Source organism: Carassius gibelio, chromosome B23, assembly GCF_023724105.1.
Source record: "Carassius gibelio isolate Cgi1373 ecotype wild population from Czech Republic chromosome B23, carGib1.2-hapl.c, whole genome shotgun sequence".
In the NCBI taxonomy this organism is placed as follows: Eukaryota; Metazoa; Chordata; class Actinopteri; order Cypriniformes; family Cyprinidae; genus Carassius; species Carassius gibelio.
Genome location: NC_068418.1, coordinates 2,091,695 through 2,154,143, shown reverse-complemented (window position 1 = coordinate 2,154,143; position 62,449 = coordinate 2,091,695). Strand labels below are relative to the sequence as shown.

At 37.4% G+C, this 62,449-nt stretch overlaps 1 protein-coding gene and 1 long non-coding RNA gene across 3 annotated transcripts; one reads left to right on the top strand and one right to left on the bottom strand.

The window, feature by feature from the left end:
• Positions 1-1,917: 1,917 nt before the first annotated feature.
• On the bottom strand, positions 1,918-52,723 carry LOC128011371 (neural cell adhesion molecule L1.1; the record flags this gene model as incomplete). Of its 2 annotated transcripts, XM_052593700.1 has the most annotated exon segments (27): positions 1,918-1,987; positions 10,490-10,621; positions 10,694-10,834; positions 12,642-12,755; positions 13,002-13,178; positions 15,357-15,479; positions 15,564-15,789; positions 16,398-16,513; positions 16,660-16,879; positions 17,136-17,206; positions 17,869-18,069; positions 18,578-18,679; positions 18,761-18,888; positions 19,207-19,366; positions 19,695-19,855; positions 20,030-20,141; positions 20,332-20,475; positions 22,041-22,172; positions 22,267-22,451; positions 23,731-23,845; positions 25,764-25,934; positions 26,046-26,171; positions 27,189-27,358; positions 28,033-28,135; positions 29,364-29,378; positions 40,452-40,677; positions 52,558-52,723. In XM_052593700.1, coding segments are annotated over 26 exon segments (3,536 nt in total), but the record flags the coding sequence as incomplete, so codon positions are not given.
• A 6,908-nt stretch (positions 52,724-59,631) lies between these two features.
• On the top strand, positions 59,632-60,847 carry LOC128011385 (uncharacterized). Its single transcript, XR_008182543.1, has 3 exons — positions 59,632-59,734; positions 60,250-60,385; positions 60,479-60,847. It is a non-coding gene; the product is annotated as an uncharacterized LOC128011385 (long non-coding RNA).
• The last annotated feature ends 1,602 nt before the right edge of the window (positions 60,848-62,449 follow it).

The window sequence follows — 62,449 nt, the reverse complement described above, 5'->3', positions numbered from 1 at the left end:
CAACAACGGTGACAAACAACATATTCAGATAAACAGACCAACTCTGAACATCACAAAACTAGATACAAAAAAATGAACATAAAAACAGCAAAAATAAAATATAGTTAGAATAAAAAGTTAAAAAGACAGTTCAGCTCATAATTTATTCATGCCGCAATGCATGATGGGAGCCATGGATGCGTTTTTATTGGCTACAACATGCTTTTTTGATGGTCACCGTTGTTGTGATGCTCACGCTGATTGCTGATGTCTGTGTGTCCAAACAAAAGATTACTTTTTTTTCCACGTATAACTGACTATTAAAAACATGTCATACTATGTCAGAAATGCTGGGTTGCTTACTTTTCTTTTTCACTTAATTTATGTATGCAGTAAAGAAACTTAAACTCAGGCATTCAGGTAACTCTATAACAAATAGCTCAAATCACAATCAATGGCACACATGATTGCCTTTGCTGTGGTCTGTCTGTATGATATAATTCAGTCACCACAGCCACATAAAATCTAAAGATAATAACTGAAGGGTCAAGATCCCAAATAAAGCAAACATTGACCACTATAATGGTGACACACAAATTGTGATTTTCTCGTTTGGTGATTCTGCTTGTTAACATCAGGTGTCTTCAATAATGCTCAATCATAACTCAATTAACTTCTTAATTATCTCATTAACTTCAACTCTGCTTCAGTGTTACTTTTAACACTGCTTTAGTGTTTATATGAGTCCACACTCAAGAGTGTTAAATTAACACTGGGGATTTTGCTGTGTACCTATGGTAAGCAAAGGTAATGGCTAGTTCATGCATTTATGACCTGTTGACTGGACTATTGTAATGCACTTTTAGGTGGTTGTCCTGCTTCGTCAATAAACAAGCTACAGGTAGTCCAAAATGCAGCAGCTAGAGTCCTTACCAGGTCAAGAAAATATGATCATATTACCCCAATTTTACAGTCTCTGCACTGGCTACCGATTAAATTCAGTATCAGTTACAAATTATCATTACTTACCTATAAGGCCCTAAATGGTTTAGCTCCTGCGTTCTAAACTAACCCTATACCATGTTACAATCCATCACGCTCCCATCAGAGAGGGTGAAGGTTTTGGACACACACACACGCACACACACAAACATATATATTTACATTTGGAAAGTAGAGCCAAATCCTAACCTGGGGTAGGTGAAATATAAATACACATATGAACTGACCAAGGGACATTAGAGGAACATAGAGGGTCAAGGTTTTGGAGAGTGACTACAGACATTTTTCAACACACCAGCATCATCCCAGACAGTGTAGTTAATTTTACATTTCATTATAATTGATTGGTAACAAAAAATATGCAGGATAACAAGTCACTGCAAGCAGTAGCCAATAGAATGTAATTATATGCCACTAAAATGCAATAGATTGGGGCAAAAATGGCAGTATGAGATTTTGTCTCATATTTATATCAAATAATATAATTAAGCAAAATCACATGGGTTTTTTTGTCCCGATTATCACTAGTATAACTGCGATCCTGTTGTCATACAACAGTTCAGTAAATAAGAATATTGTAAGATTTTAGTCACATGAATGTCTAATTTATGTAATAATACATAACATAAAAATATATTGTATCTATTATAAAAATAAATAAATATATATATATATATATATATATATATATATATATATATATATATATATATATATATATATATATATATATATATATATATATATATATATATATATATATATATATAATAAAATCCAGAAATTCAACAATTACTCTCCAGGCCACTGACGGGTACTGAGATATTAAACTCTTCATGTTAGATGTCCCTTGTTACATAATAATCATCACCACAAAAGGAAAATGTCAGAGCTACTTCTGTAAATACACAATAATGTGACATAAAATGCACTTACTTGTACTCTCCAAACTCTCCATCTTTCATTGTACGGGCCCCATTGACCTGATCCTCCTCTTTATCTTTCACTGAAATACAAAAAAAAAAAAAAAAAAAAAAATTAAAATACTTTCTAACAAATTGCCAAAGAGACTATTCTTATTAAAAATTCCGTACATAGGGTGCCTCTGGTAAGAGGTTGAATGGGGAGGAAGAGAAAGTGCTTGATACAGATATATATATACAGTATTTGTGTATATGTAATAACATTTTTATTTTTTGCCCCCATTTTTCATAAGCTGACATCTAAGAAAACCAGTCAGTATCTGATGTGACCACCATTTGCCTCACGCAGTGCAACACATCTCCTTCACATAGAGTTGATCAGGTTGTTTATTGTGGCCTATGTAATGTGGTCCACTCCTCTTCATTGGCTGTGTGAAGTTGCTGGATATTGGCAGGAAATGGAACACACTGTGGTACACACAGATCCAGAGCATCCCAAACATGCTTAATGAGTGACATGTCCGGTGAGAATGCTGGCCATGCATTAACGTCTCAGGTTATGAATGTAACCATGGTTCCCTGAAGGTCAGATTAGTGTAATGCTTTATTGGGTGGTTGTTCTGCACGCTTAGTAAACAAACTACAGCTAGTCCAAAATGCAGCAGCAAGAGTTCTTACTAGAACCAGGAAGTATGACCATATTAGCCCGGTCCTGTCCACACTGCACTGGCTCCCTATCAAACATCGTATAGATTTTAAAATATTGCTTATTACTTATAAAGCCCTGAATGGTTTAGCACCTCAGTATTTGAATGAGCTCCTTTTACATTATAATCCTCTACGTCCGCTACGTTCTCAAAACTCAGGCAATTTGATAATACCTAGAATATCAAAAGTTCAGCGGCAGTTGCTTTTCCTATTTGGCGCCTAAACTCTGGAATAATCTACCTAACATTGTTCGGGAAGCAGACACACTCTTGCAGTTTAAATCTAGATTAAAGACCCATATCTTTAACCTGGCTTACACATAACATACTAATATGCTTTTAATATCCAAATCCATTAAAGGATTTTTAGGCTGCATTAATTAGGTAAACCGGAACCGGAAACACTTCACATAACACCCTATGTACTTGCTACATCATTAGAAGAATGGCATCTACGCTAATATTTGTCTGTCTCTCTTATTCCGAGGTCACCATAGCCACCAGATCCAGTCTGTATCCAGATCAGAGGGTCACTGCAGTCACCCGGATCCAGTACGTATCCAGACCAGATGGTGGATCAGCACCTAGAAAGGACCTCTACATCCCTGAAAGACAGCGGAGACCAGGACAACTAGAGCCCCAGATACAGATCCCCTGTAAAGACCTTGTCTCAGAGGAGCACCAGGACAAGACCACAGGAAACAGATGATTCTTCTGCACAATCTGACTTTGCTGCAGTCTGGAATTGAACTACTGGTTTCGTCTGGTCAGAGGAGAACTTGCCCCTGACTGAGCCTGGTTTCTCCAAAGGTTTTTTTCTCCATTCTGTCACCGATGGAGTTTCAGTTCCTTGCCGCTGTCGCCTCTGGCTTGCTTAGTTGGGGTCACTTCATCTACAGCTATATCGTTGACCTGATTGCAAATAAATGAACAGACACTATTTAACTGAACAGAGATGACATCACTGAATTCAATGATGAACTGACTTTAACTATCATTTTGCATTATTGACACACTGTTTTCCTAATGAATGTTGTTCAGTTGCTTTGACACAATGTACTTTGTTTAAAGCGCTATATAAATAAAGGTGACTTGACTTGACAAGAAGGCTTCTGTAACTGCCACCTCCACTTCCCGCTAGATGCGACAGCACCACTTAGTGGCCAGGAGTCCCCTCAGGGTGACCTGGCCGGGCATCCATAAAATTCCCTGTAGTGCTGTGCCAGGCCTGATGATCAAGAAGGCTCCCGCAGAAACCTGTGATCTCAGCCGCCTAATACCGGAACATGAAGCCGGATGGTTGGTGCATAATCACCAGCAATTTAATACACATAAGTATATACAGAGAAGGTTACATACTCACCCACTCTCCTGCGGTGGAAGCCCGCTCAAGGGGCGCCACCTTTTAGTCCGGACCATCAGTATGGTGGTCGCTATGAACATAGAACCAGCCAAAAACATTATAGGTCCACCATAGGAGACTTTTATGCAAGAGATGTTCACCTAACCTCGATCAGGTGGAGAGCTAGTGGTTACATGGGAATTAGGAAGGGGAGGATAAAAGCAGAAGTTAAAAATTCCTAAAGGGAATGAGTAGATTCCTCGGTATCACTCTGATTCGGATGAGAACGATGCCTCATCTGGATCACATCCCTTAGGTTTTGCTTCACCCTCGTGACCCACGATTCCTCTTTCCCCTGCCCGCAGGTGAGGGAGGAGCTCGAGTCACGACACTAGCCTTCTTTGCCTGTCTTTGATCCTCAGATCGCAGATCGAGACAGGCCAAGACCCTTATGTTGTTCGGGTTCGGACCTGGACCTTCGTGGAATGAAGGATCTGAAAGCAGCAGAGCGTGCCATCGTCTCCCTGAACTTCTCGATCACCATCTCAAATAGAAACCTGAGTATCGAGAGGAAAGCCTTTTCTTTCTTCCCAATGTCTGCCAGGTTCATCCACAGTTGTCTCTCCACTGCCACCATGGCGGCCTGCTTGGTAGCATGGAGAGAGGTGGCGCGGCTACCTGAATAGGAGAAAGGCCCTTGCCTCCATTGAGGTCTCTTAGTAGATCAGCCTGATATGCTTGAAGCACCACCATCATAACAAAACCACAGCATGACCTGCTGCGTATGCCTTGCCATTTAAGCCAGATGAATTTCTGAAGGGACTTAGATGGCAAGAAGGGAGCTTAAGAGAGGATGTCTCCCCCACAGAAAGAAATTATACTTTGTCAGAAAGATAACAATCATCAAGGTTTTTTTTTTTTTTTTTTTTTTTTTTTTTTTTTTTTTTGTGGCCTTAAAGCGTCACCTTGTTAGTGCATTTTCATGGGAAAAGGGAAAATTCCTCTTTAAAACATTCAAAAACATTTTCACGAGTTCATTCTCCTTCGTGCCTCAGCAGTGGCGGGTCCTTTTTTCCTTGTTTCCTTTTTTTTTCAGAAAAGAGATGAACGAGAGCGGAGCTTTTTTTTCTGAAAAAACACTCACAATGCACATAGATTGCACATAGAAAGACATCTTGTGTGTCAAATGACCCAAAGATCGCATGTCTAATCGGGTGTCAAATAACGCAGACACGGATGCACACATTGTCTAAACACTTGCTAGTAGTCGCCATGATATACAGAGAAAGAACACTCTTACCAGTTCTTACAGATGCACGTTTCAAACAGAACAGTCAGTGAAGACGAAGAAGAGAGTGACATGTTCTCCCAGTGCCTGTTTATAGGCAAACCGGTAATGACGTCTGAGGCTGTAGCCGGCCAACAAGTTGGTGTTTTTTCAATGTATGCTTCAGAAATGCGTCACGACAAGGTGTTGCCCATAGCGCCCCCTAGAGGAAGCAGTTCGAAGTTCCCTTGAAAGGGAACGGGGATGTTTTCAGCTTCCGGGAATTGTGTACAGATCCTTGCAACATGGGGCTGTGCATTATCATGGTGCAACATGAGGGAGAAATTGACTGGCGCAGATACAGGATGGCTGCCTCTGTGACGTGCTCTGCAGTTGTTTTTGTGTTTTTGTTAGTTTGTCCTGTCTTTAGTTATATTCTTGCAATCAGTTTCACCAGGGTTGAATTGCTGGACATTCGGCACCACACATCTTACTATATATTATCGGTCTTCGACTATTCTAATGTTTTGCTGGACATTCTTGTCAGATCACATGCTTCAAGAGGACTTGTAGATGGAGAAAAAGAGCTGGGGCACTGGTGAGACTCAGAAAACACGGATTTCGAATGCCGTTGCCTAGTATCCATCAGGTAAATATCCCCTCTCTACCCAACAAAACGGACAAACTCCTTCTGCTTTCACGGACAAATAAGGATTTCTCACACTCTGCTGCTCTGTGTTTCAGGACATGCTTTTACATCAATGAAAGGTGAAGTACAGATGTAACAGTGTTAAATAAGATGTACTGTTCAGATCTAGAAACTCTATTCATTAACGGCAAGCTGTTCTGTTCACCACGGGAGTTTCACTCATTCATTCGGGTGAGTGTTTACATTCCTCCGCAAGCGCACATAAGTCTTGCTTTACAGAAACTCGCTTATCAGATCTGTTTTAATCATTCTCAGGAGAATGCCTCAGGAGAATCAATCATCTAATAAAGCCAATCTCTACTGTGAACTGCCAAAATACAGACAGCACATCATATGTACCACCAGAGACAGTAATATATTGGATCACTGTACACCACAATAAAGTTTTTTTTAATGTTTGGTTTCTTCTTATACCGACCTACAGGCAGAAACTAAAATCAGCTAAACCTGTATTAAGAACTGTAAAAAGATGGACTAATGAAGCAGAGCAGGATTTACAATCTTGTTTTGACCTCACTGATTGTAGTGTTTTTGAAGCTGCTGCCACCGATCTGGATGATCTCACAGAGACTGTGACATCTTATATCAGTTTCTGTGAGGATGTGTGTATTCCTACCAGGACTCATCTTACTTACAACAATGACAAACCGTGGTTCACTGCAAAACTCAGACAGCTCCGTCAGGCCAAAGAAGATGCTTACAGGAAAGCATACATTGAGGACTATAGTGCAATAAAGCACTGCAACCATTCAAGTCTTTATAAGTAATAAGCAATATTTTAAAAATCTATACGATGTTTGATAGGGAGCCAGTGCAGCGATGACAGGACCGGGCTAATATGGTCATACTTCCTGGTTCTAGTAAGAACTCTTGCTGCTGCATTTTGGTCTAGCTGTAGTTTGTTTACTAAGCGTGCAGAACAACCACCCAATAAAGCATTACAATAGTCTAACCTTGAGGTCATAAATGCATTTGACATTGAGAGCACAGGCCATAGTTTAGATATATATTTTTTAGATGGAAAAATGCAGTTTTACAAATGCTAGAAATGTGGCTTTCAAATGAAATATTGTTATCAAGTAGCACAGCTAGTTTCCCTAGTGATGACAAAGAATTGACAGAGCAACCATCAAGTCTTAGACAGTGTTCTATGTTATTACATGCAGAGTGTTAAGGTCCTATCATTAACACCTCTGTTTTTTTTTTTTTTCTTTTTTCAGAATTTAGCAGTAAGAAATTACTCCTCATCCAGGTTTTTACATTGACTATGCATTCTATTAGTTTTTCTGCACAAATTAATTTGATATCTCCCATGTGTAACATGTAAAGTGTGAAAAGTAAGCCATATACTATAACAAAAATAAAACCATAAACATCAACTCAGATATGATAGTACTAATAAGCATTTGTCCTATTCTGTGTAATAAACTCCTGAAGCATTGGTGTCTTTTTGAAACATTGCTGTCCCTTTGTATGCGATGATAGTTTTCTCAAAATAATTAAAATGCTCATGAAGTGACTCATAGCAGTTCTAGAGATTATGTTTATGTGTTCATTTTTTTTTTAATTTTTTTTTTTAATTTTTTTTTTGGAAAATGGATTCCTATTTGTATTTATTTTTAAGTAAAATAATTTGAAAATTAATGTTTAATTTGTGGTTACCATGGTTTAACAATAGTAACCACTGTCTTTGGATTCATTGTAAAATATTAAAATGTTAATTTTTGTAAGGGTTGTCCACCATCGCACTGTTTACTCTGATTATATATATATATATATATATATATATATATATATAATACCAGTTCCTAAAAAAAAGTCCAGAGGTGTGTGACTATTGCCCTAAATCAAGTCAAGTCACCTTTATTTATATAGAGCTTTTTACAATACAGACTGTGTCAAAGCACTTCATAGTATTAAATAGAAAAATTGTGAGTCCCTTAATCTGCAGTGTGATTTTGTGTTTGGAGTGGATCATGGTGTGGAAGCTTAAAGAAGAGGTTAAGGACCATCATGATCCCTATCAAAATAAAAAGTGAACTAATGATGCTATCCTGACTATAATGCATTGTGTTGTAAAATATCCGGAGGATCCTAAGTCTCAGGCCAGGTTTTTCTTCATTGATCGGAGCTCTGCTTTCAATACCATGTAGCCCGACCTTATGCTCTCCAAATTTAACAGCTTGGCTGTCAGTCCATACAATATCAAACAGTTCCAGTCATTTCTTACCGGTAGGAAAAGGTTCAAGTGAAGCAGACTCTTGCCAAGTACAGGTAAGTGTTAATTTCGTAACCTATTTTTAATTTAGTTTTAGTCTTAGTCTTGTCCCAAATGTCCTTGTTAGTTTTAGTCATATTTAATCATTCACATATCTTTTTTTTTTTTGTTAGTCAAGTTTTAGTTGACTAAAAGTTTTTTAATTTTACTCTAATTTTTCTTAAAAGCTGTCATGTACAATAAAAGAGCAGCAACAGGAAATATAATTTGACACAAAAAGTCTGCCTAGACAGTAGACTTGCGCTCAGCATTGTTTTTTTGTTTGTTTTGTTTTTTTGAGCGGCATGTGGACGAATTCGTTCACAGTATTTTATTTTTTGATAACAGACCGCTGCTAACTATAACACACAAATATGGAGCCTCTTACTTCGACCTAGCATGTCGTCATCGCTCATCACTCGTGTTCGTTTAGGGTGTTGTGTGTTCAGCAGTTTCGTGTTGCTGGCAGCCACAGGAGTATGAGACCTGTAACTTGAGCAACAGCGCGAAGTAGAGCTGTAATCGGGCCTTAAAAGTTAGGCCCGACAGGACCCGATCCCGACAGGTTTCGGCCCGAGCCCGACAAGTACATTTTTGATTGACAGCTTTTTTAAAGCCCGAACCCGTTTACAGCCCGACATTATTCAAATGTGCGCACGCACACAGCTCTTTTGCCTTTTGCCAACAATGAGCAATTTATTCATGTTTTAACATAATTTACTCATAACTAACGTAGACTAGACCACTTGGAAGTTGGAATAAAGAAATAAAATAAGTCCTGTGTCACATCGTAACATCTCAGCATTCTAGACAGGCTCATTTAACCTATAAATAGACCAACGCACCAATAAAAACGAGTCATTTAAAAAAAAATTAAATTAAGATAAATTTTAAATTAAGATGGGTATTTGGCAATAACGAAATTAAGATAAAGGCTCCGCCGGATTTGCTTTATTTAATAAAAGAATAATGCCAACATTAGCGTAAATACTCTGTCAACATTATGCATTTAAGACTCAATGAATATTTAGTTATCATTTGAAAAACCTTTACTCACAGAGTCTACATGTTTTTGTGGAGAAAAATGATTGAATCCACTGTATGTCTTCAGCGCGCTCCTGCGCTCACTGATGGTGCGTCATTATTCACTCATTATTCTCATTATAAACGGTCAAAACTTTTCCACACCTCAGACTTTGCTTTAGTTGCTGGTGCAACCAAAACGTAATCACCAGAGGCAAGCCTCCGTTACACCTACTCAGCATTCATTTTAGCATCTTTCTCGCACTAATCGAAACACATCACATGACCGCTCGTTTACCTCGCAAACCGGAGCGCAAGCCCGAGCCCGGCCCGAGCCCGCGTAAGATGATAGAAATTAAGCCCGAACCCGACGGGTCCCGTCGGGTTCGGGCAAAGATCTTTTTTTATTCAACAATAATGCATGTTAATTTAGTCTTAGTCAACGTTTTTGTACAGTGGTGCAGTATTGTCATCATCTTGTCTTAGTCATGAAAAAAAGGTCGTTGATGAACATATTTTGTCTCGTCTGATGAAATTAACTCTAGTACAGGTCCATAACTATTGGTGTTCCCAGAGGGTAATGCTCACCACTTTTATTTAAACAGAACACTTTTTATTTTTATTACCGTATTTTCCGGACTATAAGTCGCACTTTTTTTCATAGTATGGCTGGTCCTGCGACTTATAGTCAGATGCGACTTATTTATCAAAATTAAATTGATATGAACCAAGAGAAATGAACTAAGAGAAATGAAACAATAGAAAACATTATCGTCTCCAGCCGCGAGAGGGCGCTCTATGCTGCTCAGTTCTCCTGTAGTCTACACTGAAGACATAGAGCGCCCTCTCGCGGCTGTAGATGGTAATGTTTTCTATTGGTTCTTGGGTCTAAATAAATGCAACTTATAGTCCAGTGCGACTTATATATGTTTTTTTCCTCATCATTAAGTATTTTTGGACTGATGCAACTTATACTCAGGTGCGACTTAAGTGCGAAAAATACTGTAATAATACTGGCCTTCTGTATAAGGATTGGGACTTTATTATATTATTATAGCATTATGCTACTGAGAGACAATTTTGTTGCATGGAGTAAAGAACACAGTCTTGTAATAAATAATACTACTACCTCCATCTGGTTGGTGTTTTCGCACCCAAGGATTAATTACAACCAGGACTAAGTCAAAAACATCAGACCACAGAAGTCTTCTATCACTAAGAATGAGAGACACATAATGTTTTTTTTTCCAGCCAACTGTAGGAGGTGCTTTGTGTGGTACCTGAATACTTTCCTCCCTTGCTCTTCTTGATGTAGCACAGAATGAGCAGCACCAGCAGAAGCAGAACCAAGGCGCTGATGAGTCCGATGAACCAGCCCTGAGTTACAAAGCTGCTGGGCAACTCATGCAGCTCTGAGAAAGAGACAACACGTGAGAGCATGGAATTAATAAATTAATCCAGAGATAATTGTTACTAGCCTGTACCTGGTCCAGCAGTTTCGAATTCCCGGGTGAAGTTTCCGGGCAGGATTTCTAGTTTGTACTGAAAGCCCGGAGTCAGACCGTGCAGCTGATAGAACGCCTGTGATGAGTTGACCTTTTCGGACTCTTTCCATTTACCATCCGCTACCATACACACAAACAACATTGTCACTGTGAAGTTCAGCATGAATTTTTACATACATTTACATTTTTTTTTCAGGTTTTCTAATGGTGGCACATTTTGGCAAAACCTGCCCACACAAATCATTACTGAGCAGTACACTTACACCATAACATCGGTTATACCAGTAAATTCAGCCAAAAGACTTAAGGTATTTCCACACTGAGCGCAAAACCAATATTGGAAGAGATGATGCGCTGGACTAAAGCAATAGATTTCTATGGATGAACATTCGCACTCAAAAAAAGTCTGACGAATCTTCTGAGTTTCACAAAGTGAAAACACAGGCCGTCCAATAAGATTTGAGCTAGGATCATGTGACCGGAGCAGCTGTTGTTGCATAAAAAGGCAAGTGTTGGCTCTGTTTTGAAAACCAAACACAAAAGAAGAGTATCCTGGGTTAGAGAGTGGATGCTGAGTTCTTGTTATCATTGGTATTTGACAACAAATTTATTCTCACATGTTCTTTATACAGAATAATAGTTCAATTGTCCACTGAATTATGTGCTTGGTTAAGCTCCATCCATTTTCTTCCACTTGACGTATGATTATGACAATATGTGTTTTGTATGCAGCTCATTGTATTTTTATAGCAATGAGGGATGTTTATGACAGATATTAGCAGTGTTTTAATAATTATCATTATGAAAAATGCAATGAGTGCATGTGTCTGATTATTCATCAAAAGCAACTAAAGATCACCAATGGAAATTATTACAAATACTTGTTGATGGTTTAAAGTAGGTAAGCTAATACATTAATAATTACATATATTTTGAAGTGTAGCTGGATGCTTTTAATTATACTTTAGGATGAAGCCTATTCTTATAAGCATTATCGATTGTGTTTCTGGTGTAGAACCTTGTTTATCTTAATTTAATGTTGTATATTGAGCAGCGGATGATGTTATAACCATTTACAAGATACATTTTTGAGGAAAAATGCATTGTTGGTCTTGCTTCCTAGTGTGTGCAGGCATGAATTAGCTGAAGGCCGAACAATCGTTTCATGTTCATTGTGAAAGCACCGTTTGTCGGTTATTTTTCCCATTTCACTCAGTGTAGAAAATCCTTTAGTCCCACCTATATTCCATCTGTCATTTAAAAAAAACTTTAATTTACATTTACATTACATTTAGTCATTTAGCAGACACATTTATCCAAAGCGACTTACAGATGAGGACAATGGAAGCAATCAAAACAACAAAAGAGCAATGATATACAAGCACTGTCTCAGTTAGCTTAAACAGTACACGTAGCATGGGATTTTAAATAATATAATAAATAAAAAGAAAACAGATAGAATTAAAAAAGAATAGAGCAAGCTAGTTAGAGGTCTTTTTTTTGTTTGTTTTTGTTTATTGTATAATGAATAAAAAGAAAACGGATAGATTTTTTTTTTTTTTTGGGGTCAAATAAAGATGGAAGAGATTGAGTTGGGGAGGTCATTCCACCAGGAGGAACATTTCATTTAATAGTCTGTAACAGTTTGACATATTTACTGACAATCTAGAATCCAGCTATGTGAGCCTTTGATATGATTTTATATATAAATAGCTATACATTTTAGATGCTATATTTAGATTTTTGATACATTTTAGGGTTCATCTAAACATGAAAAGAATACACATTAGCTGTAAAAACAAATTAAATCTACACAGTTTTATTGCTCAAGTTTGATGATGGTTGTCAACATCAGTGATGATACTATGACAATGTTTCATTCCTTCAGGATTCATGAAAAGTAGATCAAAGTTGATCAGACTCTCACCACTTTTTTTCAGGTAACGGAAGCTAAAGGCAAAGCTACGCCGTCTTTCTCCTGGCACCCAACTGATGTTAACCGATGTTTGTCCAGCTGTGATGTTGATTACAGATGGTGGTTCTGCAGACAGAACATTTACATTTATACATTTGGCAGACACTTTTCTCCAAGGCAATTTACAGTGCATTCAGTCTAAACATTTTCTTTTGTCCAAGTATGTGTGTTCTTTGGGAAATTAACCCACAAACATTTGCACTGCTAACACAGTGCTCTACCACTGAGCCACAGGAAGGTGCAGATAATACAGTACTGTAGATCAGAGAAGGTTATGTGACCTGTAACACACAAATGTTTGAGCAGTTTCACCTCCATCCAACATGGTGGCACCCTCCATTTCTACAGGCTCCCCATCACCAGCGGCAGTGAGTGCTCTGAGACTGAAGTGGTATTGGATCTGAGGATTCAGATCCTTCAGAGTGTACTCAGTATCAAGGGGCAGGTTGAGGGACTCCATCTGCTGTGTGCTCGAACTTCCAGGCACAGCTAAAAAGAGGACAGAATGTAAAATGTCAGCTTTATGATGACACAGTAATTTATACGTCAGCTAAGACATCTGCCAAGGTTGCTGCAGTTTTAAATAAACAAATGGAAAGGATATCTATATGGCTCCAGGAATATCATCTTACTCTGAATGTTAAGAAAACTGTCTTTATGTGCTTTTCTAATAGAAAGCAAAAAGAAAAAAGTAATAATTAGAGTAAATAATATAGAAATAGAGGAGGTAGATAAGCTATATTTTTTTAGATATTGTTTTAGAACTTAAATTTGATAAACATATAAAAAAAAGCAAAAATGGTAAGGAGTAACCTAAACTGTTTTAGACTTATTAGAAAATATATTTCAAATGAGGCAGCTCATCTTTTTATGCATGCAATGATCTTGCCCTGCATCTCATACTGTATTACAGTTTGGACTCAAACAAGTGATTCCTGAAAAAAGTGAAATGTTGTATAATCATGCTGTTTTTAAAAATGTAATATGATAAGTTTTACAAATTTAAAAAATCTGTCATATATAAAATATATTTTTTAAATGTTTGCACAATTAGGCATCATCTGTTCTCTGTAAACAGATAAAGAGACAGGGTGAAACATGTAGAATCACTAGGAGTTCAGCAGGTGGGAATTGTAGGATTCAGAAAAGATCGAAAAAATAATTATATAATCAACACTTCCACGATTCGTTAATCTCGACAGCTGTAATAGTAATATATATATATATATATATATATATATATATATATATATATATATATTTGAGAGGGGTTTCACATGTAATATGCATTTCGAATGCAAAGATATCAGCCAATCACAACAGTTGTGGTTTACTCGGAGTCTCACAGCAGACACGCCCGCTCCAAACAGAGCATTCAAGCCAGAGGGCTAATGTCAGGATCTAAAAATGCTTTTTATTTCTAAATTTTAAATGTAAAAATCATACTAACAATATAAATACACCTAAAGAAACATTAAAAAGCATTTAAAGAAAAGGAAATAATCCATGTCATGGGACCTTTAAAATAAACCAGAATTGCACGCATATGTAAATGTAATCATTTTTGTATGTAAAAGTGTAATGTAATGTACAGGTTTTTCTTTTTCTTATATGTATAATTTAGGTAGGTATTTGAATGTCTATAAATTACATATTGTGGTAGTTTTATTCTGTGAGTAGTAGTTTTATTCTTTGTTTTTATTTTATATTTTTAGAAAAGCCTTTCTAGGGACCTGGGATGCAAATTAGCTTTTGCTATACTCTCTGTGCGCAATATATATTTTCCAGTTTCCAGAAAAAAAAAGAAAGAACAAAACCCCATTAGAATGAATAAGATCAGTATCATTAAGCTTCCCTTTGTAAAGGTGCTCATTAATAACTGATAACTTTTTCTTAAATACATTAAAAATCACTGATACTGTGTTGGGGTAATCAATTACAAGTAACGTGAATTACATAATCATATCATTTTTTTCATGTGTCTAGCAAAGTAATGCATTACTTTTTAGTTACAATCATCCAATTCAACCATACTAATGAGCAAAAATTATTTCAGATAAACTAACATTTTTGCTTAATTTTTTTTTTTTTTTTTTTTTTTGAAGGCCGAAGAACTTTCTTCCCGTGTTCTACTGTACAGACAAAAATGTACTTTTCCTTCAACCACAGGCTTATTTATTTTAGTATTGGTTCGAAAGGGCTTTTATGTTTGCCAAAATTATAACTTTTAATATTAAAAAACAATCAAGTAAGCAAGCCCTGCCCATGTTTAAAAAGTAATGCATACGTAATACAGATGTAGCACAATTCTTTCTATAAAAACACAACTTACCTAATTAGTCCCACCTATATTAGGAACACTACTGAAAGGTACACAAGCTGTTTCCATGTGTGCTAGTTATAATTTGTAAACTACTGACTGCACTGGCTTGGAGTGATCGATCACACTGAGCTCAGACTTCACCAACAGTCGGTATAATCTATCAGTGTATCTATCGGCTGGGACTAAAACAACTGTAGCACTTAATTCACTGGTACTCTTTTATTTTCTTTTTCTGCTTAAACTCTATTTATAATGGTTGATTCCTGCAAATTCTCATTCATTTTACAGTAAAGCTGTTTCAAAGCGTGCTAATTTTACTTATTAGTGAACCTGAGTTGACCTACGTTCATAGTACTGGAGCAGGTATCCTGTGAGCACTCCGTTGGGTTTGTCTGGAGCTCCCCAGCGCAGGGTTATCTCCGTCTCAGATGGGCTTTCGAAGGTCAAGAATGAAAGTGGTCCAGGAGCTGGATGCCAGAAGAGCACAAGTTCAGCTGATCTAAATCCACATTCATAGAGGTTTTCAAGTGCGCTGTAAAAAGTTACCTTACCGCCCTCTGGAGTGCTAAAGTGATACGCCTTCGAATGCGGACCTTCACCTTTGCTGTTGAAAGGTGCAACTGTCAGTGTATAGTTCGAGTGAAAATGCAAATCGCTCACGACCATCTCCTCCTTATTTCCATTAGCCACAATCACTCTGTTCCGTTCTGCTGCTGGTTCTTGCATCGGCAGGCCTCTTTGGCTGTGAGTTCTGGGGCCTTTCTTTCTCACATGGATCTCGAGTGATAGACACAGAAACAACTATGAGAATCAGCAGCTCCTCTAGAATTGCTTAGAATCTGGAAATGTTTTCAGCAGCTTTTAAGTTTTCAAGTTTTATTTTTGTTTTCAGAATGTATTGCTAAAAGGTAAGATAACTTTATGTAAAAACTCATTAAAAATGGTTCTTAATAACATTATTAGAACATTATCTCCCAACATTCTAATAAAGATTTTAGCAGGAAGCTTCCCAGTGCACTAGATGTAGACTTGTGGATGTGGATGTGAAATTTTGATTGAAAACCCACCTTTTGATTGATGTCTACCTCCATTGACATTAACTAATTCTCTTATTATAAAGCAAATTGCCTTTATTTTTATCATGCAGTTATAAAACATATTTGTTATGAACAATGTTCTAATATTGTTATCAATATTTTTTTTAGATTGTTTTTACAGAATGTTATTCTACATTTTAGGAGAATATTGTGGGAACTAAAATAAAACTCGCAGCTGAAAACATTTCCAGAACTTAACCTAATGTTGTCAGAAATTTTTTGAACAATACAATTTCTATCTGGGAGCCAAGTGCAGAAACTATAAATGATGGTTTATAGATCATGTACCTTGTAGCCAAGTAAGTGTCCACGGACAGATTTGGTGCTGACTGGACTCCATTTGACCAGGACAGTGGTTTTGTTCAGCTCAGACACTGCGACACTTGAAGGAGCTTCCAGAGGTACTGTGAGATATTGAGAGGAATTTCTATGAAACCGTCGAAAGATTTTAAAAATTAACTGAAAAATATATATTTTTTCTGGAAATGCTGGGCTAAGATAAAGCAAAGAACAGGGTAAAACTAAAGCAGGAGAGTGTTTAAGAACGCACAGTCTTCCCCTGAGTAACCGATCTCAGCATCTGGTTCTGGTCCTGCACCAAGCTCATTGACTGCCTGAACTTTAATCTGGAAGGGGATGAAGGTCCCGGTGCCCTCCACAATGAATGGAGGATTTGAGGCACTGCTTTCCATCCAATGTGAATCCCCTTCTTGACGCCAGTAGATCTTGTACTTAAAACCTGGCCCATTAAATTGTCGTTGCTCCAGTTCCTTTCAAATGTAAAATAGTAAAAAAAAAAAAAAGATTAATCGTGACAATTGCATCAAAATCACTTTGTCTTTGTCACATGTAATACATCTTTCTCTTTTGGAGAAGACTCCAGGAAAGTTAGCGTCCTGCAGACTTCAGCTCAAACTCCTGTCTGTAATGATCCAGACTGAACACCTTGATGAGCTGCTCTGTGTGTCGAGCTGAGACCTGCAGAAAGGCAGCTCATACGGAGCAGCGCCGGAGAACGTTACTCACCTGCCATGTGATGATCAGACTGTTCGAATCAGTCGACACTGATGTCACATTCTCTGGATTCATGTCAGGTTCTGTGTGCAAGAGAGACCATTAATACAAGAAGGCTGTTCTCTTCTTATTGAAAGATTTATTTTGCTGGGTTTTTTTTTTTTTTTTTGGTTAATTATGATAGGACAGTTATTAGACGGGAAGTGAAGTTGGAGAGAGAGGGGGGTGAGATTGGGAAATCAGTGAACCTCTGAAATCAATCTCAGGATGTCTATATGTTGGACATGCTGCCCACGAGACTTCAAAGGATCAATTTCTACCAATTCAAATCATCACCTTGTAAAATTATTATTTCCTCATTAGATTTGGGTGGAACTTCTAATCCTATGCCATTTTGTCTGTCAGGGAAATGTATCTTGATTTATGAATATTAGATAACTGGACTAGAAAACAAGACTAGAAAATACAGAGGAAGAAAACTCAGTTTTGCAGTGAAAAAAAACGTTATGTGTCTGTGTCATGAAAAAGTGTTCTTGCGGGGCTGATAGCATTGTGTACTGAGATCAAATCCCAACTCTAGGACCTTTTCCAATCCCACACACTTGCTCTCTCTCTCCCAATTTTCTTCCTGTCCTTAACTGTGGCCTATCTAAATAAAAGCAAAATGGCAAAAACAAATGTTATTGGTCACTCCTGTCGCATTGAAGAACTTGTAGGATGTGTTTCAGAGCTCAGAGAGTCTTACTGGCTGCAGGCGTGCTGTATGACTCTGAGGGAGGACTGGGCTCACTCATTCCTATGCCATTGACCCCTCTGACCCGGAAGTGATAAGTGCTGTATGGCTGCAGGTGGATCTCCAGGTGTGTGATGTCTTGAGGAACTCTTCTGTACTCCTCCCAGTGGCCCTTTCCTGGATTCTGCTTCTCTTTCCTCTCAATAACATACTCTGATGGACAACAGAGATGAAAGGTTCTTGACAAACTGATTATCCTACTACTAAAAGGAGAGTCAGTTTTATTTTATTATTATTATTTTTTGGTGGAGCATACTGAGGATTTGATAAAACGGTGTTCAATAACACTCACTTCATCTCATTTTAGGTAAAAGAGAGCAAAACAAAATAAAATAATATTTTTTTATTTGTAAAGACATTTGAAGTAAGCATATAAGAATTCAACAGTATTTCTCCCTTAGGACTAAAAGGCCTGAGGAACAGTGTTTTGTAAAGGGCTCCGATGTGAAGCCTGTAGGAGTTTTCCACAGTGGATGTGTAAGATTGGTTCATATAACACACATACTGTAAATAAACTGCTGGCACTATAAGAAGTTTATAAAAAAAACAGAGCTCAAAAGTCTCTTAACTTTCTAAGGATGTATAATGGTGTCAGGATTGAGTCAACAGAATACAAGTGGTGGGCTGTTGTGAGCAGACTCAAAGATTTGATTTCGATTACCAGATATAGGACTGTTGTTTTCAGCGCCTGGCATCCAGGACAACGTGACACTACGTTCCTTCTTTTCAGACAGCTCCAGAGAGTGAGGAGAACCGGGCTTATCTGAGGAGCGTCCAACACATTAGCATCTTTCAGAAGCAAGGCAATGTCAAAGATTGTGTGTGGTGTCAGTGACAGACTCACCCAGAACAACGATGGAGCCGGTAGCGCTGACCGAGTCCAGTTTAGTGCTGATCTCACAGCTGTAGATTCCTGAGTCCTCCATCTGAACATCAGTGATCTTCAGAGAACCATCGGGGGATTCAGTGTATCTGCAACCATTGAAATCACAAACTATAAACACCAGCAAATTCACTGCGGGAAATGATGTTCTTATGACTGGCTAGTTTTGGCAGCAGTGAGCTGTCGCCGTGTGTGATGCTCTCGTACTCATGGGATTGTTTTACTCGGTTAGACACGCTGATATAGGCATCTCAAAAGAGAGCGGCCAGTGAACTTTTACACAATATTTACTCAAACACAAAAACAAACCGATTTAACAGGAAGTTAGCTTTGACATCACTTTTGTTAACTGCCGATTGGCTGATAAGCTCAAAATAGCAGCGATACGTTTTATGTGCTGTGTTTACTTGTCATCATTAGCAGATGATGTGATCTTGTGTTTGTCCTTCTTCCACTGAATTGTGGGTTGTTTTAACATGTGGTCCACTGTAAATCTGCACTGCAAAACAGCATCATCTCCTCGTAAAACCCGCAGGTCCTGAGGAGGGTCCACAATCTTAGTTCTGTCTGGAGACAATAACATGAAACGACATTCATATTACCCATTTCAACTCATTAATGTGACATACAGAAGAAAGATTCAATGATTCAAAGACTTGAATGTGTTTTTGCACTAGGTTTTTGGACTACTTCACTCCTTCAACCCACATTGTAGGGAACATTTTGGCTAGGATTTGCAATCATCTTTTGCTGTTTGCTATTGTTACTACAATCTAATATATTAATGTCAACCAGAATTTTCATCAACAATACTTTTGAATGGCACTATGCATAAAAAATAAAATAAAAACCCTTCATTCTGAAATGCGAAAGGTTTGCACGGAGTTAGACTTACTCAAGACCACCAGCTCAGCACTGATGCTCCTGTTGCTGTGTCTCACTGAGCACGTGTACATGCTGCTGTCCTCTTCACTCACGTCACTGATCTGAAGATTTCCATCGCTCGTCTGAGACATTTTAGCATTGGCCAGAGCTGGACCAGAGTTGGTAATCTGCCTGCATACACAAATAAAACAAATTATATTTGTATTATAAAAATGGGTCTTTTCTTCAATCATCAAACACTTCAAAGACGACAAAAAACGTAAATGAAAACTGATTTATCATGTCACAATCCCTTTAAAACATAGCAAATGTGTTTGGAAACCAAAACCTAAAGCCCACGCTCACCAGTCGACTTTGGGTTGTGGGGAGCCAAACGTGCGGCACTGCAGCAGAACCGTTTGCCCTTCTGTGGCCTCGTACTTGAGATCGTCTTCTGTCAGGATCTGAGGAGGCAGCTCTGGGACACAGACGGGAAGTGCTTTACTACATATAGCACCAAAAAGATTCACATTTTCCACATGCTTGTTGGCATGAATCCATTCATTTTTAAGAACAAACCCTCATTCATTCTGGAGTGACCCAACCTTTCTACAGCGTGGAGCAAATCATGCAACTAACCGAAGCGCACTGGATTAAACGGTGCTCACCAACTACATGGACATGTGTGTTGATCAGGATATTGCCGTGTTTATTGGTGGCCTCGCACTGATAGACCGCCGTATCGCTGTACTGAACGTCAGTCAGGATCAGTGTCCCTGAGCTCACATGCCGTCTCGGGTCCGGGTCTGTCCCTGCCACACACAGAGCCAAGACAAACTAAACCTCAGACTTGACTAGACGTGAACCACAGAAGTCCACAAAGAGAAAAGGGTCTCATAAGTGTTAGGAAAACAATGACACATTTCCTATTGGGTGGCATTTACCAAAGAAAAAATCAATTAGATCATTCAGAATTAATGTTTAGGACAATTTCCTGACATAAATATATACTTGTTTAAACACTTCTCTATTCCTCTTATGTCCTTCAATTTGACCCAACACTGCAAAGACATGTCAACTGACACCAAGGAGCCGGAGATGTTTGCAGCTTCACAAAAATAGAACTAGATAAAACTAATAAACACATATATTTGATATTTTCACTAAATCTGAAACACTTTTGTAAAGCGTCAATCTAAGGTAGGGTTGCCACCTCCAGCGATTCAAGATAATTCACGACTCAACTCTCATTAAAACAACAGCAACAACAAAATGATCAGTGAGGAACTCATAGCTCAACAATAAACCATGAGAAAACATGCTCAAGTTGTAAACTTACAGCAGAAAACATTCATATTGTTATTTTCAATTTGATAGTTTAGAATTATTAATTATTAGTTTTTTTTTTTTTTTTGACATTTCTGCAGCTGTTACCTGGATGGGATTAATTTTTTTTTTTTTTTTTTTTATCTTTTCGGTTGAATTAGGACTACATTATTATGCAATTATTTGTCCCATTTTCATGTAAACAATTTAGTTTTTTTTTTTTTTTTTTTTTAATGCCAAATTGTTTATATCTCAACCGCTGCTTGTAACTTCCATAGTAAGGTAAAAACAAAACATCTGTTTGAATGCTTCTCTGTAAACTGCGCATTCATCAGTTAAGGACAGAAACATTGCTAACTTGCCCACTCTGCCCTACATCTGGAGAGTCTTGTGTTCAAAAATGCAAAAACCACACAGGTTTGTTTACCTGTGAAAGAGCTTTAATGGCACACATTATGGTGACTCCGTCACTATGAAAATAAAGACGACAAAATCACACGCAAAATGAACTTCTCTAATACTTCTTATGAAATTGATTACATTATAATTGCTATTATTATTATAAACAGTGCAGAATACTTAACGTTTATTCAAATGTGTTGGATTTTGTTAAATACGGGACAAAAGGATGAACAAAAAGATGCGTTTCCTATCACACCATTATGGGACACATCATTTTTCCTTTGAACTCTGGATGATAGCATATTTTAAGGGTTGGGTGGCAACCCTAATTTAAGGACACATAAGATGAAGTAGTGAGGCTATGCACCAGATGGCAGTATAAAAGAGAAAGTCATGGTTGAACTACAGAAAGCGCAGAATTCACTTCTAAATTGACCTACAGGATATTCATGTAATTAGCCACCTGGTGATGCTGTCAACGGTGTCAAAGTTTTTTGGTTCATTCAGGTATATTTCTTTAACATAGTAATAAAGCCTTTAAAACTACACAAAGTAAGTAGACAGAGACTAAGAAATGTATTTCTGGGCTCACTGAGAGCTCTTTGGGTCTCATCAGTGGATCAGTGTTTGGTTGGGCATCTGTTGGTACCTGCGATGGGAGCGCCGTTGATGCTCCATGTGATGTTTGGGGTGGGAATCCCCTCAGCCTGACAGTCCAGCCTCACAGTCTCTCCTGGGGCGTACAGGTGGTTCTCGGGACGCCTGGTCCAGTACGGAGCAGCTGCCAACAATAACCACCACTCAAACTGTTAGAAAAGCATGTGATCTGTTGTATTATATACTGTGTCAGCGTGTGAGGAGTGTGTGTGTCTTACCCTCTACCGTCACAGCGTAGTGGTGTTTAACAGAGCCCTGGCTGTTTTGGGCAGTGCATGTGTACTCGCCATCATCTGCCTCCGACACGCTCTCGATCTGGAGCCAGCGCTTGTATTTGAGCATCCGGACCCGCGCCGGAGACAGAGGACTGTCCATCCGTTCCCACTGCACCTCTGGAGTGGGGCTTAAACAGAAGCAAAGTGATCCTTAAAGACTGCTGCTACCCCAGTCCAATGAGATCAGCATCTCTGACTGATCCCTCTCCAGCGCTCAGACCAAGAACTCATGATAAACTGAGCAACAATCTAATTCATATTAATGCTCTGATCCTGCTCTTTGAAAGCTGCTGTTGATAAAATCATCTGCTAAATGAATGAATGTAAATGTGAATTTGTTTGATTTTACCACATGTTGTCTTTATGTACTCAAGACAAAAATAAAGAGAGAATATTAAAAAGCAGTTATTTTACCTTCCCAGTAAACGCTTGCTCTGCAAACACCAGTCACAGCTTGAAGTGTTTTGGGTTTTAGTATCAGTATATTAGTCTTAAGGTTATCTATAAGACAGTCTGCTCCAAAACAGTGACAAAATGTGCATTTAGAAGACGTAAGCATTCGAAATTGGCAGTTCGTCACTTCCAACAAAATGGCTCAACAAATTTTTTTGATGTCACATCATACTTCATCTTCTCATCAAAACTTTTGACCAATCAAATTCTCTCTAGTGTGACAGTGGAAATAAGCGTTCGATTGGTGCAAATGATTTCAGTTAAACATCGTTATCGGCATATATTAAAAACATTTACAACTACACAGCCTTGCATGATTATGACCACGATTTTGTTTTACTAAGAGTTTCATATTGAATCTAGGGGTAAGCTATTAGACTGTAGCTGTCAAATGCAGCTTTACTGAGCTCTGACTTGAACAGATATAAACAGAACGCTACTGGCTATTTTTAAAAAGGGGGAGAGGCTTCTAGATATGTCCTGCCCGCTCTTCCTGTTTCAGTTGAAATTACGTCACCATATAGAATAATGCTGCGTGTTTCAAGGCACTTCAGGGGACCTTTAATGTGGCTGTTTCTACTTGGGTGATTATTGTCACAATATTACATATGTATAATATCCATTATAGGCTGCATGTCTTGTTACCTGTTTATTGGATTTATGTGTGCTCTGTTTAGTCATGTGTCAGTGCTGTCTTTGTCTTGAGAAGAATGGTTGATGAACGCTCTGTGCATTGAATATTGAAGTCTGTAAACTGATGGTAAGGCTTGGAATGTGATTTCTGAACTTCAGAGAGCAGCAGCAGATGTTTAAACTGACAAAACACTTGTAAACCACAGTAAATGCGTTCAGTACATTTCCAAGTCACATGTTACTTGGCTGATTATTTTTGTGGTTGTCCGCTGAAGTGTAATGTCTGATTGTGAACTGACAGAACACTGGCTGAATACTCACAGGCCTTCTGGGATGCACTCTAGAGTCAGCGTTTGACCCCTGAGCACCAGGTAAGAGCTGTGGGATCCCGCTGGCTTCTGCAGCTGGGGACGCCGGTTCTTCAACACAGAATTAGCTGTGGAAACCGAAGAACACATTTAAGTGTGTAACGTATGTAACCCTGCATGGTTCCCTGAGGAGAGACTGAGGAACTGTGTCATAGATGTGAACATTTAATAAAATTATAATAAAAATGTTATTTGTTTTATAAACAAACAAAAAAAAAATGACCATAATCGGTTCCAAATCCTAGAGCTTTACTTTGGTGAAGTGTTTTAAATGCTGTCCATAATTCTTTTTTTTTTTTTTTTTTATTTTTTTTTTATTAAAAGTCTAAGTAAAATAAAACTTAAAAATAAATAAATAATTAATTAATAAAAAAGATTTCTGATTTTGTTGTTTTTCTAGCAATACATTTATTACGGCATTAGCTGCCCTTTACCTGTGTTATTTATTTCTTTATTTGAGACCCTGGACTACAAAACAAGTCCTAAGTGTACATTTGTTAAAATTGAGATTTATACATCATCTGAAAGCTAAAAAAAAAAAAAAAAAAAAAAGCTCTCTGTTGATGTCTGGTTTGTTAGGAGGACAATATTTGTCCAAGATACAACTATTTGAAAGTCTGAGGGTGCAAAAAAACATTTACAAATATCTTCATGCAACATGATCTTTACTTAATATTTTTGATATTTTATCATTTGTAAATCTCTTTGGATAAAAGCATCTGCTAAATGACTAAATGTAAATGTAATGTCCTAATGATGTTTGGCATAAAAGAAAAATCTATTATTTTGACCCATACAATGTGTTTTTGGCTATTGCTACAAATATACCCCAGAGACTGCTTTTGTGCTCCAGGGCCACATTTGTTCATTTTAAGGGTATAATCCTCACCCCACCCAAACTTCATGGCTCAGTACATTTTTTATAACATGCTTATACAAAGTTAACAAATAATTCTAATAAAAAGCAATAACAAATACTATTTGCTCATTAGTATCCATATGTTGCCATTACAATGCTTAGACAAAGTCCTGTAACTGCTCGCAGTGCTAGTATTACTCATATATTTTTTTCAGTCATCCTCTTTGGACTATATACTGTTAGAAAAGATGGATGTTGAGTCTCCACTTCCTTCCACTATAGAAAAGTGAAGTGAAAACTTAATTTGGAGCCTGAGACTGCGGAGTAGTGATCACAATCATGACACCACACCCTGGTTTTATAGCATCAAATAACATACATCAGTATGATATAGAAAAAAAGATTGATGGAAATAATCTTAGGGAAAATGTTTTTGAAGTGTAATTAGATCATTTAGTTTACATGGAAAGGTTTATAAGGTAAGGTTTTTTATAAACTAATTTTACTTTGTTGGATCAGCAGCTATGCTAATGATGTCTGTATTTTGTTTCTCTGTTTCGCCACGGGATGTGTAACTAGGATTTACACAAGCTCCAGTCTGGATCCAGAACACCTGAGAAGAGATGAAGCTGACCCTCAGAGGACCTCAGATGATGCTAACCCTGAATCAACAAACAGAACTAACAAATATTGCTAAATGTGTGACTGAATCATATAATAACTTAATTAATAATATTGATAGTTCATCGTCTAGCTGACTACGTCTTGTATTATTATTATTATTATTTTTATTTTTTCTAAAATCCTGTCAAATGTGCACAAACTACTAGCTACTACTAAATATTGTAGAAAAATAATTTTCTGTAAAGTTGCTTTGTAACGATTTGTTTTGTAAAAAGCGCTATACAAATAAACTTGAATTGAATTGAATTGAAAGTTTATGATGACCTTTCCTTCAGTCAGCCACCAGGCTTCACTTTACACACTTGCTTTTGGACATGCTTCAACTCGCTTCTATTGGTTTTGTGTTGTAAAGCATAACCTGGGTTTTGTTCCTAAGTCAAATCCTAATATTACTTGATCTGAAACAGAGAGTATGTGACTGGATTAGAGGAGAGTCTACACACAGGGTGTGACGCTGATGGAGATGCGCTCTTTAGGGAGGATGACGCTGGCGTTGATGTAGTGGGCATTGCAGGTGTAGTCTTCTCTGCTGTCATTGACTAGTAAGTTGGCAAAGTAAAGATTTCCATCAAGACTAGTGGTCACCCGCTCATTCAGAGGGATGTGGCGCAGCTCTGAACAACAAACAAATAAATGAATAAAGAGAGAGAGAGAGATAATTAATCAATTCAAGTGTTATGCAGGGCAATCGAGTTTGGCAAAAGTAGATTCAATAGAAGACTTACGCATGTCCATCCAGTGTATTTTGGGAGTGACAGAGCTCTTGGGAGGGTTACAGTAGAGGACTGCGCTGTCTCCCTCCTCAAACGATCTTGTTTTCTGCCTCTTCTCTTTGGCCAAGGTTGGGATGGCTGTGAAAGAGCCAGAAGAATGTATCCAAGGTTATCCAGGCATCTTTTGCATGTGAATTCAATTAGTGAAGAATGGCTTAATGGAGACCTCAAGCTCGCTCTTGATCTGAATACTGACCGGATCTCTCTGGAGCCATAATGTCTGCTCACTAACTGAGATATTGATCTGTCTTTCATTTTGTTTTCTCCAGCTGGCTTAACACACACATCCATAATGGACCTGAATTCAGTCTTGGCTCTTTCTTTTTTGTATGTATGTGACAGTCAGTGCTGAGAAGGTTACTTTGGGGTAATTAGTACTAGTTCAGTTACTTTATGAAATGAATGTAACTAAATACATTTTATTACTTTTTCTATTGTATTATTTCTAGTGAATATGTGAAACTGTTGAAAGGGTAAACCTTACATTGGACTCAACACTAATTACTATCAATATCCTACATCACTTGAATTAAGATTCATTTTAAAACACAGCCACCACAAAATCAGACTTCAGCACCTCTTTTAACTCTGAGATCATTCTGAGGTTAAATAAAGATTTATAATCATAAGATTTAGTTTAATAGCTATGAAGAAACCAAATTGTTGCATAGATATGAACGGAAATGCTGGAAACGAACAATGCCTTTGAAGAAATAACACTAACATTTAACATTTTCGTAAGTAGTTGTAATTTAACTACACATTTTTTTTTTTCTCAGTAACCCGTAACTGACTCTAGTTACATTTATTTAGCATTTTAAAAATGTGATTCCATTACATGTTAGGGTTAGGTGCCAGTTCTGTGCTCGGCACTTGCTGCTGCAGATTTTACTCTCAATCTGTGTTTCATCACCCAGGGTGCGCTTGTTTTCTCCACTCATACTGATGCATGCTGTCATACTGAGCACAGCTGATGACTGTGCCATTGTGGAGAATGGAGAGGCTCATCTGGGTTTCTGTGCACAAGTAACCATGCTGCTTTTCCAGTCGTAACCACTGAGACGTAGTGCTTGTGGCGCTAGAGGAGAGACTCACGCTCTGTGATCAGCTGCGCCAGGTCTGAGACGGCGGTTCCCAGCTCATTGGCCACGTAGCAGCGGTACGAGCCCTGATAGGATCGGAGCTCCTCTTTATCTTCTGCTGTCAGGGTCCCAGACTCAAACAGTTCCCTCTTAAACTCTTTGCCATCTTTGACCCAGCGGAAGCTGTCATAGTAAGGTGAGAAAAGAAAGACAATTTTAAATCTAAAGTGGGACCGATAAGACACGTGTACAGTTGTGCTTGCAAGTTCACTGCCCTGAACTACAGATGTTTCCATATGATCCACAACACAAAATAATGAGCCGTTCGCCTTGGCTTGGTTCTTGATATCATTACCTGGGTGATCCACAACTGTTTGCTTTGTAATAGCTGTGTGTGAGTCCCTTGTTCATCATGTCTGCCCTTCAGTAAAATCCTCCAGCTCCTGACATTCTTTGCTCATCTTTCACATACAGTATGTGAACCCTTTCCATTAGCAACTGTGTGGTTTTCACACTGAGGATGACTGAGCAATTATTGTAAAAGCTTAGCACAAATATCAGGGCTGCCCTGAGTTGTTCCTGGAGATCCACCGTCCCGCAGCATTCAGTCCAAACCCTGCTGCGACACGGCAGGAGAACTGGGCAGCCCTGCTGTATATAGTGATGTCAAAGAGATTATGAATCACCATAAATCATTTACTGTGAAGTCTATGACTTTTCAAGTCCTGGGTGTCTACAATCATGTACATTTTGTTCACATTTACAGTATCTGAAACAATTGGTTCTGATGATTTGACATACAGTAATGTAGCAAAGGGGCTGATGTTCGGCAGAAGGAAGGACCGTGTCAGACTCACCTGGGTGCCGGGTCTCCACTGGCTTCACAGGCCAGAATGACATCATCCAGAGAGAAAGCAGTGTGAGACACGGGCTGAACTGTGATCGTTGGAGCTTGTTTTACTGGGGAAAAGATACAGAATACTCACAAGAAACCATGGTTGTAAGCAGTGTTTTGTGTTAAAGGTAGAGTTCACATCTGCTGGACAATAAATGCTCCTGAACCAAATCAATTTTTCTCATGTTGTTTCCTAAAACACCTTTAAACATTTGAATTAAGTCTGTAAAAATAGTGACCAAATCTATCCATTGTTTTAGTACAAGATTCTTCAAAAGGCGGCCTGCAGGCAACATTAGTCCAAGGAGAGGAAAAATGTTTAGCCTGCGCTCATTTTAAATAATGTGGTATGAAAATTCAAACGCAGCAGCAGAAAACGAGATTACATTGTGTCTAAACCAGACGCATCGCAACAAAAGTACAACAGAACCCATTATAATCAGTGATGCTGATGTGGCACGGCACGACAGAAAACTGATGCCTTGCTCTATTTATGATGCACTGACACCAAGTTCAGATGATCAGTGTAGATAACGATGTGACAGAAGAAATATTATCTTTGTTATGGAATAAACATTAGTTCACAGTGAGTTCACAGTTACAAGTTCACAACATACAAGTTTGCTTTAATTTATATTCAAGATCTGAAGTCAAATATTTTGCTTTCACTATGACTATAAAGATAACGCAACATAATATTCAAACACACATATTAGACTCTTTTAACTTTAATTAAAGCACATAATCATTACCTGATAATTATATTTTGTATGTTATTCCTACTGCGACGTCAGAAAAAGAAAAAAATAAATATCTAAAATAGAATCCTGTTTCGCGTATTGTCGCGAATGGTTAGGACAAAAACTACATGGAAAATATACTATTTATCACATTGTGTCATGTTTGGTTGGGACACACGGTGTGACAGTTTGACATAAATATAGGTATAAAAACATTAATGCTGACATATCTAATAATTGAATGTGCAATTAGGGATGGTGGAGAGAAGAGATCCAGTCTGGAGATGAGCAGGAGCAGCTGATTTGCATGCCAGACATTGAGATCCGACATTTGTTTTTTCTCTCATTTGTTTTTAATATTCAACAGGCAAGTATGTATCTAAATGAAACAGACAACTGAGGAAAAAAATCTGAATATATATCTTGTGAACATCTTGTGACTATTTTAACAAAAGCAACAATAATATAATAATAATTGTAACAATAATACTAATACCACTACTTATAATAATTCAAAGAAATAAAGTAATACAGAGGGATCTGAAGTACTTACGGTTGTTATATGTGTCTGTTAGAGCGCAGAAGGAAGCAGTGAATGAGAGAGAGAGAGAGAGAGAGAGAGAGAGAGAGCACAGGGTTAGGCAGACTCATGCAGCACTGTTGATGTGGGACAGCATCCTAATGAAATGCATTGATCCAAGTGTTTTCCCCAACAAAATGCAGCAAAGAAATCAAATTCCTGAATTATTCAGACAATTATGTCACTCCTTTACACACAATAAACACATTCAAGTAAGGGATTAGTCAACTTTGATTTCATCAGACAGAAGGAGTTCAGCACAATATAACTGGCTGCCTGGAGGAGACAAAGAAATGGAAAGAAATATTTGTTGTGACTAGCTACTCACCTTGCATATGCACAGTTGGGCTGTCAGTTCATTACATAATTAACAAAGGGAAAATTTACAAGTTAAAACGAAGGCATTTTTCCGCCCAGTGGATCAGTGATGAACAGCTCACTGACTGATATAGAATGCAGCTAAATGCAGGACACTGGGACCTGTTCAAGGTTTTTTCTTCTCATATTTATATCATATCACTAGTAATGCGTGCAATATCACCACAAGGACCAGCAGTTCAATGTTCAGAAGGAGCACACCAGACAGCGGCTAACTGTTGTGCTCTGACTAGCAGCTGTCAAGGACCTGTTTTTTTATTTATTGTATTTTTTCTCAAATCGACTTGAATGAGCCCATGAAGTCATATTTACCATGAGGTAGACCAGGGCATCAAACTCAGTTCCTGCAGGGCCACTTTCCTGCAGAGCATAGCCCTAAATCTAATTAAACACACCTGAACCAGCTAACTGAGGTCTTCAGGATTACTAGAAGCTTCCAGGCGAGAGCTTTGTAACTGGTTGTTTGGGGACAGTGGCTCCAGGAGTCATATTTGACTTGTGTTTTATACTTTTCCTTTGTACTCTGTTCCTGTCCCACATTGCCCTTGTTATGTCCTGATGGGTTTCATCTGTTTCTTTTTAGTCTATTAGCCTGTGAATTGAAGCCATTGTGTTTTCAGCATTCCTTGTCAGGTTTTGTGCATTGTTGGATGGGCTGTAAGCATGCTAAGATCTTTCACTGTATTTTGAATAAATCATCTTCAATCTGCTGTCCTTCAACTCTTTCCCCATGTTATGTTATCAGGGCCAGAATTCATGGACAAGCAGAAGCTGACATAGGTGTTTGCAGTGTAAAATTGGTTCATTTTTGTTAGCTATTTTTATCTACAATCATTAGATCTAGAAGCCTGAAGTAAAATGACATAGCGTATTAATTGATCTGAATTAATAACTGAGAAATATCTATGTATAAAGGCCCCGGTATACTTCAAACAAAGTTTGTTTTCGTTCTTCATTTGGGGGCAAAAAGAAGTTCAAAAAGGCTAAATGGCGGTAAACTGTTTCCAAACTTTGCAACACCCCTTGCTACTGGAGGTGGGGTGTAGATTAATGTAAACATGTCACGACGCTCGCGTGTATCCCCTAAAAATCAGAATATTATAGACAAAAGAATAATGATTAGCAGCAGTTCAGAGTCAAGCACCATGTTTTCAATACAAAAGAACCATACCATTACCATAATCAGTCCTTTATAGGAAGTGTGAATTTCTCATAGTCTGAAAACTTTAGCATGTTGTGGAAAAAATATTGGAATTAGTTCGTTACTTTTTCTTATTAGTGTTCATTTATTTTATTAAACTGGATACATTTTTATGCTTTTTTATATTTTACGTGGTGTCATAATTGACTTTGGATAAAAACAAAGGTTTATTATTGTTTGTTCATTTGGCATTTCATTTATTACATACCCTTTACATTCGCTTATTAAAAATAATAGCAGGAGCAGCAGCAGCAGCAGCAGTATGGTGTAACATTTATTTGAAACACATGTATTTATTACTTGCTACTTCATATTTTTACTCTTTCTTTTTATTCTTTTCATGGCTTTGGAAAACTTGTCTCAGATGTTTCTCATAACTCCAGGTCGTCGACATCAAGCAATTTCTTTCTAGGAATTAAATGCTTTCTCTGAATCTTAAAAGTTTCTCCACGAGTGATCGCTCAGATGAAGATTTGTGCCAGCTCAGCTATTTGACACTCCAGTGTATTCATGTTACTAGTGACTAGGCCGGAGATATTGTTCTCTTGCCTGATCTCAATGGAATGAGAAACAAACCGAAGAAATAAATAAATCGGGCGTGAAAGAAGGTGGAGCTGCAGAACACACCCACTGATTGTGTAACCGACATGGACCAATAGAAACTCATAGGTGTTTAGGAGCCAAAACGAACTCCTCCAGGAAGTTTGCTTTAGACAGCTGTTTCAAACTGCTGTAAAAACTCAAAACGAACTTCATGTCGTTCTGATTTTGTTTGAAATGACATCATATCAGTTTGGTTCTTCGATTTTGTTTGAAGTATATCGGGGTCTTAAATATCCCACCCACCGCCCCCCTATTTAATTTTTTTTAATATATATTTACATTTACATTTATTCATTTAGCAGACGCTTTTATCCAAAGCGACTTACAGATGAGGACAGTGGAAGCAGTCAAAAACAACAAAAAGAGCAATGATAAATAAGTGCTATAACAAATAAATAATATAAATAATAAAAAGAAAACAGATATAATAAAAAAAGAATAAAGCAAGTTAGAGATTAAGAGTATTTTAAAAATATAATTAGAATAGTGATTGGTAAAGTTAGAGGGTCAAATAAAGATGGAAGAGATGTGTTTTAAGCCGATTCTTGAAGATGGCTAAGGACTTAAGTTGGGGAGGTCATTCCACCAGGAGGGAACATTTAATTTAAAAGTCGGTAAAAGTGACTTTGTGCTTCTTTGGGATAGCACAATCAAGCGACGTTCACATGCAGAATGCAAGCTTGTAGAGGCACATAAGTCTGAAGTAACACATTTAGGTAAATGGGTGCAGAGCCAGTGGTAGTTTTGTAGGCAACATCAATGCCTTGAATTTTATGCAAGCAGCTATTGGAAGCCAGTGCAAATTGATAAACAGAGGTGTGACGTGTATTCTTTTTGGCTCATTAAAAATTAATCTTGCTGCCGCGTTCTGAATTAATTGTAAAGGTTTGATAGAATTGGCTGGAACACCTGCCAAGAGGGCATTGCAATAGTCCAGCCTGGACAAAACAAGAGCTTGTACAAGGAGTTGTGCAGCAGGTTCCCGAAAGAAAGGGCTTGATCTTCTTGATGTTGTATAAAGCAAATCTGCAGGATCGGACAGTTTTAGCAATGTGGCCTGAGAAAGTCAGCTGATCATCAATCATAAAGGAAGGAGTTACGGTTGATGTGCTTAACTTGATGGTGAAATTGTGATGAAACTATGGGTTTGCTGGAATCACAAGCAGTTCTGTCTTGGCAAGTTTGAGTTGAAGATGATGGTCCATCATTCAGGAAGAAATGTCTGTTAGGCAAGATGAGATGTGAATAGCTACCGTCGGATCATCAGGATGGAATGAGAGGTAGAGTTGAGTGTCATCAGCATAGCAGTGGTATAAAAAGCCATGTTTCTGAATGACAGAACCTAATCATGCCATGTAGACAGAGAAGAGAAGTGGTCCAAGAACTGAGCCCTGAGGTACCCCAGTAGTTAGATGTTGTGATTTGGACACCTCACCTCTCCAAAATACTTTGAAGGATCTATCTGACAGGTAAGACTCAAACCATTGAATTGTGGTTCCTGAGATGCCAATTCGAGAGTTAGACGAATTGTTTATTTTGTTAATGTAGTATGTCATTTTAGCAGTGGAGACATTAGCAGAGAAGGAAGATAGGAGTGACTGATACAAATTAAGGTCAGTAGTATTTTTGGATTTGCGCCACACCCTTTCAGCAGCTCTAAGCTTAGAACGGTGTGAACATCAGATAACCAAGGGGCAGAAGGGGTGTTACTGGCCTGGAAGACAAGGGGCAAACAGTGTCTAAACAAGATTTAAGAGTGGAGCAGTAGCACTGTTAACATCCAAAGATGCAAACAGTTTAGGGGAAGGAAGTGAAGTTGAAACCATTGCAGATACCTGGGAGTATGAAAGTGTGCGTAGGTTGCGTCGAAAGATGACATGTTTGAGGAGGAAGTGATCCGACGTGTGCAGTGGAGTAACCAGAACATGATCAGTAGAGCAGTGTCATGTAAAAATAAGGTCCAGTTGGTTGCCTGATTTGTGAGTAGCAGTAGTTTGCACTCGGTTGAGATCAAAAGAGGCAAGCAGAGTGTGGAAATCAGCATACAGAGGTTTATCTAGATGGATATTGAAATATCCAAACACAACTAGGGGAGTACAATCCTCAGGAAAGGTTGAGAGCAACACATCTAATTCATCCAAAAAGTTACCCAGTAGTCCTGGGGGTCGATAGACAACTACAAAATTTATTTTAAGAGGGTAGTTAACAGTAACTGAATGAGATTCAAGGAGCTGTTGATACCCAAAGATCCTAAAGGATTACATTTCCAGTCATTATAGATGAGTAGACCAGTATCTCCACCTCTTCCAGTCAAACGGGGGGAGTGGGAAAATGTGTGCTGCAGGTGTAGCAGTGTCCTCTGGTTCGATCCAGGTCTCTGTTAGGGCCATGAGATTAAGCTTTGAATGACTAATACATTAATTACATTATATTAAACTAAATGCTCAGTCCTAGGGCTGCTACTCTTCACGCTTTATATGCTACCCTTGGGAGATATCATCAGGAAACATTGTGTTAGCTTTCTCTGTTATGCTGATGATACTCAGCTCTATATTTCTTCGCGGCCCGGTGAAACACACCAATTCGAAAAACTAATTGAATGCATAGTCGATATAAAAAACTGGATGACGGGTAATTTCTTACTGCTAAATTCTGAAAAAAAAACAGGTGTTAATTATAACATAGAACACTGTCTAAGACTTGATGGCTGCTCTGTCAATTCTTCGTCATCAGTTAGGAACCTACACAGCAAAATCCCCAGTGTTAATTTAACACTCTTGAGTGTGGACTCATATAAACACTAATGCAGTGTTAAAAGTAACACTGAAGCAGAGTTGAAGTTAATGAGATAATTAAGAAGTTAATTGAGTTAATTGACCATTATTGAAGACACCTGATGTTAACAAGCAGAATCACCAAACGAGAAAATCACAATTTGTGTATCACCATTATAGTGGTCAATGTTTGCTTTAGTTGGGATCTTGACCCTTCAGTTATTATCTTTAGATTTTATGTGGCTGTGGTGACTGAATTATATCATACAGACAGACCACAGCAAAGGCAATCATGTGTGCCATTGATTATGATTTGTTATAGAGTGACCTGAATGCCTGAGTTTAAGTTTCTTTACTGCATACATAAATTAAGTGAAAAAGAAAACGAAGCAACCCAGCATTTCTGACATAGTATGACATGTTTTTAATAGTTAGTTCGACGTAAAAAAAAAAAAAAAGGTAATCTTTTGCTTGGACACACAGACATCAGGAATCAGCGTGAGCATCACAACAACGGTGACCATCAAAAAAGCATGTTGTAGCCAATAAAAACTCATCCATAGCTCCCATCATGCATTACGGCATGAATAAATTATGAGCTGAACTGTCTTTTTAACTTTTTATTCTAACTATATTTTATTTTTGCTGTTTTTATGTTAATTTTTTTGTATCTAGTTTTGTTCAGAGTTGGTCTGTTTATCAGAACATGTTTTACTTTGAGAAGAGACTGTAAATGAGTTCAGTGATTCATGTCAATCAACGATTACATTAAAACATAATAATCAACACGCGATGATTTTTTCTCTTGGTTTGACAAACAAACTTTAAAAATAAAAAGTTACAAGCCAAGATCCCAACTAAAGCAAACACTGACCACTATAATGGTGATACACAAATTGTGATTTTTCTCGTTTGTGATTCTGCTTGTTAACATCAGGTGTCTTCAATAATGCTTAATCATAACTCAATTAACTTCTTAATTATCTCATTAACTTCAACTCTGCTTCAGTGTTACTTTTAACACTGCTTCAGTGTTTATATGAGTCCACACTCAGAGTGTTAAATTAACACTGGGGATTTTGCTGTGTAGGTGTGCTATTCGATTGCAATCTTTCTTTAGAAAGCCACGTTTCTAGCATTTGTAAAACTGCATTTTTCCATCTCAAAAATATGTCTAAATTATGGCCTATGCTCTCAATGTCAAATGCAGAAATGCTAATCCATGCATTTATGACCTCAAGGTTAGATTATTGTAATGCTTTATTGGGTGGTTGTTCTGCACGCTTAGTAAACAAACTACAGCTAGTCCAAAATGCAGCAGCAAGAGTTCTTACTAGAACCAGGAAGTATGACCATATTAGCCCGGTCCTGTCAACACTGCACTGGCTCCCTATCAAACATTGTTTAGATTTTAAAATATTATTTATTACTATAAAGCCCTGAATGGTTTAGCACCTCAGTATTTGAATGAGCTCCTTTTACATTATAATCCTCAATGTCCGCTACGTTCTCAAAACTCAGGCAATTAGATAATACCTAGAATATCAAAATCAACTGCTGGTGGCAGATCCTTTTCCTATTTGGCGCCTAAACTCTGGAATAACCTACCTAACATTGTTCGGGAGGCAGACACACTCTTGCAGTTTAAATCTAAATTAAAGACCCATCTCTTCATCCTGGCTTACACATAACATACTAATATGCTTTTAAAATCCAAATCTGTTAAAGGATTTTTAGGCTGCATTAATTATGAAAACCGGAACCGGAAACACTTCACATAACACCCGATGTACTTGCTACATCATTAGAAGAATGGCATCTATGCTAATATTTGTCTGTTTCTCTCTTATTCCGAGGTCACCGTAGCCACCAGATCCAGTCTGTATCCAGATCAGAGGGTCACTGCAGTCACCCGGATGCAGTACGTATCCAGACCAGATGGTGGATCAGCACCTAGAAAGGACCTCTACATCCCTGAAAGACAGCGGAGACCAGGAAAAATAGAGCCCCAGATACAGATCCCCTGTAAAGACCTTGTCTCAGAGGAGCACCAGGACAAGACCACAGGAAACAGATGATTCTTCTGCACAATCTGACTTTGATGCAGCCTGGAATTGAACTACTGGTTTCGTCTGGTCAGAGGGGAACTGGCCCCCCAACTGAGCCTGGTTTCTCCCAAGGTTTTTTTCTCCATTCTGTCACCAATGGAGTTTCGGTTCCTTGCTACTGTCGCCTCTGGCTTGCTTAGTTGGGGTCACTTCATCTACAGCGATATTGTTGACTTGATTGCAAATAAATGCACAGACACTTTTTAAACTGAACAGAGATGACATCACTGAATTCAACGATGAACTGCCTTTAACTATCATTTTGCATTATTGAGACACTGTTTTCCTAATGAATGTTGTTCAGTTGCTTTGACGCAATGTATTTTGTTTAAAGGGCTATATAAATAAAGATGACTTGACTTGACTTTCGAAGTAATGAAATCGGCTTTGTTTACAGCAGACTTGCAATTCAAGAGACCAATAGAAAAAATAAAGTAGTGTATTAGCAGATATAGGCAGAGTTGTTAAGATTGCACTGTCTACATTGTGTGATGTGTGGTTTGCGAGTGGTAGTGATAGTAGGGATCTGAAAACACAAAGTAAGATTTGGTTATAAACAAAAAACAACTGAAACAGAAATTAAACAAGAGAAAGAAAAAGAGATTCATCAAAACAGTCCTTATATTCCCTGCCTGTGTCCCTGCCCGATGGAGTCGCACGGTAGAGTCAATGGTCTTTACACTCTTCGGTCTTAATACAAGGAGGGCTTAACTGGAGGGCTGCAGCGACCGCTGCCGCGGTATACTAATCTTTTTTAAACCCGACAAAAAGGAAATTGAATTCAGCTAAACGCACTTTACTGTTTATCACAACAAAGGTCTGAGCAAGCGCACAACATGACCCTAACCCTAACTCTATGCGATAGAGTACGAGACCAAACGCAGCACGTCTCAACACAGTAAACAAACAAGCGTTTCCTAGCAACGATAACTGAGCTAAACACTAATGAAACAAGAAATAAATACACTTATGATCTGCTTAACTCCCGCTGGTTTAATTGCTTCTCACAAAGGGTATTTCTTTACACTCTTTATATTTTTTTCTTTACACTCTTTATATATATATATATATATATATATATATATATATATATATATATATATATATATATATATATATATATATATATATGTCAAACCCCTGCGATGGCGGCAGGGGTTTGATGGGGACGGGTGTCTGATCTCATAAATGACACATATTCTTACAAATAAAATAATATTTATTTAATTCAGCATTTATTTGTGTGTGTGCACTATAAAAAGTGATTCTCCATATTTACTCAATAAAATTGTGACAACAGATTACAAGCAATATTATTAATTAAATTTAACACATTAGAATTATTTAGAATTAACACATTAGCACACTGGCTGGCATTCATTGCAAGTTGATGCATTACAAAAGGGCATCTTCTATGAACTATTGCGAATTCTATGAACTGTTGCAGATTCACAAACTGGCATCTTCTATGAACTGGTGAACTATTGTTTGCACTTGTGCTATAGGCCTAATATGAACTTGTGGGCATAAAATCCTATGGCAAGTGCCTTAATTCCCGGTTTTGTCTTTACCACACGTGAATGATTTCGCGATGTCAGAGTCGGTAAACATTTCTTTAAACAGCTCCGAAATTCCTTCATTGGAGTTCAACGAGTGGTGATTAACTGCAATGTTCAGACACCACAGAGCCTCCGCGCGCAGTGTTGGTGTGGCGCCCATGACCACCAGACGTTGCTGGAGCCGTAGCATTGGCCAGTAGGCCTACAGTGGCACTAATTTGCGGCAGTGGTGGTGGAGGTGCAGCCGTGCAAACAGCTGAGATTGGTAGAATTAACTGCTCTCTCCGAGCATGCATTCCATTTTTATGTTTAGTGGATTGCATATGCGACCGAAGGGCGTTAGCTCCCATCCAGTTGACATTGATGTTTTTTTTACACACCGAACAATAAGCATGCCTGTTATTCCCTACTACAGGCCTGAGCCAGTCCTTAAATGCTGGGTCGTTAACCCAGCTATTAGAAAACTTGCATTTGCCCATGAAGACGACGATGGTTGTCCAGTCGTTGAAGATATGCCTTGAAGCAAGTCTAAAATAAAACGTAAGCCAGCCACTTCTGTTGAGCGCGTAGTGTTCTGAGATGATGTTGAACGACCACTGAATATGACGTCAGCATCAAACATACGTTAAGATGGAGACGAAAGACCTTTGATTATGTGCCCAGATATGCTAAAGCCCATATTTAAACGAACTAACGCGAACACAGATAGAATTTCAATCAGAATAGGACACCTGATAGTCTGAAAAAATAATGCCTAATTTGGAAAAAAAGAATACCTCTGAGACTACATTTAACACTTTTAATGGCCTTAAATTTGACAATTTTGATTGATCACTTTTTAATACTTTTTAAAACCCCGCGGACACCCTGAAAAAGAGCTGGTGGTTCTCATTGTGATGAATGGCCATCGGGTTGACCACTCCTTCTCAAAGGAACACCTATAGGTGGCTGCTCTACTTAACCCTCTCTTTTCGCCTGTTTCCAGTGGGTTCTCTACTGTTTCCTCTATGATTTCCTCCACAGTCTCTTCCATGGACCCATCTTCTACTGGCACCCTAATTGCCTCCTATCTTCTCCTTGGTCACCTCCTCTGAGCCACCTTTTTAGGGAGCTGATCTTTTAGAGCAAAACATGAAAGAATGATCATTTGCCTCTTCCCTGACATCTTTGAAATAGACGAATGCAATAATCAATATTATACATTGGATAAAATATAATGAAATAGCCTAGGCAAAACGTTTTCAAAATGGGGACCAGGATGTTGTGCAGTAAAAATAAAAGGAAAGAAAAAACTAAAAATAATTCAAACTATTATGGGTACTGCCATACAAGTATTATGGATAGGCCTATTATAGAAGTCTTATATAAAACTGTCAGAGTAGCCCCACATCCTCTTCAACGTGTAAAGTTAGCTATAACAAAATAATAGTGGACTAATAATAGGCCGACATCGTACGATGGCCAAAATTGCATGCGTGTCAGGGTCATAATAACCATCAGACCAAAACATATCTTAGACTGTTTAGAAAAAAAATTAAAATTCATATATTGATAAAAAAAACATAAAGTCAAAATCAGGGTCATTATCTTGGCAATTCAATGGAGCTGAACAAAAACTGGGGGTGGCACACATATGTCTGGACACATGTATTATATCTGGACACATGTATTCCCCAGCAATGGTGAGATGACTTACTCTACTCATTGGATGTTCTTTTCCCACGTTGATCAGTCTGTAGAAATTAGTTCGGCGAGATGTAAATAATTTAAAATCTGACAGCCGCTGTCCTCTTCTGTAACCGTTACGTTACCTACTTCATCGAGCATCTGAATCTGTGTTGTGCACGAGCCTGTGAAAATCTTACCCAGATACAGCAATGCTATTTTCTGATTGGCTGATCGGTAGCTATTTTTTTTTTATCCGATTAGCTGGTGCGTGTCAGGGCCGTAGGGGAACTCAGTTGATTCCTCTACCTGTTTCACTGTTTAAAAAATAGCGCCACAACTTGGTGGGCCTTATCCTCGTAATGTCTTTGCGTGAGAAATACAAGGTGTGGCGTGTGAGCGTGTGAACGGGTTGAAATGTGTGTTGAAATGTTTCTTTATATACAGTATGTGTGCTTTCAGTTGTTCCTACACCTTGTCATAAATTTAGAATAAATCTTGGTACGGTAGTTGATGAATCATTGTTTGTTCATTAGGTAAGTGAATGAGACACTATGTCTTTGACCACATAACTGCAAATTAAAATTCCAATTTAAAAGTTTTTCTTAACATACCAAAAAAATAATATAAGTTTTATATCAAAAGAGTGAAACTGCACCTACATGGTGGTTGTTATTCACCATTTGAGGAATGACACTTTGCAAAACACTGTTCTTGCACATTATAGAAGATTCTTTCTGAAATAGGTAGAGTTTGGGTGGGATGCTACTCACAATCAGGAGGTATTATAATGTATCCATGTGTTTGTAGCACATTGAGGAGGAGGAGCAGCAGATGAAGATGTGTCCTGTTGCTCCCTCTTCTGCATGCCGGCTTACACTGAACTAGAGGCATTCTGCATCAAACCAGCAGCCACCGCATGCAAACACAGCTGGGTCCAGACAGCCTCCACCGGAGCAAGAGACGGCTCACGTGTGACTCTGCACGCTTCTGATGCTTCTGCATGAGAAAGAGGAGAGCAATGAAGAGGGCCCAGATAGAGAATCGGTGAAAACCATTGAATCGATGTTAAAAATAGTTAATTTGTGTTAATGACACTGAATCAATATCATGTTTGCACCCACAATTAATGATGAAAAAAATCAACAAACCACCATTATTGTGATAAGTGTTGGCTTTAGTTGGGATTTTGACTCTTGATTTTCATCATGTTTATTCTCTCTCAGTGCTTACAGCAGTTCTTTAATACAAACACGTGTGCATTAATAAAGAAAGAGATGTTTTAAAATTAAATTGGAGTAGATTCTTTTTTAGTGATGGGTTTCAAGTTGAAATAATAATGTTAAAGCAAATCTTCCATTACTGATGCAAATGTTTTGTTTGGATGCAAGGATACTGTGGCGTAATATACAGAAAGATTTGACATCAACACTCAGCATGCAACCCCTCAACAATGGTGATGATCATTAAACTAATTCAGATAAACGGATCAACTGCAATGCATGCTGGGAGTCACAAATGCGTTTTGTCCTATGTTGATACCCAGCATGCATTTCAGCATAAAATCTTCTTTTGTTGATTGTAACCATTGTTGAGATTCATACGCTGATTCTTGAAGTCTACTTGAATCAGTAATTATTATTTTTTTTTAAGTATTTTCTGTTAGTTCATAGATGTGTGAAAGCTGTATCACTGCTTTAATCTCACACTGTAGTATCACACATAAAAAATACAACACACTTATGAGCAATTATTTAAATAACATTACAATAATTACAGTCACTGAATCAATGGTTGCTAGCTCTCAGGGAGATACCTAACTACACCACAAGACAAATGTACCTTTACCCACCAGAAAGGATTAAAAAATGAAAACAAAAAGAATAAACAGCCATTAAACCAAAAGGTTCATAAAAGACAAACTCTCATTATCCATTCATCCATGGTAATGGCACCATTCTAAAAACATGAACTTCCCTCAAGAAGAAAAATGTATGTGCGAAATTTCATTACCTACACAGAAAAGAGAAAATAAAGAAAAGAAAAGGGAAGATTCATATATTAGTTTAAATGACAAGAAAACTCATATAAGGCAGCAGGGTGAGCAAGAGTATTTTTACATTATCCTGCGGAGCAAAGTGATGTTTGACATCTTTTTACTGAATATCTCTCATGTGATCAAAGCAACCACACATGATATAATCAACTCTGGGCATCTACAATCAGATACTCAGCCAATGGCTTCTAACAGTGACATTAATGCACCTATGCATTAACAGACAGACTACATTAATATATATTACACACACAAACACACACACACACGTTTATATATATATATATATATATATATATATATATATATATATATATATATAAACAATAATTCATCTATATATTTTTTTTAAATAACTGGAATAAATTAAATTTCAATGCCAAATCTGAGAAAATACTGTAAATTCATTACATAGTTAATAAGGGCTTAAACTATAAAAAGCTTTTATTTAAAGTAATGACTCTCCCCTCTTTGTCTTGTTCTGAACATGAGCGGCAGGGAGGAGTCCAGCACAGTGTGTGTGTGTGTGTGTGTGCACACACACTGAAATATTGAGCAGTGGCAGCTGTGGTGGTAAGTGCCATTAATGGATGAAGTGGGGGAGCAGGCATTTATCGTTCTGTCCATCCATCCATCCATCTGTATTTGTTTTCCAGACAGTTGATTCAATCATGCTGAGTCGTAGGATTTGTTCTGTCTGCCACACCCTGCACTTTTCTAATCTATTATATCCCTTTTCTTGGGTCTTCCTTGGGCTGTGTGTAGGTGTGCATGATTTTAATGCGTTTTCATATTATCGCAGCAATTTACATACAGATGTAATTCAGAAACCAGCATAATGCTGTTCTTGCCTAATGTGCATGGCTCACCGCCTCCTCTCCAGCTTCAGCTCCATTTCCATGACAACAAAATCCCATCGGAATCCCCCAGAACACACAGACATGGCTGCTGAGGAGAGTCAGGCATATGTGGAGCAGCCAAGCACTCAAAGACAGATGCAAACACTGTCACGGATGCCTCTGCCACACTATTGTGCACGCAGACTACAAAAACCACAAAGCGCAAGCTCAACACAAGCAAGTCTGGCCAATTTCTTTATATTCCAGAAACCAGCTTAAAGCAGGAACTGACTCACAACTGGCTGGACACAGCGGACAAGCAGGCGACTGTGTGGATTCCTGCCATCAGGGCTGTAGCTAGACCGGCTATAAAGGTCTTCATGAACAAATGGGTCCTTCTAGACATTATATTGGCTGAAAAGCCCTTAAAGGGGTCATGAGCTGAGAAACAAAAATTTCCTTGATCTTTCAACATAAGAGTTCATTGTGCTATAAAAACATCCTGTAAGTTTCAGAAATCTTTGTTGTTAGTCTTAAAACAGCTTATATTGAAGCAAGTCTGCCAAAACGACTGCTTGTGGAATGTGCCACTCTATGATTTGACCTTCTACTGATATCTGTTTACCTCCACCCATTGATTATACATCACTGGCTTTTTACCACCACCCACTGATTCTACATCACTGCCTGTTTACCTCCACCCACTGATTCTACATCACTGCCTGTTTTGCTCCACCCACTGATTCTATATCACTATCTGTTTACCTCCACCCACTGATTCTACATCACTGCCTGTTTAGCTCCACCCACTGATTCTACATCACTGCCTGTTTACCTCCACCCACTGATTCTTCATCATTGCCTGTTTACCTCCACCCACTGATTCTGTATCACTATCTGTTTACCACCACCCACTGATTCTATATCACTGCGTGTTTACCTCCACCCACTGATTCTATATCACTACCTGTTTACCTTCACCCACTGATTCTACATCACTGTCTGTTAACCTTCATCCACTGATTCTGTATCACTGTCTGTTTACCTCCACCCATTGATTATACATCGCTGCCTTTTTACCTCCACCCACATATTCTACATCACTGCCTGTTTCCCTCCACCCACTGATTCTACATCACTGTCTGTTAACCTCCACCCACTGATTCTATATCACTGTCTGTTTACCTCCACCCACTGATTCTACATCACTGCCTGTTTTGCCTCACCCACTGATTCTACATCACTGCCTGTTTAGCCTCACCCACTGATTCTACATCACTGTCTGTTTACCTCCACCCATTGATTCTACATCACTGTCTTTTTACCCCCACCCACTGAATATACATCACTGTCTGTTTATCCCCACCCACTGATTCTACATCACTGTCTGTTTACCTCCACCCACTGATTCTATGTCACTGTCTGTTTAGCTCCACCCACTGATTCAACATCATTGCTTGTTTAGCTCCACCCACTGATTCAACATCACTGCCTGTTTAGCTCCACCCACTGATTCTACATCACTGCCTGTTTAGCCTCACCCATTGATTCTACATCACTGCCTGTTTAGCCTCACCCACTGATTCTACATCACTGTCTGTTTACCTCCACCCATTGATTCTACATCACTGTCTGTTTAGCTCCACCCACTGATTCAACATCATTGCCTGTTTAGCTCCACCCACTGATTCAGCATCACTGCCTGTTTAGCCTCACCCACTGATTCTACATCACTGTCTGTTTACCTCCACCCATTGATTCTACATCACTGTCTTTTTACCCCCACCCACTGAATATACATCACTCTGTTTATCCCCACCCACTGATTCTACATCACTGTCTGTTAAGCTCCACCCACTGATTCAACATCACTGCCTGTTTAGCTCCACCCACTGATTCTACATCACTCCTTGTTTAGCTCCACCCACTGATTCTACATCACTGTCTGTTTAGCTCCACCCACTGATTCAACATCACTGCCTGTTTAGCTCCACCCACTGATTCAACATCACTGCCTGTTTAGCTCCACCCACTGATTCTACATCACTGCCTGTTTAGACTGTTCATGCGTTATGTTTGATCTAGCCTGAGAAATAAATTTTTTATAACAAAAGTAACAACATTTATGACACAGTTGTTGTCAGATTTCTTTGGTGATTTCAAATATTAAATTTAATCTTAAACATAGTTAACAGTTTTGGAGAATTTGATGTTTCCCCATTCAAAGAGATGGGAGCTGCACTTGGACGCCTGAGAAGAGTTTCAAAGACGGCCGCCGAGGGACATGGCTTGTCTTAAAGATACTATTTTAGCCCCGCCCACCTTTTCTACATCACTGCCTATTTAGCCCCGCCCACACATGCTACATTGTTGCCTGTTTAGCCCCACCCACTGACTCGTGCATGTTGTTATGAGTGAGGTGAATGTGCAGGTCTACACAGATTCTCTGAAGACAGCATGACACTGTTCAGTGCCAACTTGTGGAAAAACAGTGTTTGCGTTGCCTTCCGTCTGATCCCAACATTACGAAAGAGTGGATTTTTAATGAAGTTGCATACTGTGTAAGTGAGAATTCAGGATTTTCAGAAAGACTGAAACTATAAGATGATGTTGTACCAAATATATTGGTACAGTAATGCCATAACACAAGTGTGACTGTAACTGTTTTTATTACATTGTCACTGTCCAGACCCTGATTGGAAAACCTACACATTCAACTTACATGTCATCTTACTCATGTAAATATAGTTGACATTTAAATTATGTAACTAAAAGTGATAAACAAAGTTTTTTTTTTTTTTTTTTTTTTTTTTTTTTTTAGCCAAACTGTGAAATCTAATCATGTTTCTATTTTTACATGTACTACAGTAGGTGAGCACACAACTCACCTTTTAGCCTGGTAGCTTATGAAATCTAATCTATGATTATTTGGTAAGAACATGTAAAAAAAAACTGTAAAAAAATAAATCAATATACTTTTTCCCCTGTTGCATTGCAATAGAAAACTGATAGCTCCACCAAGTTGTAGTTTAATGCAACAGCAGCAGCTTTGCACCAAACCAAAAGCGTGAACTTGATTGGTTAGCCAGTGTTTAATGTCAGGACATCATCAGACACAGACCATCTGTTCCAGTATAACACACAGCAGAGCCCAGAATTAATGATCTCCCTATTCCCCACAGAACCCCTGCCAAAATAACTCAATGATCCCGCCCCTAGAGGGACTCCTCCAAACAAAAGCAGAGCATCCCATGTTTGTTTCCCATCCAAGCCTTTCTTTAGCTGTCAGAACATATTCACATTTACATTGAAATAAGCATAAGACTCTGCACAGGAATTTACAGTTCTGTATTTTGGGAGGAATTAACACAATTTCTTAATGTAAAATAACAAAAAAGGTATTACAAATAGTAATTACAACTCCAAATTCATTAAGCTGTAAAACACTGGGCAAAATGACACTGCATGGTTTGTTATATATTATTATAATAATATATTATATAATAATGTAATTCATTAACAGAATATAGATGACTATTTAATGATATCACAGCAACATTATAGAGCTGTTTTTCTCAAGAGCTCCTTTATCACATATCAGAGCTTGCCAAATCATTTCCTGGAAGACTTCTGGAACTGTCATGTATAAGAGCCCTATTCAGTTCACATTGTTCACACACACACACACACAAACATTTCCGCAAAACTGCATGGTCGACATTTTGGGAATTTAGAAATAAATGTCAGTAAGCTGCTGGCTATGAGATGGCATGAGATTCTGGAATAAAAACTAAACAAAAGCAAATAAAAATACTTTTTACTTCAGATGTAAATGTAAAGTATATTAAAATAAATAAATAAAAGTAAAGAACATAGAATGTAAAACAAGAACACCTTACTGGTGACAAAAATAAGAAAGAAAAACTAAACTATTTTCCAGTTAACACAACATTTTGTCAAAAAATACTAAGAAATGTGTCAAAAATGAATATATATATATATTCTAACACTCACTATTCTTTTTCCATTCTATCTACTTTTTTTCTTTTTATTTATTATAAAAAATCTGTTCTCTATTCTTTCTTTCTTTCTTTTTTTCTTTCCTGTCTTTCTTCATTTTTTTGCTTGCAGTGTGTACCAGGAATTCTTACAGCAATTACATATTATTGCTCTTTTGTTGGTTTGATTGCTTCTATTGTCCACATTTGTAAGGTGCTTTAGCATCTGCTAAAATATTAAATGTAAATGTAAATATATATCCATTAATCAATGTGGTTTGTGTTTTATATGAATGGAAATCAAATCTTCCAGTGTCAGTTTAGCTCAAACCAATGAGTAAGCAGATTATTACAGTAAGCTAGGTTGTTTGCTGGGAGCTGGTTAAAGGCCCAGAGAGAAGCAGGGAACCCATCAAACACGCTCTGCTTTGATGGAAACTTGGGAAGATCAAGTGTTTTGCAGTGGTTGACGGTAGATTTTGTGTAGTCGACTGAAGATGAGTATTGAAGAAACAAAAAGAGAGGCATATCACGAGTTCACACTTACATATGATGAACAGAGTAAAGGTTATGCGTATTTGGCATGCTGTCTGGAGAGAGGGCTCCGAGCTCGGTTTTAAGGACCGGACCCAGAGCGCTCCTCCTGGGCTGAAGGTAAGGAGTCGGGGTGGTGGAGGGATGCTGAAAGAGATAACGAAGGTAAGGCTGCTTTGATTGTTTGGGGTCCTCTTTTGTGCTGATTGGATAGATGGTGTAATTACTGATGATGGACTGGCTGTGTTAATGATCTGCCCTGCTCCCCCCCGAAATTTGTTAATAAAACATCACTTAGTGTAACATGCGACCTGCCTGTAATTCACAACATTACTACATTAAATCAAACAGAAAGAGAGTTTGGATGCTTAAAAGGAATTTTGTAGCATAAAACTGAAATGACTTGACATTTTCGATCCGTGACACTTCAGTAGCAGAAGATGGTTTTTATATGGAAAGATGTCAAAGGAGAACACGAGTGATAATGGGAAACTGAAAGACGGGACAGAGTTTGGACAGAGGGAGATGATCAGGTGACGAGGGCTTCACTATATGTGACTGACCTAATGACACATTTTTGAAATCTAGTTATTATTATTGACCTGGCCTCCACAGTCACCGGACCTGAACCCAATCGAGATGGTTTAGGGGTGAGCTGGACCGCAGACAGAAGGCAAAAGGGCCAACAAGTGCTAAGCATCTCTCGGGGAACTCCTTCAAGACTGTTGAAGAACATTTCAGGTGACTACCTCTTGAAGCTCATCAAGAGAACACCAAGAGTGTGCAAAGCAGTAATCAAAGCAAAAGGTGGCTACTTTGAAGAACCTACAATATGACATATTTTCAGTTGTTTCACACTTTTTTGTTATGTATATAATTTCATATATAATTCCACATGTGTTAATTCATAGTTTTGATGCCTTCAGTGTGAATCTACAATTTTCTTGTATATATATATATATATATATATATATATATATACATGAAAATTGTAGATTCACATATATATATATAAAGATATAACACGTTTTGTATATATACTGAAGTGCTCCATTTTTCATCTGTCTGCCCCTGAGTCTTTCCACACATCCACTCTTTCACATCCTCAAACAGAATGGAGTCTTTGTTTTGTTCATTGACTTATTTACTCTGAATAACAGTGAGCATATCAGCAAGTCCCCAGAGTCCTTCTGTGTTTTATATATATATATATATATATATATATATATATATATATATATATATATATATATATGTGTGTGTGTGTGTGTGTGTGTGTGTGTGTGTGTGTGTGTGTGTGAAAAATGGAGCGCTTCAGTATATATACAAAGCGTGCTATATATTTGAAAAAATATATTGTTCTCATCAAGCCAATCAACTTTCAAATTGACATTCAAATGTAAAAAAGCCAGCAGTTTGATGACAGATTCAATATGTCTTCTATTGCCGATGAAGCAATTTGAGGAAAGTAAAAACCAGAGCTACCAACTCTCACGAGACAGACTCTGTTTTCACACTACTGTATGAGAGCATTTGTTCATGCAGTGCCAGTGACGTTTGTCTTTATGAGTTCTTGTTTTTTATATGAATAACATATGGTACAGTTTTGCTATATCAGATGAGGAAGAAGAGTGCTGTGTGCACAGATATAAACATGACTCCAAATGTGATATTGATTCTTGTTCAAAAACAAGTAATGGCTTAAATTTCAGAAACAGTAACTGTGTTTTTGCTCTATCCTCCTTTTTCGTAGCAAGTCTAATGCATTTAAAATGATGAGAGGTTTCTCCGGTTTGTGAAAGTCCCACTCAAGAAGACTGAAATCATAACGATCATTATCCATCAGTTTGACTGAATGAGCTGTCATTTTGGTCTATTTTCATATGTCAGAAGAGTAACATTACGCTTGGTATTTTAATGTGATGTGGCAAATTACTGGACAAGCTCTTCTCAGGCCGCTGCATTCTTTTCCTTTTTGTTTTCTGCTGTAAAAATATGAAAAAATATGACAACATATACAGTACTGCACATTTCTGTCCTGCTCTCTATATCCCATGAAAGTTTCACCGGAATGCACTGAGAATCTCTTGTTCACTTCTCCCCAAACCCACATCTCTTTCATAGTCGGATGTGTTAAAATTTAATTGCTTCCCTTCTTCACTTCTAAAGCCTTTTTTTAAATAAAACTTCTGCCACGAGCAATGGATCCAACACGAATGCTTGAATGAATGAAGTATTTAAACAGTGCTTTTGCTTTAAAAAAGGGGAGAGAGACTGAAAGAAACTCTGGGTTTATCAAAGAAAACCTGCTCCTGACCAGGGGTGTGTTTCCCGTACAATGATGTAAATCACTGATTAACCCCCACGGTATGATGCATTGTTGTGGAAACTAGCCATTTATGAATGTTTCCCAAGCACTGTCGCATCTCCAGCGTTTGAACCACATTAGTTCAACAATTTAGGGCCATGACGTCATGCGCATGAGTAATAACTTCTGCTAATTAACTGATTGGAGATCTCTAAGATGCTGCTGTGGTGATCAAGGCACCCGACGACTAATAAATTATATTTTCCCTGTCATTTTGCTTTATTTGATGTTTGACTCCTTGAAGGTCCCTGCTTTAAGTGCTTATAGAGGACCCGCTAAAATGGATCGATTTAAAATGTGTATACATTTAAATATAATGGAAAAATCTAGATTGCACTGCATGTTAGCTTGCTAACTGTGCCCAAGAGCATAATATTTAAGCCCATAAGTCTTACCAACATGAAACTATGCTTCTAATCACCGTTGGAGAGCTGTAGTTCCTAACACACAAGTTTGTGACGCTGATTGTGAATGTTTGAACTATGGTTTCAGGAAACACTGAATTGTGAACTGTGTGGGTAACAATGGAACTTGCATCCATTGTTGGCTAACGATGCTTTCAGGAAACGCACCCCAGGTTAGGTTCATAGAGTAAGTTACCATGGTAACTGACTCTGAGTACGTTACCTCTCTCTCAATAACGGGCTTGACTTACCCTACTTTCTCAGGTTTGACAAACCTCCCATTATGAAACAGAAAACCTAGAGTTTCCCTCATTTCAGGGTTAACATACTCAGTTATCACTTAACTTCCTTTCTGAAACAGGACCCAGGTCTTTAAATTGGAATAACTGAAGAAGTTTAATAGAAAAGTGCACTTAAGTAACCAAAAAAACAAAGCACTCAACTGTCACAGCTTTAATTACGTAGCAAAGGGGGAAGGGCTATAAGACTCAGATTATTAATGACAAAAAATAAACTTTTATAAATAATACACTACATGGTTGAGTACAGAGTTCATAAGTGCATAGTCATTTGGGACACAGCTGGAGCGAATGATTCAATAGTCTATTCACAAAATCATGAGTCACTTTCTTCATTCCTGAATAAAGCAGATCCTTTGAACAATCTGAATGACTCCATGACTCATTACTTAAGGCAGTAACGTATTGTAACTTTTAAATATAAGTGTGGCATTTGCTTAATAATGATGCATCAGCCAATGTGATATTATAGGAAATAAATATAAATATGCTCTCATTTAGTTGTTACTACAAACTTTGCTGGCTAGGGGCCTGGGTAAAAATAACTTATGTATGACTTATAAACAGGCATGCCAATATTTACATATTTAGTGCCCATATTTTAATTAAGGGGTATGTTATAATAGCAACACTATGAATACTAATTTAATTATACAACTTAATTAGGTTGTAAAGATCGAAGATATGAACATGACTGAAATATACATCTAATTCATTGAGTAATAAACCCATTAATCACAGTAAGTATTAAAAATCAGTATCACTAATTTCAACACAACACTATTTCCAGAGACTCATCTTAAAAGTAATTCTCAAATGTTTATATATATATTTTTCTAAATAAAAACAAATCTAACAACGTGTCCACAAATCCATCATTACCAGGCAGACACAAAAACTTTTGATATTCAATGATAGCATAAATCATATTTCCCAGGGGCAAAAATCTGATCAATTAACCTCAAAACTGTTTTGACTGTATAAAACTCACACATATTGACAAATATTAAAAACAGTGTAGTCATTGATCAAAAGTGTTGAGAATAAGATGATATTTAGTGCCATCTGTGATCAAGATAGGAAATTAAGGTCATCGAATCGCTCTACTGTTAGCACAACATCCCAGGATACCCAGGATCTTCTTTAAAGAGCACCACCACACACACACACACACACACACACACACACACACACACACCACAAAGATAACATTACATTTTAATGACCATCTAAAATTAATGCAAACGTTTTTCAATGAAAATGTTTAGAGTAATATTAAACTAATCCAATCTAATCTAAAAACAGACTTTTCCTTTAGTTTGGACACTCTTCCGGTTCAAGCATGATAGAGATGGCTAACTGTAATGGCTCCTCCGCTGCACAGCCCTAACATGGAACGCTTCAGATTTCAGGTTGTCAGAAACAGAATGGCAGACTTCAGGAAGAAAAGCTTTGTCTTACCATTTGCTCCAGTAAAGAAAATAATAAACCCACACAATAGAATAAAACAGAGAGATTGAGAGACAAAAGATGACAAATATACCGTCATTCCTCAGCTGTTGGGGTTGTAATATTTTAAAGTTATTAATTTTATTATATGTTATTTAATGTTGTTATTCTTGGTATAATGGGTCATATAACAAAGTATAGTGGCATATTTATTTATCCTGCAGTATTTAATTATGTGATGACATCCTTATGATTCAGCATTTTGCCATATTGTAATTGAGGACAGTGAAATCAAAGTGAAATTGAGTTAATCCTGGGAATTTAATTTAAAATAGATTATTACTAACAGATTATTATAAATTTACATATATAGTTCTACATCATAACAACCACGCCACATGAAGAAACAATGGCTGAGCCCGTTCACCTGCTAGCGACACACACACACACACACACACACACACACACACACAGAGAGATAGGCGGAGACAGCTAAACAGCAAAGAGCATTGCTAATAAAGCACAGAATTTGTAAGATACATAAAGCAGATCTTTCACTCAGACGTATCTGATGTTCTTCAAGGGGCCGTTATGCAGCAGTCAGACTGCATTACACAAGAAACAAATGAGCTGCAATGTCTTACTGTTCAGCAAACTGCTCCCAAGAATCAAACAGAATAGACATTGTCTAAAAATGTCAATCAAATTCTATCAAAATGATTTCCAATTAGTGGTAATTATTAGACATACTAATGCCATGCTGCAATGAAGTAAAATCCCTTTTATGTATTTTCTTTTATTTCCTTCACACACACACACACACACACACACACACAAGGCCAAGGTGTGTCTGGCACCTTATCACCAAGGTATTTCCATCACACACACACACAAACACAAGACACATCTGTGAAATGATGGGAGACTCTTACCTTCACAGACAGCGTAAAGGTTTAGGGTTTTGGGCTCTTCTCTGTTGGCAGGGTGACACGCCTTGTTCTCCGTCTGTCTCTCTTTCTCTTTCTCTCTGCTCATCCCATGCGCTGGCTGAGGGCTGCTGGGATGCTGCAGTGAGAGGAAACACACCCTTCTGCCCCTCTGTCCTCCTCCCACACGCCTCTGATTGGTGGAGGAGCAGAGGTGACATCATCTCTTTCTCTGCTCTTTCTCTTCCACCCATCCCCTCCCTTCCTCCCTTCCTCTCTTCCTCTCTCCGCTTCTGTCTGAGCCACAATGGAGAGGTTTGGCTTTTCCTATCCTTACCCCTGCAACTCTCCAAGGCCTTTTCCAAAGAAGACAACCCTTAAATCACCGTCTTCACAACAGCCACACTCCGCCCCTTCGTTAGACTTCCCTGTTACGGTCACACCCAAATATTATGAACGTGTATTTCTACACAATGGTGGTGGCAGTGTCTTTATTTTAGGAATATTAATGGGTGCAAGCCACGTATCAGATGGGAATCGTCATCACGGAAATGATGTAATAAGAGGCAAGATTTCTACAAGGAATCTTAACAAACAGGATGATTTAAAAACAAAATGTGATTTTTCTGTCCATTTGAGTGAGAGATGTCACCTAGTTTTGCGAGGTTCACTGCTTCAATGGAGTTGGCTTTGAGTGAAGATTATGATTACCGTTTTTTGGCTGAAATTTCATCCATCTAAAAGGCCTAATAAAAGTGTTATTCAGCAGAACATGAATTAGCTTGTAAAGCCCGATGTGAGCCTCCCCACCCCCTGCTGATCAGCGGGAGCAGATGGAGCTGTGGGTGTGGGTGTGGGGGGACGGGCTGAAGGCCTTTGTCACACACCCACACACACACACTTAGCTTACACCACTGACACTGCCAACATGGAATTTCTTATTAATACATTCAAAAATTTATTTCAAACATTAATTATTTTATTAAACATTTTTTGCAGTTGTAATTTTGCAGTGTAAATTATTTATTTTATGTCATATTATAAACAAATGTATTGACTAAATAAGACATTGCCATTTAAACGGATTGATACACTTAATAAGGTTAAAATGGTAAAGGTCAAAAATGGCCATGGAGTAAATATCATAAATGTGTAAATGCTGGTATAACACTGATGAGAATTATGATATATATATATATATATATATATATATATATATATATATATATATATATATATATATATATATATATATAAGATGTTTCACAAAATAAATAAAAAAATAAAAAAAATAGACACGAAACTTTTTTTATTTGGACAAGTAAATGAGCAGTTTGGCTATAAGTTACTCCTTCATCACTTTCCTTTTAACTGGGACAGTTTATTTATTTATTAATGTTTATTTACAGTACAGTTTTGCGACACTGATACAGTTTTCTTGTTTGCAACATTTGTAAATGTTAAACTGAGTTACAATCCTCAAGTTTCTCCCTGTCCCTTCATCAAGGCTGAGGTCAGGGATCTTGGTGAGCACTGGGTTACACTCTTCAAGCGTGAGCAACAGACAGCTGAACATAATCAACTGTATGACTGAAGCCAAGAATAAAGGTGACAAATTGCTTTAATGATGAGCACAAGTGACTAGATGATGTGAAGGTTGAACATAGTTTTGAGAATTTCAGCTGTGATCTTAGAAATGTACCAAAGCGAAAAAGGTACAGTCAGTTATTCAAAATTTTATAAAAAACTTGATGCATTTGTTTACATTTAAAAAAAAAAAAAAAACATTAAAAGAAAATTAACTATATTATTTTTTAGAATAATTTCAAAGTACTTGATTTAATAGATTTAGCTCTCAAGACAACACATGTTTGTACATGATTCCCTGCTTTTCCTGCAGGTGCTAAACTCTCGCTGGTTTCCCCTCATCTGTAAATAAGTTGTTCACTAATGACAACTGAACTTTTGCAAAAACGAGATGTCTCACAATTCGCATCCCATGTTCTTACACAGTGAAAATACATAGAGGAACTGGCATCTGAGAAAACATTTATGCTATAAATAAATGAATAAATAAGCAAATAATAATAAAGTGTGCTTGCCTTTCTCTTTTGAGGTGTAACTGTTTTTCAGATTGCCTGTCAATCAAACTTTGACAAAAGTAAATATTACAACTCTACAATTAAACATTACAAATATTGTTTATATTGGTTAAATTAGCCCAAATGCATGGTTGTCAACTTCTATGTTCTGCGTGGAGTGAGTTTGCTGCATTCAATAATATTCACTTTGTGACAGCATGAGAGGTTCAGGATCTTTGGTTTGAGCAAGTTCCCAGTAAACACAACTTCAACAGTCTTTTCAGTATGCTGGTGTGTTTAATAATAAAGCAAAAGTGACTTAGTCTTTGTTTCACAGAGGTAGGTGTCCTTTCTCCTCAACAGTTTCTCAAAAGCCACTGTACTCTCAGGCAGCTTGGGTTTTGTAGTCCTTAACCGACGGCCATCTAGCTCCAGCCATCTGAGGGCAATGTTTCTGCCCTCTAGAACACGCCCTCTCAATGATGCCACAACTTATATGCATCTTTAAGTATCTTTAAAAATAAATAAATAAATAAATAAAAACTATTAAGATTCAAGTTGCAGTTTAAACGTAACATATGAAAGATTTTGGTGTGTGGTCATGGTATTACAGTGGCGCTATAAATGAAAATTTCTGCAGGCCACAAAATGACTCTCTTTTCATTGGAATTTAAAACACTTTTCACTATAACCTTACGTACTGCACTAGCTAGTAGTAATATAAAATTTAAAATAGAATAAAAATATTTTAAACAGTCATTATGGCATCAACGTAATAATCAATGCACAATATATGCTCCTCGATCTGCATTTGAATGCGATTCACATCCTCCTCCATCTCCGGCTCTGTTCTGGGTCCATCCCCTTCCTGTCATCCATCACTTTACAGTAAAAATGACTCAGCACATACACACAAGAATAATCTATGAGCAACAGTCTCCCTGACATTCATGGCTTTTGTCTAGCATATGCTTAAAGGGTGAAAACTGAAATGAATATGCAGTTGAAATCTCAAATATACTGTCAAATTTGATTGTGGCATTTAAAAAGAAAATCTGACACTTACCAGGCATACCATTAAAAATGTCTTATTAACAATGTTTGAGGTATTATATGATGATGTGTGTTGTTTGATCTCATTCCCATTATGAACTGCTCGTCCATTTTTTAATTCTGAGGACCACAATGGAAATAAGCCTCACTGCATGAAAAGAGCTGTATACGGACAAATACTATGGCTTTTTTGTGTATTTTATCCTCGACAGTTTCTTTTTAAAGATGTGTATGAATTGGTCTTTTGGGCTTGATTGTACTTGTTTTAAATATATTGTCAAATAAATAAAATAAAATAAAATAAAAAAAACGTTTCTTATTGACTTACTCAAAAGGAGATTATTGTGTTGTGTTTTGGTAATTATCTGTTCTTATTATATGTGGTGATATGCTCCAGGAAGTTCCCGATCCTAATAATAATACATTTTTGTTTGTTGGTTATTATGTGTGTGTAAAATGATTCTGATTATAAAAAAAAAATAAAATAAAAAAAGATTAAATAAAAAGAGCACACAGGTCTGGTTGCTGTCTTTTAGTAACACTATTGCTGTCTCTCTATTTGTACAGATATGTGTGGTGTAATATTAAAGTGTCCCTATAATGCCTTTTCGACTATTACCTTTCATGCAGTGTGTCATGTGGCTGTATGTCAACAAAAACTATCTTCAAAGTTGTGAAGCCAATAGTGTACAATGGACAAAGTTATTGTCTGTCGAAAAAAAAAAAAAAAAAAGGAGTCGGCTCGCAATCACCTAAACGAGTCGTCAGGAATTTGAATGCTATTTTGTTATGGCTCTACGTAAAGAAGTAACAATCACAAAGGACTGCACCATCTGACCAGTCACAGCAGTGAGGGCTCATGGAAAGAAGCGGTTTAGAGAGACTGATTCTTTAAACTGCTTCACATGAGTCGTTTATGGATCATTTAGGTAAAATTAAAGTTTCCTGAGAAAACTAACATGTTTTTTGACCTAGCATGCACGTAAACCTGATTTAAGAGACTCATTTAACAATATTAGCATATTAGTAACCTTTAAAATGGCATACTAAGGGTGATGATTCGGCCTCCAGTAAATGTCTCCATCTGCTGGCTGATCTGAGTTAAACAGGTCTTGCAGTCTTACAGCACTCTTCCTGATTTTGGATAGTTAGATATGTTCCTATTCTTTTGACCCTGGAACAACATTTTAATCCAAACATTTAGTCTTGACCATATCACTAAACCTAAACCTAGCCTTAACCATGAGTAATTCCTAAAATCAGAGGAAATGATAGATGAATGACACTGACTCAACAACTATAAACTGGTACTTCAGATCTGATTAGTTAATCACAATGTTGAACCATTAAGATGTCACACTTTGTAAAATCAGGTTCTGCATCCCAAACCAAGGATCAATTTGCATGTGCTGCTAAATCATTATTTATGTCATATTAAGAGATGAGTTTAGGATGTGCACAAGTATGAGGCATACAGTATAATATTATGGAAATTCATTCAGTTCACAAACTACTGTGTACCAAAGTGCTGTAAATCATGTTGGGTCTACAGCTGGAGAGACTAATGGAGCAGTTCAGCAGATGGAGATCATTCGGAGGCCATGATTGACAAGGGCAGGCAGAGGGAATCTGACCAGGCCATCGGGATACACCTTACTCTTTATGAGAAGTGCCAGGGAGTTTTAGTCACCACAAAGAGTCAGGACCTCAGTTTAAAATCTCAGAGCTGGCCTCAGTAACACCACTTCCAACAGAAAGAGGTCTCCCATCCAGTCTCAGATCAGGCTTATAGTAACACTCCACTATTTATGAAAATAGGCTAACTTTCTAACTCCCCTAGAGTTAAACAGTTGAGTTTTACCATTTTCGATCTCCATGTCTGGCGACAGCATTTTAGCTGTAGCTTAGCATAGATCACTGAATATGATTAGAATATTTACATATCAATCAAAAATGACCAAATAGTTTCAATATTTTTCAGATTTAAAAATTTACTCTGTAGTTACATTGTGTAGTAACACCAACACCAAATGAAAAGTTGTGATTTTCTAGGCTGATATGGCTGGGAACTATACTCTCATTCCGTAATAATAAAGGAACTGTGCTGTCATATCACGGGTCCAGCAGGCACAGTGATATTACGTAGAACCTGAAAATAGTTCCTTGATTATTACGCCGGAACGAGAGTATAGTTCCGAGCCATATCAACCTAGAAAATTGCAACTTTTCATTCACCGTTGGTCTTTCTACACGATGTACTGTAACTACAGTACAGTCACATTTTAAATAGGAAAAACTGACAAGAGATGCTAACAGTCAAATCAAGTTCAATAATCTATGCTAAGCTAAGCATGATACCGCCAGACTCGTAGATTGAAAACAGTAAAACTCAGCTGTTTAACTCTAGGCAAGTTGGAAAAGAAGCCTGTTTTCAAATATTGTGGAGTGTTCCTTTAACCCTGCTTAGCTTCAGTGGGCAACCAGTCTTGGTCGCAGATGGGAGTTTCACTTACTCAAACATGTTCTGAGGGCAGAAAGGACAATGATTGGTTTACAGATTCAACCAATGAAATTGAAGCAGAGGCGGAGTCAGGAAATTTGAATATGTGGAAGGAATACTTCAGACAGATAGGTTACTGACACTTCGTGGGAGGCATTTATTGCAAGGTAAGTTCATTTACCATGTATTTTCATGAAACAAATTCACATCTCTAACATTTAATGAGATAATTAGCAAACAAAGATGCACAGAACACGTAATCATGGACTAAATATTATATAGTATGCATTTTCACTTGACTGCTTCATCAGTTGATTACACCAAAGCTAGTTATGAGATATCTGGAGTAAAACATGCTTTTCCAATGCTTCCACGCTGTCTGTGAAACCGATATGAGCGACAAAAGAACTCTCCTTGAAATTAGATCAGTCAGTTAGCGTTAGCATTAGCTTTATCACTGCTCTCAGGGCATTAGTACTCAATATTGATATTACTGTTATTTTTAATGAACTGTGTGCTGCTTACAGGGCATGAGTATTCAATATTTAAATGTATACTATTTTATCTTATTCAAATTACTATTATTTTACTAAACTATGTGCTGCTTTCAGGGCAGGAGTACTCTATATTCATATTACTGTTATTTTTACTGTTCTATGAGCTGCTCTCAGGGCAGGAGTATTCAATATTGTATTATGTGCTGCTCTCAGGGCAGGAGTACTCTATATTCATATTACTATTATTTAACTAAACTATAAGCTGCTCTCAGGGCAGGAGTACTCTATATTCATATTACTGTTATTTTTACTGTTCTATGAGCTGCTCTCAGGGCAGGAGTATTCAATATTTTACTATGTGCTGCTCTCAGGGCAGGGGTACTCTATATTCATATTACTGTTATTTTACTAAACTATGTGCTACTCTCAGGGCAGGAGTACTCCATATTCATATTACTATTATTTTACTAAACTATGTGCTGCTCTCAGGGCAGGAATACTCAATAATCATATTACTATTATTTTAATTTTCTATGCACTGCTCTCTGGGCAGGAGTACTCAATAGTCATATTACTTTTATTTTACTAAACTATGTACTGCTCTCAGGGCAGGAATACTCAATATTCATATTACTATTATTTTATTTATCTATGCACTGCTCTAAGGTCAGGAGTACTCAATATTCACATTACTGTTATTTGAATAATCTATGCCCTGCTCTCAGGGCAGGAATACTAATTATTTATATTACTATTATTTTAATAATCTATGTGCTGCTCTCAGGCCAGGAGTACTCAATATTCATATTATTTTTTCTTTTACTAAACTATATGCAGCTCTCAGGGCAGGAGTACTCAAAATTCATATTACTGTTATTTTTATTGTATTATAGCCTGCTCTCAGGGTGGGATTGTTTAATATTCATATAACTATTATTTTACTAAACTATGTGTCATGTCGTTTGTCTTCTCTTTGCAGAATAATATTCTTGGAAAAGGCAGAAGTCTTCAGTGGTCCCTTCTTGGAGAAAGGACATTTCTGGACTTTCTTTGTAAGCTCCTCTAGTTTTATTTGAGAATCTTGCTGATATTTGTGCCCATATTACTGCTGATATAAGTGCCCATATTATTTTCCCCTCAAATATTATTTTTCATGAATTGCAATTTAGCTGTTTGTAAATGTATAAAGGTCTGCAAAGGTTTACAGATCAAATTGCACAACAAATAAAGTTTTTTCTCTGAAAAGTAAGAAAACTGATTCTAAACTGTGCTGAAATGAGTTTCAGAAACTCCAATCTCATTTTATGTTACCAGTTACCTGTTAGGTTTGTTTGCATAATGCCAGCCTATGGAAGTCATCGACTGTCCTTCAAACGTCTACTACTCTAATCTGCCCTCAAATCACTGTAGTTGTAGCTGAAGCCAAACAGAGTATAGTAGGCTGTAGAAATGGCAGGGTTTAAGGATGTATTACGTGTCATTAAGAAATTGTCAATTTTGAGGGAGTTGAAATGTGATTTTTATGATTTTACTTGTAATTATGTTTGCTTACATTGCTAAATTTCAGATGCTGGACAGTGAGTTGTTCATATATGTAATGTTCCTGGTTTGCAAGTTTGCTCCACACAAGAAATTGGTCCAGGAAATATATGAAAATGAGGATGTTCATGAAGTTCATTCAATGTCCAAAACTAAAACTTAGGGTAAAATAATGTTTTTGTTTTTATATTTTTACTTACTTTTTCATAATCATCAGTGTAAATTAAAACCAGACTCTTTATGCATTTCAAATGCAGGAAGACGTTGCAAACACTTCTGGAGACTTGAAACTGGCTTTGAGAAGATATCTTGCAAGACGACCTAGGGCCTGGTTTAAAGGGAGCATGTTCAAACTACAGCAGTTTAATGATGCACCTACCTTTTGCAGCGAAATCTTCCTGTGTATTGTACATGCTTTTAATTCACTGGATTTGTTTGTAATTGTAATTGTTTAAAAAAGGAAAGAAGTCTTAATTGTATTTGATTATTTTTTTGTAATATTTGACCTGTAAACTGATTATTTTCAATCAACATTTCATTTTGTTCTTACACAAATAATCTGTACAACATACATTGAATGAAACAACATATACAGCACTATATATATATATATATATATATATATATATATATATATATATATATATATATATATACATATACACATTTTGGTTATTTTTAGAATTACAGGGCTTAATTTCTCTGCAACAGCCTATGAGAACATTAAGTGGTTGCACAAAGATTGACACCCAGAACTTTTGAAATCACATTTATGTATCACCAATTAAACTCAGGACTTCTCTCACAATTCAGATGGCAATTGTTATTCATATGAACATATAGAAATAATTATTTACATGACACCTCAGTGATAACTCATGGATTTGAGAAGACAGATGTGTGAACCTAGGAACGTGCACTGCAGACATTGCCAGTTGCATGGCTGTCTGCTCTAAATAAAATGTCATACCTTTCGAATAATAGATTTAAATGTAATAATATAATATTTATTATTTATTTAAATCTCTGGTTTAAAAGGAAAATAGACCCAATATAGCTGAAATGGTTTTCTTACATTTTATCTCTCAAAATGATGGTGTTATTAAAAATGTGGAGGTTAGCATTAATAAGTAAATGCAACCGCTTATTTACACCAGGCAAACAAAGCTACTTGGTTTGCATTTTTTAGTATGTAATTGTAGGCCTATAAATATTTAAAATTTGTGTTGCATACATGTTACTGCCATAATTCATTGACTTGATTGCAAGTAAAAACAGACACTATTTCCACTGAAAAGAGATGACATAACTGAATTCAATGATGAACTGCCTTTAACTATCATTTTGCATTATTGAGACACTGTTTTCCAAATGAATGTTGTTCAGTGCTTTGACGCAATGTATTTTGTTTAAAGCACTGTATAAATAAAGGTGATTGATTGATTGATAATAATGACCCATTTCAAATGTTTACATGCTTTTCCGGTCTTTTTGTTCTTAATAAGCATCCAATCACTGTGATGGAGCATTTGTGAAAAAGTATTCTCGTAAACATTTTTGTATTTCAACAAAAATAGTAGAGCTCATAGAACAGTAAAAATAACTGTAATATGAATATTGAGTACTCCTGCCCTGAGATCAGTAAAAGTAACTGTAATATGAATATTAAGTACTCCTGCCCTGAGAGCAGTACATCATTTATTAAAATAACGGTGATATATATATATATATATATATATATAGTATATGATGTTAAACAGTGGTGAAAACGGTTTTAAACTGATAATTTTGAAATGATTTAATCTCATAGATGTGGATTTGGACAGCGATTAAATTAACATATGACCTTGGCATTCGCTGGAGATTTTCATGGGGATTGTGGGAGAAAAAATAATGACATTCTGGATTCAGATAACCCCTGTAAATGTTGATAATCACTAACGTCCCCATGAGAACCAATTACCCTTCAAATACCCTTGGCTATTATGTGCTTTTATCAGGTGGAACCAAACACACACCATTTTTCACCCAGCAGCATCAGATGCCTCTTCAGTGTTAGCTCCTTTGATTTGTCCTGTTTCTGCCAGCTCCTCCAGGTATCTGGAAAACAAAATAAAAGATCATTCAATAATGCAGAAATTTTCTATTGATTTATAAATTTAATAATAATAAAAAAAACTATGACTATCACATACTCCTGCCCTGAGAGCAGCTCATAGTTCAGTAAA